The sequence below is a fragment of the Triticum aestivum genome, chromosome 6A, assembly GCF_018294505.1.
Source record: "Triticum aestivum cultivar Chinese Spring chromosome 6A, IWGSC CS RefSeq v2.1, whole genome shotgun sequence".
Taxonomy (NCBI): domain Eukaryota; kingdom Viridiplantae; phylum Streptophyta; class Magnoliopsida; order Poales; family Poaceae; genus Triticum; species Triticum aestivum.
Genome location: NC_057809.1, coordinates 195,458,864 through 195,530,952, shown reverse-complemented (window position 1 = coordinate 195,530,952; position 72,089 = coordinate 195,458,864).

The window sequence follows — 72,089 nt, the reverse complement described above, 5'->3', positions numbered from 1 at the left end:
TCCCTTAGTAGCCCCTGAACCAGGCTTCAATGACGATGTGTCCGGTGTGCAGATTGTCTTCGGCATTGCAAGGTGGGTTCCTCCTTCGAATACCCCAAAGAACTATACCCGGCTCTGTACAATAGTTGCAACCCTGGGCCTCGAGGGAAAAGCACTTTAAACAAAAATACATTATGTCTTCTGACAACTTTTTCAGCGAGGTATTGTGTTCCAGCCTTACTATTATTTCGAACTGTTTTCCAACCTCCTGTTTTGCGTTTCGAGACGCAGTATTCATTGGCACGTCTTGTCAAAGCAGAGATCGTGTCCCCTTATTGCGGGATTCTCATCAATAAGGATTTTGGTAATCCAACCGTGCCACTCACATGACCCTTGGGGAGTAGGCGAGTTTTAAGCCTCGTGGGGGGATGCTTGATATTCGCTGTCTTTATGAGGAGACAAGGATCCACCTTTTTATCCCATGCCTTCTTCCTCCACGGCCCATCTACTCTCGAGTTTCAGCGCCCAAGCCTCAACCCTTTCTGTCCCCAACAAATGCTCCAACCATGTCCGGATCTGGAGCACAGGGCAAATGGATGGCCTCCTCCGTCACGGAGGAGCACATCAAAGAACTTCGGGAGGCAGGGTATTTAGCCAAGGAAATAGCCCATCGGATCCCTGCTAAAAAGCAGATCATTCCCACACTAGAGCCCAATGAGAGGGTAGTATTCATTCCCCACTTCCTTCGCGGGATAGGGTTTCCTGTCCACCCTTTCATTCGCGGACTCATGTACTACTACGGGCTAGATTTCCATGATCTGGCCCCAAATTCATTCATCAACATCTCGGCATTCATCGTCGTGTGTGAGGCATTCCTCCGCATCCCCCCCAACTTCGTCCTATGGCTCAAGGTATTCAATGTGAAGCCGAAGGTGGTCGAGGGTCAACACGCGGAGTGCGGCGGCGCCATGGTGAGTGATACATCAATTTTGCATCATGCTTCTATATCAATATTTATTGCATTATTGGCTGTTATTACACATTATGTCACAATATTTATGCCTATTCTCTCTTATATTACAAGGTTTACATGAAGAGGGGGAATGCCGGCAGTTGGAATTCTTGGATGGAAAAGGAGCAAATATTAGAGACCTATTCTGCACACCTCCAAAAGTCCTGAAACTCCACGGGAGCACTTTTTAGAATATATAAAAAATATTGGGTGCAAGAAGTACCAGAGGGGGGCCACCCACCATCCACGAGGGTGGGTGTCATGCCCTACCCCCCTGGGCGCCCCTGGCCTCGTGGGCCCCCTGGTGGCCCTATGATGCCCATCTTTGGCTATATGGAGTCTTTCGTCCGAGAAAAAATCATAAGCAGACTTTCGGGAAGAAACTCCGCAGACACAAGGCGGAACCTTGGCGGAACCAATCTAGGGCTCTAGCGGAGCTGTTCTGCCGGGGAAAGTTCCCCCCGGGAGGGGGAAATCATCGCCATCATCATCACCAACGGTCCTCTCATTGGGAGGGGGTCAATCTCCATCAACATCTTCACCAGCACCATCTCGTCTCAAACCCTAGTTCATCTCTTGTATCCAATCTTTGTATCCAAACCTCAGATTGGTACCTGTGGGTTGCTAGTAGTGTTGATTACTCCTTGTAGTTGATGCTAGTTGGTTTACTTGGTGGAAGATCATATGTTCAGATCCACTATGCATATTAATACCCCTCTGATTATGAACATGAATATGCTTTGTGAGTAGTTACATGTGTTCCTGAGGACATGGGAGATGTCTTGCTATTAGTAGTCATGTGAATTTGGTATTCGTTCGATATTTTGATGAGATGTATGTTGTCATCCCTCTAGTGGTGTCATGTGAAGGTCGACTACATGACACTTCACCATTGTTTGGGCCTAGAGGGAGGCATTGGGAAGTAGTAATTAGATGATGGGTTGCTAGAGTGACAGAAGCTTAAACCCTAGTTTATGTGTTGCTTCGTAAGGGACTGATTTGGATCCATATGTTTCATGCTATGCTTAGGTTTACCTTAATACTTCTGTTGTAGTTGCGGATGCTTGCAATGGGGGTTAATCATAAGTGGGATGTTTGTCCAAGTAAGGACAGAACCCAAGCACCGGTCCACCCACATATCAAATTATCAAAGTACCGAACACGAATCATATGAACGTGATGAAAACTAGCTTGACGATAATTCCCATGTGTCCTCGGGAGCGCTTTCCTTCATATAAGAGTTTGTCCAGGCTTGTCCTTTGCTACAAAAAGGATTGGGCCATCTTGGTGCACCTCATTTACTTTTATTACTTGCTACTCGTTACAAATTACCTTATCACAAAACTATCTGTTACCGATAATTTCAGTGCTTGCAGAGAATAGCTTACTGAAAACTGCTTATCATTTCCTTCTGCTCCTCGTTGGGTTCGACACTCTTACTTATCAAAAAGCTACGATAGATCCCCTAAACTTGTGGGTCATCAGTGAGCAAGCTCCCTAACGTCACCTGGCCCAAGGGGTCCTTCATAGAAACCGTAAAGGGGTGGCAACATGAGTGGTTCTACGTTACGCAACTTCGCGACGCCTCATGGGCCGCCACTCATGAGTTCAAAACCGGTCCGCCAATGCAGCTCACATCCTAGCTCAAGAAGGGCCTAGATTGGGCATCACCCTACGAGGTGATGATGCTGCAAAAGCGCGTCTAGAGCCTGGTGGACAAGAACACCAGCCTCGCCAGCGTGATCCAGGTGATGCTATTTCACTGGATTCTCCCCTGCCAACGCCGGACATCCCATATGTGGGAGTTCGATCCGGCAAGTCCTTGGACCTTATAGCGGTTCTTCGGCACGAAGCACAAAGATATATGGAAACTGTTGTTCAAGGCCCAAAAGTCATGGCTGCCAACGGCCGAAGACCTCGGCCGTGACTGTGCTCACCCAGCCACTCCAGTAAGTTTTTCGGATTTCTAATCATATCCTTGATTTGTAGATCCAAGGAGTAAGTTTAACCCCTCCCCTTGTCTCCTAAGGCTGGAAGAAGAAGGTAGAGTGGATCAGGTGTCTGGCTCCCCTGCCCGAAGACCCAGCTATTCCTCTTCCGACGAAGATGCTGGTTACGGCTCCGTACTAGGCGCCGAAAAAGAAGGCCAAGAAGAAGGGCAAGGAGGCCCGGAATGGCCTTCGCCAAAAAGGTGCTTCAGACATATCATCCGAAGACACTAAAACTCTCTCCTCCCAGGATGAAGACGAGGAGGAAGAGGAGGAGCACAATTCTCGCCCCAAGGGGGGAAGAAGAAACGACGAGCTTCCACAGATCTAGAGGCGGAAGCATCCATTCGGAATTGCACGCCGAAGCCGTCCCCGAATGGAACCCCAGGCCGAAGCCTTCGGTCGAATCGTATGTTTTTAAGGATAATGTATGTATCCGGCTTTATGCCTTGTGATTCTAACGCACAGAATCATGTGTTGCGGTCCGCCTGCGATCTCCCGTGGCGATCATCGTCCGCTGGGTATTCACTAGGTTCTGACATGATGGCGAGCGAGTCGCCTCCACTGGCCTCTCCACCCACTGCTACGGACAACACCAAAGTATTGTCCCGAAGGGCCTCTCCAGAACACGGAGAGGTGTAGGAAGCCATCAAGGTGGCGTCAGAGGGCAATACCTCTGCAGCTGAAAACATGGGGAGCAAACCCCCATGGAGACTGGCAATGGGGGATTTGGCCCCCAACCAAATATCATTCCGGTGGCCACTCTCAGGCAAGCAGCCTCCTTCGAAAGAAGGGGGTGCGTCGACTCCTCCAGCGATCTCTGTCAATCCGGAGGCGCTGGACACTCTGATGGAAGTGCTTCAAAGAGCCTCCACCATTGAAGAGCATCGTACCCTTATGGATGCGGTGGCTGAAAAGGTTCAGTCCACTTAGAGCGGATTGAATGAGGCCTATACAAGCCTTGTGACAGGCTTTGAGGTACGTGGTTTAAATAAACGGAATGCCTTGTATAATCAGTAGCCCTTGAGACTCCATTCGGTGTTCGTGAAGAAAAAGCTGAACAGAGGATCGAATATTTCGCAGGAGATTAACATAAATGTGTATTTGAACAAACAGGCATCGAAGTTGGCAACAGCCACCCATGCCGATGAAGTTTCTGAACTAAAGCGGCGGCTGGAGCGGCCCAATGAAGAGCTCATCCGCACGAACAGACTGTTGGCGGAGAAGCAAGGTGTGCGATTCACATTTGAGATGATATGGCTTGTTGTTATGCTATATTGCTGAGTTTTGTAATTATGCTCATAGTTGACGCATCTGAGGTCGAGACCCTCAAGAACACGCTGGCCGAGGCCAAGAAGGAGGCGGAGGGGGAACGAGCCGCCCACCAAAAGCATGAATCACGGGTGGAGGAAGTTCAACAAGAGCTCAAGGATGCCATAGGCAAATGTGAGTCTATAGAGCACAAGCTTTCGGATCGAGATTCCGAACTTGCTGAGGCCCTCAAGAGCGTGAAGGCAACCCAGGTTGAAGCCCAAGGCGCGTGCCGGGAGATCCAAGAAGCAAAGAAGATCGCGGTGGGTAAGGCTTTTAACATGCAAAGCAAATTTGTTAGGAGGAGGTACATATTACCGACCTGCGTTTGGAGCTCTCCAGGGGCGTTTGTGGATCTACCCCGGAGCATTGCCAATGTTGCGGAGTTCTTCCGAGCCGAAGGGGGGAGTTCAATGGAGAAGCTGTTCTGGTTGTAGTACCTTGCACCAGAGCATCCGGTGCCCTTAAGTGATCAGCTGAAACAACTGACCGAGCTGCATAGGGTGGCCGAAGTGGCCATGAAGGATGTTACAGTCCGACTTTGGTCAGCCGAAACCATACCCGGCAGTTACTTCGGGCTCGTGAAGCGGCTCGTCAGCGCCTGCCCCCGGCTTGATGTCATAAAGCGGCCTGCCTTTATCAAAGGTGCCCGGATGGCCTTCGCTCATGTCAAGGTGCAGTGGGCGAAGATGAACGATGTTAAGCTGGCAACCAAGGGACCGCCCGCGGGAAAAGAGCACCGCATGCATGAGCGGTATTTCGATGAAGCCTTGGAGGGTTCCCGCATTTTAGAGGGCCAGTGTTCAAAGGACACTATTTTCCAATGAATGTGCCTATAATGCCCATACTTTGTATTACAAAACAAGGCTTATGTGTAATGTGTTGCTTGTTCTTTCCTCTTGTGCGGTCGTTTACGGTATCTGAGAGTTGGCCAGTCGTCGGCTTCAGCCCCGACGTAGGTAGTACGGGGGTGTTCGGAATGGCACCTAGACACACTTGACCCAACCCGTGTAGTCCTTAAAGTAGGTGTCACTGCGGCGAACCAGGCAATCAGACTATGTGGCTTTATCGCTCTCACTTAGTGATACGTCTCCAATGTATCTATAATTTGATTGTTTCATGCTATTATATTATCAACCTTGGATGTTTTGTATGCATTTATATGCTATTTTATATGATTTTGGGGACTAACCTATTAACCTCGAGCCCAGTGCCCGTTTCTGTTTTTCTTTGTTTTTGAGTATCGCAGAAAAGGAAAACCAAACGGAGTCCAATTGACCTGAAACTTCACGGAACTTACTTTTGCACTAGAAGAAGGACATGGAGTAAAAGAGTTGGGCCAGAGGAGTCCCGGGCTGCCCACGAGGGTGGGGGCGCGCCCACCCCCCTGGGCGCGCCTCCCTACCTCGTGGACAGCCCGGACACCCCCCTGACTTGTTCTCGACGCCAAAACCTCTTATATATACTGAAACTTCCAGAAATAAACCTAGATCGGGAGTTCCGCCAGCAGAAGCCTCCGTAGCCACCAAAAACCAATCTAGACCCATTTCGGCACCCTGCCAGAGGTGGGATCACTAGTAGAAAAAGGGCCTTTAGTCCCGGTTCATAATGGCCTTTAGTCCCGGTTCTGAAACCGGGACTAAAATGTCGGTACTAATGCCTCTCCCTTTAGTCCAATTTCAATCCAGAACCGGGACTAAAGGCCGCGGCCATGTGGAGCTCCACCTTTAGTCCCGGTTGGTAACACCAACCGGGACTAAAGGAAATTTTATGATTTTTTTTTGAAATTTTTTTTTGAAATTTTTTTTTGAAATTTTTTTTATTTTCAAATTTCTGAATTATTTTAACCTCTAGTCTGTAATCACCACCCCTCGTCACTTCTCAATTTATCCTCTAATCACCCCTCATCATTCCAAATCATCTAACTTCCCGAACGGTCACCCATCCTCCCATTCCCCCAGCCTAAGCACGCTTAACTTCCGGGTTCTATTCTCCCTCGTTCCAACTCTGCACTTGTTGTTTTCCTGACAATACTAAGATGTCAATCCTATTAACCTTCAGGAATTTTGCTTGAGCATGAAGTGACACATTTGATGGTTTTATTTTGAAACTATTGTTTTAAAAAACAATAATTATTTAGTAACACTAATATTTCTTGAATAATTAGTTTGACCATTGTTTGACCACAGTTTGACCACACTTTGACCAGATTTGACCAAAATTGAAATAACTGAAATAATTATTTAGTAACACTAATATTCTAGAATAATTAGTTTGACCATTGTTTGACCACAGTTTGCCCACTGTTTGAATTTTTTTCGATTGTTTTCACTCTAGATCTTAAAAGCCCCGTAACTTTTTTCTATTAGGTTTTTGAGGATTTTGAAAATGTTTAACGGGGCTCCCCTTGTTAAATTTGGATGTAACTTTTCGAGTAGATGATTTTTCATATAAAAAACTTTTTCATCCGAGTTAGTATGCAAAAGTTATGCCCATTTTTACAAATTTCAGAGAGAATTTGCAAATAAAGTCAAAATTCACATTTGCAAATTTTCCCAACAACTAGACCACATATCACATGGGAAACTTATTTTCTTTTATTTTTTTGACATTTCCATCATTTTCTTTTATTTTTTCTAAAACTAAAAAGGCGATCCACGGGGGGGGGGGTATAGTTTGAAAATGGGACCTTTAGTACCGGTTCGTGGCACGAACCGGGACTAAAGGTCTCATCCCCATTAGTCCCGGTTCGTGCCTCAAACCGGGACTAAAGGTCTAATCTTTAGTCCCGATTTGTGGCACGAACCGGGACCAATGGTTGTGGGCCAGGAGCGAGGCCCATTGGTCCCGGTTCATCCCACCAACCGGGACCAAAAGGTCTAGATGAACCGGGACCAATGGCCCACGTGGCCCGGCAGGCCCCCTGGGCTCACAAACCCGGACCAATGCCCCCATTGGTCCCAGTTCTGGACTGAACCGGGACTAATGGGGTTACCCAGCCTGGACCAAAGCCCCCTTTTCTACTAGTGGATCCATCTTTGGTGGCCATCTTCATCATCCCGACGCTCTCCATGACGAGGAGGGAGTAGTTCACCCTCGGGGCTAAGGGTATGTACCAGTAGCTATGTGTTTGATCTCTCTATTGATTCAGCACGATCTTGATGTATCGCGAGCTTTGCTATTATAGGTGGATCTTATGATGTTTCTCCCCTTCTACTCTCTTGTGATGGATTGAGTTTTCCATTTGAAGTTATCTTATCGGATTAAGTCTTTAAGGATTCGAGAACACTTGATGTATGTCTTGCATGTGCTTATCTGTGGTGACAATGGGATATCACGTGATCCACTTGATGTATGTTTTCGTGATCAACTTGCGAGTTACGTGACCTCGTGAACTTATGCATAGGGGTTGGCACACGTTTTTGTCTTGACTCTCCGGTAGAATATTTGGGGCACTCTTTGAAGTTCTTTGTGTTGGTTGAATAGATGAATCTTAGATTGTGTGATGCATATCGTATAATCATACCCATGGATACTTGAGGTGACAATGGAGTATCTAGGTGATATTAGGGTTTTGGTTGATTTCTGTCTTAAGGTGTTATTCTAGTACGAACTCTTGAATAGATCGATCAGAAATAATAACTTTGAGGTGGTTTCGTAACCTACCATAATCTGTTCGTTTGTTCTCCGCTATTAGTGACTTTGGAGTGACACTTTGTTGCTTGTTGAGGGATAGTTATATGATCAAATTATGTTATTATTGTTGAGAGAACTTGCACTAGTGAAAGTATGAACCCTAGGCCTTGTTTCCTAGCATTTCAATACCATTTACGCTCACTTTTACCACTTGCTACCTTGCTGTTTTTATATTTTCCGATTACAAAAACCTATATCTACCATCCATATTGCACTTGTATCACCATCTCTTCGCCGAACTAGTGCACCTATACAATTTACCATTGTATTGGGTGTATTGGGGACACAAAAGAATCTTTTCTATTTGGTTGCAGGGTTGTTTCAGAGAGACCATCTTCATCCTACGCCTCCCACAGATTGATAAACCGTAGGTCATCCACTTGAGGGAAATTTCGTACTGTCCTACAAACCTCTGCACTTGGAGGCCCAACAACGTCTACAAGAAGAAGGTTGTGTAGTAGTCATCAAGCTCTTTTCTGGTGCCCTTGCCGGGGAGGTTAGCGCTTGAAGGTATATCTTTAGATCTTGCAATCGAATCTTTTTGTTTCTTGTTTTATCGCTAGTTTAGTCTATAAAAGAAAATTACAAAAAAATGGAATTAAGGTTGCCTCATATGCTTCATCTTTTTAATGTCTTTCGTGAAAATAAGGATTCCGATAATTGTGCCAAAGTGTTAGAAGAAGAATGTATTAAAATGTTTGGCACTAAAACTTTGGATGATGAGCATGATTTCAATGTTGTTAGTATGAATTCTTTGAATACCCATGATGCTAATGATATGGAAAGCCACAATCTTGGGGATGCTATGTTTGATGAAGATGATATTTTTTGTCCCCCAAGTTTTGATGAGCAAATTTATTTTGATCATAGCATGCCTCCTATTTATGATGATTATATTGATGAAAGTGGGTTTGGAAGAGTGTCAACTTTAGGAAGTAATGATCCCACTATTTTGGAGGGTGTTGAATCTTATTGTGATAATTATGAAAGTGGGTTTGGAGAGGTTATGACTTTAGTTAATGTTAATCCCACTATTTTGGAAGAGTGTCAAATTTGCATACATGTGGATAGTGTTAGGAATATGTTTTGTGATAGCTATATTGTTGAATTTGCTTATGATCCTACATGTAATTATTATGAGGGAGGAACATATGCTTGTAGGAATTGCAATAATACCAAGTTTCCTCTCTATGTGTTGAAAATCTTGAAGAGTTGCTTGTTTTACCTTCGTATGCAAGTTGATTCTTGTTCCCACAAGTTGTTTGCTCAAAAAATCCCTATGCATAGGAAGTGGGTTAGACTTAAAATGTGCTAGTCATATTCTTCATGATGCTCTCTTTAAATTTCAATTCTTATCTTTTATGTGAGCATCATTCAAATCATCATGCCTAGCTAGGGGCGTTAAACGATAGCGCTTGTTGGGAGGCAACCCAATTTTACTTCTGTTCTTTGCTTTTTGCTCCTGTTTAGTAATAAATAATTCATATAGCCTATTTTTAGATGTGGTTTTATGTTTTAGTTAGTGTTTGTGCCAAGTAGAACCTTTGGGAAGACTTGGGTGAAGTCTTTGTGATCTGGCTGTAAAAACAGAAACCTTAGCACTCACGAGATTAGCTACCATTTTCTACTGGCGAGTGAGATTAGGTTGATTCTTTTTGCCGATGATTAATAGAAAAAATACTCAGGTCCACCAATTTATTTCAGAATTTTTGGAGTGACAGAAGTATTCGAATGATACAGATTAGTACAGACTGTTCTGTTTTTGACAGATTCTGTTTTCTATGTGGTGTTTGCTTATTTTGATGAATCTATGAGTAGTATCAGAGGGTATGAACCATAGAGAAGTTGGAATACAGTAGATATTACACCAATATGAATTTGTAATGAGTGCACAACAGTACCTAAGTGGTGATTTATTTTCTTATACTAACGGAGCTTACAAGTTTTCTGTTAAGTTTTGTGTTGTGAAGTTTTCAAGTTTTGGGTAAAGATTAGATGGACTATGGAATAAGGAGTGGCAAGAGCCCAAGCTTGGGTATGACCGAGGCACCGCAAGGTAATATTCAAGGACAAATAAGACCCTATGCTTGGGGATGCCCCGGATGGCATCCCCTCTTTCATCTTCGTTCATCGGTAACTTTACTTGGAGCTATATTTTTATTCACCACATGATATGTGTTTTGCTTGGAGCGTCATTTTATTTTCTTTTGTTTTACTTTCTGTTTGAATAATATACCAAGATCTGAAATTCTTAAATATTAGAGAGTCTTCTCATAGTTACATAATTATTCGACTACTCATTGATCTTCACTTATTTCTTTTGGAGTAGTTTGTCATTTGCTCTAGTGTTTCACTTATATCTTCTTAGAGCATGGCGGTTGTTTTATTTATAGAAATATATTAACTCTCATGCTTCAATTATATTATTTTGAGAGTCTTCTAGAACAGCTTGGTAATTTGTTTGGGTTATAAAATTAGTCCTAATATGATAGGCATCCAAGATGGGTATAATAAAAACTTTCATATAGAGTGCATTGAATACTATGAGAACTTTGATACTTGATAATTGTTTTGAGATATGAAGATGGTCTAACACCCCAATAGATAGATTGATTGTTTGTTTGATTGTTGTGTGATTGATTGAGTGAAATTCGAAACTTTTTGAATGTTAAATGAGAGGGAATAAACGGACTTTCCCAAACTTTCACCTTTTTGCATTTTGATCTCTGTGAATTTGAATTATTTTCAAATACAAAACCCTCGAGAGAATATGATATGACTTCTTCCATTTAGTTAAATGAAAATGGGTTTTTGAAAAGATTTTAATTTCATTTGGAAATATTTCAAATTCAGAAACTTTAAGGAACTCAATGATTTTCATGAGAGAAGATAAAATGACTTCTTCAAAATATATGAAATACGAGTTGGAAGTTTAAAAGGATCAAATGGAAAGTCCTTTTGAAATTATTTTCAATTTGGAGTTATTTGGATTTTATTCAAATTATTTTTCTCCAAAAATAAAATATATGGAAAATAGGGTAACATGATTCCCTACATCAGAAAGTTCGAGATAAATAAATTTGAAATCATTTTGGTATTTATTTAAAATGATTTTTACTGGATTTTACTAGAGCAGTAACACTCTTTGATTTATTTAAATTTTTGTGGACTTTATTTGGCATTATAAAAATGTTGATGTTGTAAAAAATCTTTTTCTGCAAATTTTGGTATATTATATGCCTATATAATATTTTTGTTTATTTTGTTTTATTTATTTTAGTTTGTCTAGATAAATGTTTTTTTAAAGCAAATCTTCCGCCGACTGGGCCGGCCAGCTCCAGCCAGGCCGCGGCCCAGCCAGCCCGTGTCACTCATCCCCGAGCTTCGCTCGGTCTCCCGAGCCAGCACGAGAGCACCGCCGCTGCCGTGACCGCCTCCAACTCCCGCCGCCGCCTCCCTTGCCCCCTCCTCCACGTCTCGATCCCCTCCCCTTCTATAAATAGCTCCGCCTCGGCCCCGCCTCTCTCTCCCCTCGCAGAAGCCGTCGCCGCCGTCGCATCTCGCGCCTCGCTGTCGCCAGTGAGATCCGCCGCAACCGCCGCCGTTGCCGCTTCTCGCCGCTGCTCCGCGCTGCGCCATCGCTGCTGCATAGCCAAGCCGCCTGCCCCTGCCCGCCGTCCGACGTGCCGCCCCTCCCCATCCCCTCCGCCGAGCCGGAGGATCACCGGAGCCATTGCCGCCGAACCGCCGCGGTCGTCTTCCTCGCCGTCGACGCCGCCCCATCGAAAACCGCCCTGGGTTTTTTTTTGACGAAAACCGCCTACGGTATAAAACCGTCCCGGTTTCCCTGTTTTTGTTTTATAAAACCAATTTCGTTTTTTTTGTTTAGTTATTCAGAGAACGTTTTCTGTTTAGGTAGTTCTAGTGAGCATATTCATTAGTTAGCGTTCGGCAGCGAACGTTCGTTAGATAGGTTTTTCTTGTTCTGTTTTAATTTTGGCCAGTGACCTAGATGTAATTATCTTTCTTACAGATTAGTCCCTCTGTTTCAAGCGACCACATCTTTTTACCCGTTTATCCAAATTCAACGAAACCAACGCCCACTTCTTCGTTATGATCTCCTCTATCAAGTGATCCAACCTAAACATGTTTTGAAATTTTAAAATTTGAATCACTCGGAGGTATTATAGATCATGATTGCATGATGATATAGAATTAATACATAGACTTCACTTTTAGAAAATTTATCCTTTTTATTAGGAGCTGAATACAGGAATGCATGCATGGTTTGCTGCTTTTGTGGATAAACGGTACAGTGTTGTTCCAATAATTGGTGTTCATGTACACACAACAGCAATTTATTGTTATGGGTGCACATAGTTTTGTGATTTGTCCCATGTTAGTAAAGCAATGCTCTTTGTGGTGGCTACATGGATTTCAATGGGAAGTAGATAATGACATGTGGCAAGCTAGAGTTGATGGCATTAAGCCTTTATTTGAAGGTTAGATACCTTGCATCCTCTTTTAAGATTGGGCACACACCATTAAAAAATATAGATCACAACTGAAATATGTTGTATCAGTTTAGAACATTTACATGTAAGTATCTATGTCGTTTTGTCTTTCCTGTAGAAGGAAGAATTGATGCAGGGAAGAGTGAAATAGATGCAGAGGTTGTGAAAAAGGTGACTATCTGATTTATTTGACATTTATTTCTAATTGTTCCATTGTAAATGTTTCACGATCATCTATTGACATATTTTTACCAGGTTTGGGACAAGATAGCACTTGTTATGGCTTCACAGTTTGATGCTCCCTACTCAGTTCCTATAATTGCACCACATCCACTCATCCTCCTCAATGGTAAAACCAATCATATTTCTTATTGAGTGCTTCTGCTTCGTCCAATAGTTATTGCATGACCCAACATATTCAAAAGTCTCTCACTTCTCTTTTATGAGTCCAATGAGCACATGTCAGGGCTGGGCTTCCGGTCTTCAGTATATATTTTTGTTTTATGGTTATATGGTTGATCCAGAACTGCTATTAACCCTTTGTTTAAGAATTAATGTTAATTGAGCGTTGTTCTTGCTGCTAGAGCTTCACTTATCGATTGCCATGTACGTGCTGACGACCTTCATTGCCCAAACCTTGGTCTACAAGAACCTGCTTCCAAAGCTGCCAAGGCTTATGTAGAAGCTAGTTCTGCGGATAAGTTCAAGGTAACATTCAATCTGCTCCCTCCGATCCAAATTTATTGATGCTCCTCTAGTACAACTTTGTCTTTTGACATGCAATATGTTTACTTTTGACCATCAGGTGTGGTTCTATGTTTGCCCAGACCATTTTTGCATGAATCCAAAGCAACTGATAGTGGTTACCACACATATAATTATTCTTCCCGTTTTTAGGACAAAACACGTCTAAGATGTTGAAAACAAAGAATTTCAAACTCATGGCCCACTTTCAAGTGAGCAAGTCATTGGCCTTGATAATTAGCTAGCTGCTTCTTCTCTTTCACCATGCATTGTTGCTACATCGAGTCACAACTTAAAAAATGAGTGTGTGCTAGCTAGGGACATGAACTTAACTAAAACTATAGATTGAGCCACAACTGAAATCAATAGTGGAAGATTTTAGTACATGTACTTGGGCTTATGCTTTAGACATTTACACTTGTAAAACTATTGTGATCCCTCAGTTACATGCTTGATGACACAGTATTACTCCAGTTAGTCTGGTGACAGTTCTTTTTAATAATGGTGCTGGAATAATTGTATGGCGTATGTTATGTTGGACTCATTAACTAGAACTATATTTTCTTATTGCAGGATCCAAAGAACTAGCTCGACTGAACTCTAGATCACGGACAATTTAGTCTTGGCACTTAATTAGGATGACTAAATTGCATTTGAGTTTCATTTGATGGATATTTGCTATCAGAATTATGAATTTTATGAATCTACATATTATACATATGGTTTTGAATATTGCAATTGAATGCCTGTATTTTTTTAGGTTGCAATAGACTATTGCCACAACCCACTTTTGGTTGCCACATATTTGCACCATGAAAATTTAGATTGTCGCAATAGTTTCTCGCTACAAACATTTCACCTGTTGTGATACCTATATATCACCGCCAAAACTAGTATGTTGCAATTTCCTGTTATGACGGTTGAAATATTTGTTGCCATAACTTAATGCCACAAGTGTAGCGGTTCGTGGCAAAATGCCTAATGCCACGAAAACAAGGATTGTTGCCATAGTTTATTGCCACAATTGAATATTGCCACAGAACAGTATGCACCATGAAACGAGCGTCGTTGGCATAGGTTGTTGCCACAAATGTCTATCGCCACGAGCTATCAGTCACCATGATTCGTTACATGTTGCATTAAAGCTATCTCCACAAAGCAAATTGTGGCATCAGATGAATGTTTCCACAAGTAAACATGTGGCGACTTCCCACATGGTTGTTGCAATAGCACACTTTATTGCCACAATTGCTTTTTTGTGGCAATAACCTATTACCATGCGTCCAGTCGCAACGGCTACCAACGAATGTTGTTTTGTGGCAATAGGTACTTCTCGCCACAAATCGGCATGTATTGCGACGAACAATTTTGTTGCAATAGACCCGAATCCTTGTAGTGTACTACTCCTACTCCTATAAAGGACTCAGTTGGTGATGGTGGTGTGTGTGCCATCCGTCGTTTCTGACCATTAGATCTGCATCTAACGGTTGTAAGGTAAGTTGTGGCATTTTTGCAACAATAGCCCACTTTTCTGCTCGAATTTGCAAAAAACCCTTTATTATCTTGAAATCAACCACATCCCTCCCCCACCTCATCAAAACAGCCTGAGAAATATATTTTGATTGAGAAGTACTCCCTCCATTCCTAAATATTTGTCTTTCTAGAGATTTCAACAAGTGACTACATACGGAGCAAAATGAGCGAATGTACACTTCAAAATATGTCTATATAATCCATATGTGATAGTCCACTTCAAATCTCTCAAAAGACAAAAATTTAGGAAAGGAGGGAGTAATATATTAGGAGTATATCAAAACAAGAGTGATTTCTTTCAAGTTTGTGAACAAGTACTACTATTCTACTACTTTGGATCCGTCGCAATGCACGGGAACATTGCTAGTAAAAGGAAAAGGTCTGTCACGGTCGCGTCGCACTCCCCACACACACGCCCCGAAATCGGGAGTACTCCACGGCCCGTCTGGCATGACACATAGCTCAGGGAAGGCATGTTACCTAGCATTTTCACTTTCATGTGGTACCGCCGTTGAGCAAACCGACTATTGGCAAACCGCACCCCGCCCGCCGCCGGGTTGGAAAACAGAAAGGTGGGGAAGATCTAGCTATAGCACGGAAGCCAGGAAATTTGGTGTCAGATGGGGCTCGTTGATAGAGTAGGAGCATTCCATACTACTCTACTCCTACTAGTACCAACTTTGTACTATACAACTAGTACTACCACTATACAACTAGTAGGTACGTGCACAACACAACATCATAGGAACAAAAAAGGGAATATCATGTTTTGGGTGATTTATCTTTTTTTAGTCAATGTAGTATGAATAATATGATGTGGGGGGCACCCACGAAGCTTATGTGGCTTGGTTGCATGGCTACGAAAGGTTAGAGAAAAATAAATAGATAATGTGTTTAGAGTGCACTCTACTAAATAGATATACTTTGGATCCATCGCAACGGGCCGACACATCTATATCTATACCCCCTATATAGTGTGCGAATAACTTTGAAAGTTAGTCGTTGGATGACGGCAATCCGACGGTACAAAGATGGCAAATCTAAGCACTACTGGCCATTGGATATCATATACATTTCACCAGATTCTGCCACATGTAGAATCTAGAAGACTCCATGGTTGAACTTCATTCATGACTAACTTTGCCACAACTAAGCTTAGGCAAATGAGCTGTTTGGTTCTAGGCCTAACATTGCCACACTTTTTGCCAACCTTACCTAAGGTCAGTTCATCAAAATGAGAGCCATAAGTTGGCAAGCCTAAGGGAATCTTGCCACACTTTTTGTGTGTATGCCATGTGGGGCTCAAGTGTGGCTTGCCTAAGGTGTGACATGAACCAAACACTCACCTAGGTTAGTCAAATTTGCCTAATCTTAGGTGTGGCAACCATTGGAAAAGTTAGTCACGAACCAAACAGCCCCAAAGTGTGGCTGCCACAAAAAATGTGGCTAACAAAATGGCCACCACAAGTGTGGCAAGATTTGGCAAGAAGTTGAGTCTATGACATGTGGACCATGTAGCTAGAAAAGTGTGGCAAGCCACAAGTGTAGCAATGAACCAAACGCATGACTAGTGTGTTTGGTAGGGTGTATGAAGGGTGCATGAGCCCAAGAGTTCCCTTCTCGACCCACTTTTGGGTGTTTGGTAGAGTGTATGGAGGGTGCATGAGTCCACACTAGCTTAGCACAAATACACTAGAAGCATGCATGAAGAGAGCATACATGAAGAGGGGTGTTGAGTTGAGCATGCATGAAGAGGGAACAACAATGCCGAGACGAGAACGCAACCAAACACACTTGTCGAACGCCTAAGCTTAGGAGTGGCAACCTTAGGCTGCAAACCAAACGTCTATTCCCATATATAGTTTGTGAATAACTTTGAAAGTTGGTCGTTGGATGAAGCCAATCCGACGGTACAAAGATGGAAAATCCGAGCACTATTGGCCATTGAATATCATCTACATTCCACCAGATTTTGCCACGTGTAGAATCTAGAAGACTCCACATGTAGAAGCATAATGCACCAACCACCAGAATCTCATGCGTGCAATGCACGTGTACCTTACTAGTAGTTGGGAGTAGTACTAAGAAACAAATTCAGGGTTTGGCACTAGCTCGTATTGCAGGAGCACCACAAGGCCTGTCGCAGGAGTTACATTTCCCTCTCGGGGCCCACGTGACTGAACTTCAGTGGCTTAGTGCCCGGCCTATGAGTCAATGACATGCGGACCTTAAATCCGGCTAGCCCACATGTCATTCTCATGGTGGTGGTGTGGTTCGCGACTCACTCGTTCGAGATGAACCGACCGGTGGTGGCGTGGCCATGGCGAGGGTGCCACAGCTGGGCGTCGGGGCGTTACAAGGCGTAGATGGCCACACCGGCGGGTACTACCTATAGTTCAGAAGTACTCCGGCTGAGGATTGATGCCCGGGACGACATGTGTTACAGCTGCTGGATGAAAATTCGAAGGTGCGGGAGTACGGATCGGAGCACAGCAGTGGAGCAGGCAAACCGCGTCCAATCGGGTGTGGCTATGGTAGAAAGTTGATGGTCGCCGCAGCTCAGCTAGCCCGCATGTCATGCACACAAAGGTAGAGGAGTGGTGGGCCGAGAGGGATGAGGCGCACGTCGGGGGATGAGGATCCCCTGACGTGAACAATCCTAGCATTCTTTCACTAACATGTGGGACCCCCAAGTGTGGGTCCTACCTGTCAACGAAGGAAAGGCAGGGTAAGGCGGTGATAGCCACGTCAGAGGATCCATGTGCACGTCGAGGGACGTCATGCTTACATGTAGGGCTGGAGCGGCGTCGTGGGAATCGCGTGTGGGTGTGGCAGTGGTACAAACAAGAAACGTGATGGTCGCCATGGTTCAACTTCCATGGACAAGCTGTCATGTCTGCTGACACATGTATATCAAAACTAGATTGTTTATATTTCAAGCACATGAACAAGTATTATTCTACTACTTTGGATCCATTGCAACGCACGGGCCAGCACATTGGTAGTAGTAGTGTCTATCTCTATCTCTAGAGGCCTTCCCTCGTTCATCCTTTTCTCTCACAAGATAAACTACTCATACAAATGAATCTTGATGTGCCGTGGAAGGCACGAGGATGTTTCCTTGGGGGTCTCTCCAGCGCGGCATGGCCGTAGTTGAAAGTTGACGTCCCTTGAGATGCCGACGTTGAGGGGCACTCGGATTTCCTCCGATGAGCAGGTAAGATGAGTTTGATCATGTAGTAAATGCATTCTAAAGACTACTTCCGTGTCCATTTCCTAATTCTCCCCCTGCACACTGTTTCATAGGTGCGAGTGGAGATTGGCTTGCATATGTATGGGAGGGTACCAATATCAATTTGCACAACATTTACAATGGTGATACCATTCCCATAGAACCTTTGTCCAACATTGGGATCAGCCATGCAACGGGCCACCGCATGAATTGGTACGATGGAACCACGGTGAGATTGAACAAGATAGCACAAACCTTGCACATGGCGGTCAAAGGTGGACCATGGTGTCTGCGGCCGATTTGTTGCCGTACGAGTACAAAGACGTTGTGCTCCTTTCTAACCGCATCTTTGCGGTGACAAACCAGGGGACTTGTTTCGTATGGGACACATCCTACGATATACTCCCTCTCTCCCAGTTTATTTGTTTTGAATCTTTTCATTTTATAAGTTTAAAATTCAAACTTAGAGCTCCCCATCGAATGTTTAGATTACAATGTCCATTAAATCGTTGCGTTCATGTATAGTAAAGAAACAAATCTCGAGTTTTGCACGAGTTCATGCAGCTGTAGCACCAGCCTGGCGTAGGAGTTACATTTCCCTCTCAGGGCCCTCGGGACTGAGCTTCAGCGCCTTACTACACCTGCCTTTGAGTCAATAACATGTGGACCCGATAGGTGGCTGGTCCACATGTAATGCTCCCGAAGGCAGAGGGGCAGTGGGGCGGAGAGGGGTGAGCCGCAGGTCGGGGGACGTGTGGTGTCATGGGTTCGTGCGGCGTCGTGGGAATCACATGTGGCTGTGGTAGAAACTTGATGCTCGCCGCATTTAAGGTGGCCCACATGTCATGCACACAAAGGCATAGGGGCGGTGCGGCCGAGGGGGTGAGGCGCACGTCGGCAGATGTGGTGCTGTGGGTTGGAGCGACATCGTGGGAATCGCGAGTGGCAGTGGATGAAACGTGATGGTTGCCATAGTTAAACTTCCATGGACAAGATGTCATGTCTACGGACACATGCGTTGCATACCGATCACTGGAAGGAGTAGTAGAGAATGCTTGGCAGATAAATAGTTCCTTATAGTCAAGAGGACCCACATTATTACTTGTTCCAAAGACATGCACACCATCGAAATAGTCCATCTATATCAATATACACTGAGAGGGAATAATTTTTTTGTACAAGAGAGGAAATAGTTCATCCATCCATAATGCCCAGCAGCTGGTGCAGCCTTATCTTCTTCTTCTTGTTGTTGTTCTCATTTTTTGTGGGAGACGGCTTCGCAACAAGCTCTTTGGACCTTGCAGCTATCTCAAAACTCACACGGGCATCGAGGGCAGCATATTTTATCTGCTCGTACGTCACGGGATAATTCTCCCATCCAGACGACCTTAATGCCACCGTCTCGTCACCCTACTGAAGATTTGTACCGAGCACAAAATTTGCTTCATCGAATAGGGATGGTGTCAGTTTATCACAATCTTCTACAACAATTTTGATTCTGGTTTGTAGGTCAGCGATGCTTTTCAAATCAAGGTTGCACGGCTCCAGCTTCTGTCTGTCCCCTTCGATGGCTGCCCCACAAAAGTATATGTGCTCCCGAAACAAGAAATCATGAAGCTCCCCTGGTATGGAGGGCGCGTGTATGATGTGGGACACCAAAACATCATCTTTGAGGAACGGCTGAAGGACGGCGGCTCGTTGGATCTTCCCAGTGGCACGCTCCGTGTACTCTGTGTCGGGACCGATGACCCTCATCTCTACCTTTTTCGAGGGAGTTGGATACATTGTTTATCCACTTCCAAACAACCCTTGGGTGGACGATGACGGTGGCAACTATGCTCAACGAGCCTTTGACGAGGACGTGTTGGACGCTAAAAACCTGCATATCGATCTCTTTCACCATTTGGAACCGCTGGAATGGAGGGCTATGGTTTGGAGAATTAGGATTAGATGGCTAGTCTAACTAAAGTACTAGATGATTATTTAAAGAGGTTAAAACAATGTGAACGAAGTGGGGTTTGGATGCAAATGAAGATGATGTTGGGGAACGTAGCAATAATTTAAAATTTTCCTACGTGTCACCAAGATCAATCTAGGAGACGCTAGCAACAAGAGAGAGGGAGTGCATCTTCATACCCTTGAAGATCGCTAAGAGGAAGCGTTACAAGAACGCGGTTGGTGGAGTCGTACACGCAGCGATTCAGATCGCGGTCGATTCCGATCTAAGCGCCGAACAATAGCGCCTTCGTGTTCAACACATGTACAGCCTGGGGATGTCTCCTCCTTCTTGATCCAGCAAGGGGAGAGGAGAAGTTGAGGGAGAACTCCGAAAGTATGATGGCGTGGTGGTGATGGAGCTCGTGGTTTTCCGGCAGGGCTTCTCCAAGCGCTACATAGGAGGATGAGGTGTAGGAGAGGGTGAGGGGCTGCGCCAGGGGAAGGGCGTGGCTGCCCTCTCTCTTCCTGACTATATATAGGGGGAAGGGGGTGGAGGAGGCGCCCTAGGGTTCCCTAGGGGAGGGGCGGCGGCCACAATGCAAACCCTAGATGAGTTTGGGCGTCCCCACCCCTAGGAAACTTGCCCCCCAAGCCGGGAGTGGTGGCTTCCCTAGGGGAGGCACCCCCACCTCTCCAAGTTACGTGAGATGGGGTGGGAGGGGCGCTCAGCCCCTTAGTGGGCTGATGTGCCCCCTCCCCTTGGCCCATAAGCCCCCCCAATGCTTGTCGGGGCATCCGAAACCCCTTCGTCCAATATATCGATCTTCACCTCCGGACCATTCCGGAATTCCAAAATCTCATCTAGGACTTCGAACAACCTTCGGTAACCACATACTATTTCCCATAACAACTCTAGCATCACTAAACCTTAAGTGTGTAGACCATACGGTTTCGGGAACCATGCAAACATGACCGAGACATCTCTCCGGCCAATAATCAATAGCGGGATCTGGATACCCATATTGGCTCCCACATGTTCCATGATGATCTCATCAGATGAACGACGATGTCGGGGATTCAATCCATCCCGTATACAATTCCCTTTGTCAATCGGTATGTTACTTGCCCGAGATTCGATCGTCGGTATCCCAATACCTCGTTCAATCTCGTTACCGGCAAGTCACTTTACTCGTTTCGTAACGCATGATCCCGTGGCTAACTCATTAGTAACATTGAGCTCATTATGATGATGCATTACCGAGTGGGCCCAAAGATACCTCTCCGTCATATGGAGTGAGAAATCCCAGTCTCGATTCGTGCCAACCCAACAAACACTTTTGGAGATACCTGTAGTGCACCTTTATATCCACATAGACACGTTGAGACGTTTGGTAGACCCAAAGCATTCCTACGGTATCCAGGAGTTGCACAGTCTCATGGTCTAAGGAAATGATACTTGACATTAGAAAAGCTCTTAGCAAACGAACTACACGATCTTGTGCTATGCTTAGGATTGAGTCTTGTCCATCACATGATTCTCCTAATGATGTGATCCCGTTATGAATGAAATCCAATGTCCATGGTCAGGAAACCATAACCATCTATTGATCAACGAGCTAGTCAACTAGAGGCTTACTAGGGACATGTTGTGGTCTATGTATTCACGCATGTATTACGGTTTCCAGTTAATACAATTATAGCATGAGCAATAGACAATTATCATGAACAAGGAAATACAATAATAACCATTTTATTATTGCCTCTAGGGCATATTTCCAACAGTCTCCCACTTGAACTAGAGTCAATAATCTAGTTCACATCACTACGTGATTGTAATGAATCCAATACCCATGGGGTTTGTTCATATCACGCTTGTGAGAGAGGTTTATTAATCAATGGGTCTGAACCTTTCAGATCCATGTGTGCTTTACAAATCTCTATGTCATCTTGTAGATGCATCTACCAGACGCTACTTGGAGCTATTCCAAATAACTGCTCTACTATACGAATCTGGTTTAACTCTCAGAGTCTGCAGATTAGTGTCAAAGTTTGCATCGATGTAACCCTTTACGACGAACTCTTTTACCCTCTCCATAATCGAGAAAATTTCTTAGTCCACTAGTTACTAAGGATAAGTTCAACCGCTGTCATGTGATCCATTCCAGGATCACTCTTGTACCCCTTGGCTGACTCATGGCAAGGCACACTTCAGGTGCGATACACAGCATAGCATACCATGGTCAGGTCTTGAGTCTTACTCAATACTCACACCTTGTAACATAGCCAAGAACTCCTTTGCTGATCTATTTTGAACTCCTTCAAAATCTTGTCACAGTATGTATTCATTTAAAAGTACTATTAAGCATTTCTTATCTATCCTTATAGATCTTCATGCTCAATGTTCAAGTAGCTTAATCCAGGTTTTCCATTGAAAAACACTTTTCAAATAACCCTGTATGCTTTCCAGAAATTCTACATCATTTCTGATCAACAATATGTTAACAACATATACTCATCAAAAATTCTATAGTGCTCCCACTCACTTCTTTGGAAATACAAGTTTCTCACAAACTTTGTATAAACCCAAAATCTTTGATCATCTCATCAAAGCGTACATTCCAACTCCGAGATGCTTGCTCCAGTCCTTAGAAGGATTGTTGGAGCTTTGCATACTTGTTAGCATCTTTCAGGATTGACAAAACCTTCTGGTTGTATCACATACAACCTTTCCTCAAGAAAATCGTCGAGGAAACAATGTTTTGACATCCTATCTGCAAGATTTCATAACTAATGCAGTCACTACTAACATAATTCCAACAGACTCTTAGCATCGCTAGGAGTGAGAAAGTCTCATCGTAGTCAACTCCTTGAACTCGTCGGGAAACATCTTAACGACAACTCGAGCTTTCTTAATGGTGACACTTACCATCATTGTCCATCTTCCTTTTAGAATCCATCTGCACCCAACAGCCTTATGACCATCAAGTAGTCCTTCCAAAGTCTATACTTTGTTTTTATACATGGATCCTCTCTCAGATTTTATGGCCTCGAGCCATTCGTCGGAATCTGGGCCCACCATCGCTTCTCCATAGCTCGTAGGTTCATTGTTGTCTAGCAACATGACTTCCAAGACAGGATTACGTACCACTCTAAAGTAGTACGCATCCTTGTCGACCTATGAGGTTTGGTAGTGACTTGATCCGAAGTTTCATGATCACTATCATTAGCTTCCTCTTCAATTGGTGTAGGTGCCACAGGAACAACTTCATGTGCCCTGCTACACACTAGTTAAAGTGACGGTTCAATAACCTCACCAAGTCTCCATCATCCTCCCACTCAATTCTTTCAAGAGAAACTTTTCCTCGAGAAAGGACCCGTTTCTAGAAACAATCACTTTTGCTTCCGGATCTGAAATAGGAGGTATACCCAACTATATTGGGTATTCTATGAAGTTGCATTTATCCGCTTTGGGTTCGAGCTTATCAGCCTGAAACTTTTTCACATAAGCGTCGCAGCCCCAAACTTTTAAGAAATGACAGCTTAGGTTTTTCTAAACCATAGTTCATACGGTGTCATCTGAACGGAATTGCGTGGTGCCCTATTTAAAGTGAATGCGGTTGTCTCTAATGCCTAACCCATAAACGATAGTGGTAATTCGATAAGAGACATCATGGTATGCACCATATCCAATAGGGTGCAGCTATGATGTTCGGACACACCATCACACTATGGTGTTCCAGGCGGTATTAGTTGTGAAATAATTTCCACAATGTCTTAATTGTGTTCCAAACTCGTAACTCAGATATTCATCTCTATGATCATACCATAGACATTTTATCCTCTTGTCACGACGATCTTCAACTTCACTCTGAAATTACTTAAACCTTTTAATAATTCAGACTTGTGTTTCATCAAGTAAATATACTCAGCATCTACTCAAATCATCTGTGAAGTAGGAACATAACGATATCCACAGCGTGCCTAAGCACTCACTGGACTGCACACATCAAAATGTATTACTTCCAACAAGTTGCTTTCTTGTTCCATCTTACTGAAAACGAGGTCTTTCAGTCATCTTGCCCATGTGGTATGATTTGCATGTCTCAAGTGATTCAAAATCAAGTGAGTCCAAACAATCCATCCGTATGGAGTTTCTTCATGCATATCTACCAATAGACATGGTTCGCATGTCTCAATCTTTTCAAAAACGAGTGAGTCCAAAGATCCATCAACATGGAGCTTCTTCATGCGTTTTATACCAAGATGACTCAAATGGCAGTGCCACAAGTATGTGGTACTATCATTACTATCTTATATCTTTTGGCATGAACATGTGTATCACTAATATCAAGATTCAATAAACCATTCATTTTAGGTGCAAGACCATTGAAGCTATTATTCAAATAAACAAAGTAACCATTATTCTCCTTAAATGAATAACCGTATGGCGATAAACATAATCCAATCATGTCTATGCTCCACGCAAACACCAAATAACAATTATTTTGGTTTAACACCAATCTCGATGGTAGAGGGAGCGTGTGATGTTTGATCACATCAACCTTGGGAACACTTCCAACACATATCGTCATCTCACCTTTATCTAGTCTCCGCAGCCTTTTATTTCGAGTTACTAACACTTAGCAGCCGAACCGGTATTTATTACCCTAGTGCTACTAGGAGTACTAGTAAAGTACACAATAATATAACGTATATTCAAAATACTTCTGTCGACCTTGCCAGCCTTCTCATCTACCAAGTATCTAGGGTAGTACTGCTTCAGTGACCATTCCCCTCATTATAGAAGCACTTAGTCTCGGGTTTGGGTTCAACCTTGGGTTTCTTCACTAGAGCAGCAACTGATTTGCCGTTTCATGAAGTATCCCTTCTTTCCCTTGCCCTTCTTGAAACTAGTGGTTGAACCATCAACAATTGATGCTCCTACTTGATTTCTACTTTCGCGGTGTCAAACATCGCGACTTGCTCAAGGATCATCATGTCTACCCCTGATATGTTATAGTTTATCATGAAGCTCTAATAGCTTGGTGGCAGTGACTATGGAGAACCATAACTATCTCATCTGGAAGATTAACTCCCACTCGATTCAAGCGATAGTAGTACTCAGACAATCTGAGCACATGCTCAACGATTGAGATTTTCTCCCTTAGTTTGCAGGCTTAAGAAACTTGCCAGAGGTCTCATACCTCTTGACGTGGGCACTAGCCTGAAATCCCAATTTCAGTCCTTGGAACATCTCATGTGTTCTGCGATGTTTCAAAAACGTCTTGGTGCCTCAATTCTAAACCATTTAGCATTACGCACTGAACTATCATGTAGTCATCAAAACATGTATGTCAGATGTTCGCAACATCCACAACCGACACTCGAGGTTCAGCACACTGAGCGGTGCATTAAGGACATAATCCTTTTGTGCAGCAATGAGGACAATCCTCAGTTTATGGACCCAGTCCGCATAATTGCTACTGTCTACTCTCAACTAAATTTTCTCTAGGAACATATCTAAAACGGTAGAACCAAAGCGTGAGCTAAGACATAATTTGCAAAGACCTTTTGACTATGTTCATGATAATTAAGTTTATCTAATCAAATTATTCAATGAACTCCCACTCAGATAGACATCCCTCTAGCCATCTAAGTGATACATGATCCGAATCGACTAGGCCGTGTCCGATCATCACGTGATACGGACTAGTCATCATAGGTGAACATCTTCATGTTGATCGTATCTTCTATACGACTCATGTTCGACCTTTCGGTCTTCCGTGTTCCGAGGCCATGTCTGTACATGCTAGGCTCGTCAAGTCAACTTAAGTGTTCTGCATGTGTAAATCTGGCTTACACCCGTTGTATTTGAATGTTAGAATCTATCACACCCGATCATCAAGTGGTGCTTCGAAACAACGAACCTTCGCAATGGTGCACAGTTAGGGGGAACACTTCCTTGAAATTAGAGGGATCATCTTATTTATGCTACTGTCGTTCTAAGCAAATAAGATGTAATGACAAACATCACATGCAAATCATAAAGTGACATGATATGGCCAATATCATCTTGCGCCTTTGATCTCCATCTTCGAGGCGCGGCATGAACACCATCGTCACCGGCATGACACCATGATCTCCATAATCGTGTCTTCATGAAGTTGCCTTGCCAACTACTACTTCCACTACTATGGTTAACGGTTAGCAATAAAGTAAAGTAATTACATGGTGTTTTCATTGACACACAGGTCATAAATAAATTAAGACAACTCCTATGGCTCCTGCCGGTTGTCATACTCATCGACATGCAAGTCGTGATTCCTATTACAAGAACATGATCAATCTCATACATCACATATATCATTCATCACATCCTTTTGGCCATATCACATCACATAGCATACCCTGCAAAAACAAGTCAGACGTCCTCTAATTGTTGTTGCATGTTTTATGTGGCTTCTATGGGTTTCTAGCAAGAATGTTTCTTACCTACGCAAAACCACAACGGTGATATGCCAATTGCTATTTACCCTTCATAAGGACCCTTTTCATCGAATCCGATCCGACCAAAGTGGGAGAGACAGCCACCCGCCAGCCACCTTTTGCATCAAGTGCATGTCAGTCGATGGAACCAGTCTCACGTAAGAGTACGTGTAAGGTCGGTCTGGCCGCTTCATCCCACAATGCCGCCAAATCAATATAAGACTAGTAACGGTAAGCAAATTGAACAAATCATCGCCCACAACTGCTTTGTGTTCTACTCGTGCATAGAATCTACGCATAGACCTAGCTCATGATGCCACTGTTGGGGAACGTAGCAATAATTCAAAATTTTCCTACGTGTCACCAAGATCAATCTAGGAGATGCTAGCATTTTGAGAGAGGGAGTGCATCTTCATACCCTTGAAGATCGCTAAGAGGAAGCGTTACAAGAACGCGGTTGGTGGAGTCGTACACGGAGCGATTCAGATCGCGATCGATTCCGATCTAAGCGCCGAACAACGGCGCCTCCGTGTTCAACACACGTACATACCGGGGATGTCTCCTCCTTCTTGATCCATCAAGGGGAGAGGAGAAGTTGAGGGAGAACTCCGACAGTACGATGGCGTGGTGGTGATGAAGCTCGTGGTTCTCCGGCAGGGCTTCGCCAAGCACTATGGAGGAGGATGAGGAGTAGGAGAGGGGGGGGGCTGCACCAGGGGAAGGGTGTAGCGACCAGACCTCAAACAGTCTGATCTCTGTGCTCCAGTGTCATCCCTGGATCAGTAATGCTGACACCACACAGTACTCGGAGGATTTATAGCAGAGTAGCAAACACACACTTATTACATCGAGTGTCTCAAAAGAGAACTTATTACAATAAATATGGCTTAAGGCCATCTAATAACTATAACAGCGGAAGGCTTGGAAGATAAGTGAGTCCATCAACTCCAATGGCATTACTGAGTATAGAACCACGACCTAAAAACTCCTTAATCATCGTCTGAAAAGTCTGCAACATTAACATTGCAGCCCGAAACGGGTCAGCACATGGATTATGCTGGCAAGGTAACACATAGAGAATAATGGAATAAACAGCTATACTATATGCATATTTGGCTGGTGGAAAGCTCTATGGTTACAGTTTTGCGTAAAGCCAATTTTTCCCTACTTCAAAGGAATAAAATTTAATTACTATCATGGTGGTTGTTAAACATTGAGAATGGTTGACAGCATTCTCAATCCCAATTAAAAATCATCATTAAACATAACCCAACAAAATTAATTTAGAGTAACATGTTGAGATTCACATGAAAATCCAAGTACTAGATACTCAAGATGTCCATAACCGGGGACACGGCTAACCATGATTAGTTTATTACACTCTGCAGAGGTTTGCGCACTTTTCCCCACAAGACTCGATCGCCTCCATTTGGTTTCTCGCACTACATGGTGTTTCAGAAGACGGATGACCGAGACATAGTCTTTCAGAAGCGCTAGCACCTTACGATGGGTAGACCGTACCACCTACATCCCCTACATCTGCTAGTCTACCACTGTAAGAGTTCGCACGACTTAGTCAACTATGCTAGAGCCCATAATAGCTTGTGGCTGCACACGGAAGTTTCTAGTATGAATAGTCTCATGATCCCTTTGAGCCTGGGTGGCGGTCCAAAGAAAACAGGCAAGTCCTGGAATACCCAGGTGCCTCAATCCACCCAGATGTGTGTTTAAGTTGCCACCTTAGATAAACCATTAATTAACAATCTCACATCTGTCATGGATTTCACTCACCCAATCCACGTCTACTAGCATAGCATGGCATAATAAGCAAACATAGAAGTAACTCCCAAAGGTTTGATAATAAACCGGTAATAGGTACTACCTCATCTACTTCCCATCCCACAATTTAATTAGATCCTAATCATGTAATGTGTTAGGATTGATCTAATGCAATAAAATTGGGTAGTAGAAAAGGTATGATCAAAGTGTTACTTGCCTTGCTGAGGATCCGCGAAACCAAACGATTCGAAGTAACAGGCGGCGCACTCCGGGTATTCTATCGCAGACAAACAAACAAGCATACAATAAGCACTCATCTAATGCACGGATAAAACTCAAATAAGAGAACCAACCAGAAGTTTCAACTTAAGAACTCCGGTTGGCAAAAAGAATCAAGTCGAACGAAACAATGAAAGACAGACAGCGAAAGAAAACAACTTCGTTCTACTAATCGGGATCTAGGGCAAATTTTACAGTAACAAAAACTTGTTTAAGTTGGTTAAACGGATAGAGGGTTTCGAGACGAAACTCTAGGTGCTTGAATCGCCTGATTCCGATAAACGAGCGAAAAGTTAAACTAAAACGAAAATCGGATCAGGAATCGCGATCAAAAAAATCGCGGATTTAATCCGAGAAAAAGAAAAACGACGAACGCCAAATTTTTTTTTCGGCACGGAAAACGAGGCGCGGCGAACCTCGGGCGGCGGGATCGTCGGCAGCGGCGACGGCGGCTCCGGCAGCGCGCACGGATCGAGGCAGGGCTGATGGGCTGGGGCGGCTCGGGGCGGCGCTATTTAAAGGCTGCCCCGGGCGGTGTCCCGCTCGGCTACGGCCCGAAGTCGGTTCGTTTTTTTTAATTATTCCGCTCGGAAGAAAAATAAAAAGAAATACTAAACAGACTCCAAAGATTCCAAAATAAATTTTCACGGGCTTCTAAAATCAAGCCGCACAAGGTGAACATTTATTTGGGCCCTAAATGCAATTTTGAAAAATGCACTTTTTTCCTAAATTCAAATAAAACACCGAAAAACTCCGAAATAAAATCTTATTTGATTTTATTATTAAATCCTCAATATTTCGTTATTTTGGGAAAGTCATTTTATTCCCTCTCTCATATTTTTGGAATAGAAATAATTGATGATAAAATAAATAAAATCAAATGATCCTATTCTCAAAATTTGAGAAAACTCAAAAATGAAAATAACGAAATCCCCAACTCTCTTCGTGGGTCATTGAGTTGCGTAGAATTTCTAGGAACAACCAAAATGCAAAATAAAATATGATATGCATGATGATCTAATGTATAACATTCCAAATTGAAAATTTGGGATGTTACAAAGGGTGTGGCTGCCCTCTCTCTCCCTCACTATATATAGGGGGAAGGGGGTGGAGGAGGCGCCCTAGGGTTCCCTAGGGGAGGGGTGGCGGCCACAGAGGAAACCCTAGATGGGTTTGGGCGCCCCCACCCCTAGGAAACTTTCCCCCCAAGCCGGGATGGGTGGCTGCCCTAGGGGAGGCGCCCCCACCTCTCCAAGTTACGGTAGATGGGGTGGGAGGAGTGCTCAGCCCCTTAGTGGGCTGATGTGCCCCCTCACCCTGGCCCATAAGACCCCCGAAAGCTTGATGGGGCCTCCAAAACCCCTTTCGGACATGCTGGTCGTCACCCAGTACCCTCGAAACAATTCCGGACTCCAATACCCTTCGTCCAATATATCGATCTTCACCTCCGGACCATTCCAGAACTCCTCGTCACGTCTAGGATCTCATCTGGGACTCCAAACAACCTTCGGTAACCACATACTATTTCCCATAACAACTCTAGTGTCACCGAACCTTAAGTGTGTAGACCCTACGGGTTCGGGAACCATGCAGACATGACCAAGACATCTGTCCGTCCAGTAACCAATAGCAGGATCTGGATACCAATATTGGCTCCCACATGTTCCACGATGATCTCATTGGATGAACCATGATGTCGGGGATTCAATCAATCCCGTATACAATTCCCTTTGTCAGTCGGTATGTTACTTGCCCGAGATTCGATCGTCGGTATCCCAATACCTCGTTCAATCTCATTACCGGCAAGTCACTTTACTCGTTCCGTAATGCATGATCCCGTGGCTAACTCATTAGTCACATTGAGCTCATTATGATGATGCATTACCGAGTGGGCCCAGAGATACCTCTCCGTCATACGGAGTGACAAATCCTAGTGTCAATTCGTGCCAACCCAACAGACACTGTCGGAGATACCTGTAGTGCACCTTTATAGCCATCCAGTTATGTTGTGATGTTTGGTACACCCGAAGCATTCCTACGGTACCTGAGGGTTGCACAATCTCATGGTCTAAGGAAATGATACTTGACATTATAAAAGCTCTTAGCAAACGAACTACACGATCTTGTGCTATACTTAAGATTGGGTCTTGTCCATCACATCATTCTCCTAATGATGTGATCCCGTTATCAATGACATCCAATGTCCATGGTCAGGAAACCATAACCATCTCTTGATCAACGAGCTAGTCAACTAGAGGCTTACTAGGGACATGTTGTGGTCTATGTATTCACACATGTATTATGGTTTCCAGTTAATACAATTATAGCATGAACAATAGACAATTATCATGAATAAGGAAGTACAATAATAACCATTTTATTATTGCCTCTAGGGCATATTTCCAACAGTCTCCCACTTGCACTAGAGACAATAATCTAGTTCACATTACTATGTGATTTTAATGAATCCAATACCCATGGGGCTTGTTCATATATCGCTTGTGAGAGAGGTTTATTAGTCAATGGGTCTAAACATTTTAGATCCATGTGTGCTTTACAAATCTCTATGTCATCTTGTAGATGCAGCTACAACGCGCTACTTGGATCTATTCCAAATAACTGCTCTACTATACGAATCTGGTTTAACTCTCAGAGTCATCCGGATTAGTGTCAAAGTTTGCATCGACGTAACCCTTTACGACGAACTATTTTACCACCTCCATATTCGAGAAAATTTCTTAGTCCACTAGTTACTAAGGATAAGTTCAACCCCTGTCATGTGATCCATTCCTGGATCACTCTTGTACCCCTTGACTGACTCATGGCAAGGCACACTTCAGGTGCGGTACACAGCATAGCATAATGTAGAGTCTACGTCTAAAGCTTAGGGCATGACCTTCGTCCTTTCTCTCTCTTCTGCCGTGGTCAGGTCTTGAGTGTTACTCAATACTCACACCTTGTAACACAGCCAAGAACTCCTTCTTTGCTGATCTATTTTGAACTCCTTCAAAATCTTGTCACAGTAAGTATTCATTTGAAAGTACTATTAAGCGTTTTAGATCTATCCTTATAGATGTTGATGCTCAATGTTCAAGTAGCTTAATCCAGGTTTTCCATTGAAAAACACTTTTCGAATAACCCTATATCCTTTCCAGAAATTCTACATCATTTCTGATCAACAATATGTTAACAACATATACTCATCAAAAATTCTATAGTGCTCCCACTCACTTCTTTGGAAATACAAGTTTCTCATAAACTTTGTATAAACCCAAAATCTTTGATCATCTCATTAAAGAGTATATTCCAACTTCGAGATGCTTACTCCAGTCTTTAGAAGGATTGCTGGAGCTTTGCATACTTGTTAGCATCTTTCAGGATTGACAAAACCTTCTGGTTGTATCACACACAACCTTTCCTCAAGAAAATCGCTAAGGAAACAATGTTTTCACATCCTATCTGCAAGATTTCATAAATAATGAAGTAACTGCTAACATAATTCCAACAGACTCTTAGCATCGCTACGAGTGAGAAAGTCTCATCGTAGTCAACTCCTTGAACTTGTCGGGAAACATCTTAACGACAAGTCGAGCTTTCTTAATGGTGACACTTACCATCATTGTCCGTCTTCCTTTGAAAATCCATCTACACCCAACAGCCTTACGACCATCAAGTAGTCCTTCCAAAGTCTAGACTTTGTTTTTGTACATGGATCCTCTCTCGGATTTTATGGCCTCGAGCCATTTGTCGGAATCCAGGCCCACCATCGCTTCTCCATAGCTCGTAGGTTCATTGTTGTCTAGCAACATGACTTCCAAGACAGGATTACGTACCACTCTGAAGTAGTACGCATCCTTGTCGACCTATGAGGTTTGGTAGTGACTTGATCCGAAGTTTCATGATCACTATCATAAGCTTCCACTTCAATTGGTGTAGGTGCCATAGGAACAACTTCATGTGCCCTGCTACACACTAGTTGAAGTGACGGTTCAATAACCTCATCAAGGCTCCATCATCCTCCCACTCAATTCTTTCGATAGAAACTTTTCCTCCTCGAGAAAGGACCCGTTTCTAGAAACAATCACTTTTTGCTTCCGGATCTGAAATAGGAGGTATACCCAACTGTTTTGGGTATTGTATGAAGATGCATTTATCCACTTTGGGTTCGAGCTTATCAGTCTAAAACTTTTTCACATAAGCGTCACAGCCCCAAACTTTTAAGAAACGATAGCTTAGGTTTTTCTAAACCATAGTTCATACGGTGTCGTCTCAACGGAATTGCGTGGTGCCCTATTTAAAGTGAATGCGGTTGTCTCTAATGCCTAACCCATAAACGATAGTGGTAATTCGATAAGAAACATCGTGGTATGCACCATATCCAATAGGGTGCAGTTATGATCTTCAGACACACCATCACACTATGGTGTTCCAGGCGGTATTAGTTGTGAAACAATTTACACAATGTCTTAATTATGTGCCAAACTCATAACTCAGATATCCATCTCTATGATCATATCATAGACATTTTATCCTCTTGTCACGACGATCTTCAACTTCACTCTGAAATTACTTAAACCTTTCAATAATTCAGACTTGTGTTTCATCAAGTAAATATACTCAGCATCTACTCAAATCATCTGTGAAGTAAGAACATAACGATATCCACTGCGTGCCTCAGCACTCACTGGACTACACACATCAAAATGTATTACTTCCAACAAGTTGCTTTCTTGTTCCATCTTACTGAAAACGAGGTCTTTCAGTCATATTGCCCATGTGGTATGATTTGCATGTCTCAAGTGATTCAAAATCAAGTGAGTCCAAACGATCCATCTGTATGGAGTTTCTTCATGCATATCTACCAATAGACATGGTTCGCTTGTCTCAATCTTTTCAAAAACAAGTGAGTCCAAAGATCCATCAACATGGAGCTTCTTCATGCGTTTTATACCAACATGACTCAAATAGCAGTGCCACAAGTATGTGGTACAATCATTTTTTTGACTGGTATGTGGTACTATCATTACTATCTTATATCTTTTGGCATGAACATGTGTATCACTACGATCGAGATTCAATAAACCATTCATTTTAGCTGCAAGACTATTGAAGGTATTATTCAAATAAACAGAGTAACCATTATTCTCCTTAAATGAATAACCGTATGGCGATACACATAATCCAATCATGTCTATGCTCCACGCAAACACCAAATAACAATTATTTCGGTTTAACACCAATCCCGATGGTAGAGGGAGCGTGCGATGTTTGATCACATCAACCTTGGAAACACTTCAAACACATATCGTCATCTCACCTTTAGCTATTCTCAGCAGCCTTTTATTTCGAGTCAGTAACACTTAACAACCGACCGGTATTTATTACCCTGGTGCTACTAGGAGTACTAGTAAAGTACACAATAATATAACGTTTATTCAAAATAATTCGGTTGACCTTGCCAGCCTTCTCATCTACCAAGTATCTTGGGTAGTTCTGCTTCAGTGACCATTCCCCTCATTACAGAAGCACTTAGTCTCGGATTTGGGTTCAACCTTGGGATTCTTCACTAGAGTAGCAACTAATTTGCCGTTTCATGAAGTATCCCTTCTTTCCCTTGCCCTTCTTGAAACTACTGATTTAACCATCAACAATTGATGCTCCTACTTGATTTCTACTTTCGCGGTGTCAAACATCGCGATTTGCTCAAGGATCATCATCTCTATCCCTGATATGTTATAGTTCATCACGAAGCTCTAATAGCTTGTTGACAGTGACTATGGAGAACCATAACTATCTCATCTGGAAGATTAATTCCCACTCGATTCAAGCGATTGTAGTACTCAGACAATCTAAGCACATGCTCAATGATTGAGCTTTTCTCCCTTAGTTTGCAGGCTTAAGAAACTTGTCACAGGTCACATACCTCTTGACGTGGGCACTAGCCTGAAATCCCAATTTCAGTCCTTGGAACATCTCATCTGTTCTGCGATGTTTCAAAAACGTCTTGGTGCGTCAATTCTAAACCATTTAGCATTACGCACTGAACTATCATGTAGCCATCAAAACGTGTATGTCAAATGTTGACAACATCCACAACCGACGCTCGAGGTTCATCACACTGAGCGGTGCATTAAGGACATAATCCTTTTGTGCAGCAATGAGGACAATCCTCAGTTTAAGGACCCAGTCCGCATAATTGCTATTATCTACTCTCAACTAAATTTTCTCTAGGAACATATCTAAAATAGTAGAACCAAAGCGTGAGCTACGACATAATTTGCAAAGACCTTTTGACTATGTTCATGATAATTAAGTTCGTCTAATCAAATTATTCAATGAATTCCCACTCAGATAGACATCCCTCTAGTCATCTAAGTGATACATGATCCGAATCGACTAGGCCGTGTCTGATCATCACGTGAGAGGACTAGTCATCATCGGTGAACATCTTCATGTTGATCGTATCTTCTATATGACTCATGTTCGACCTTTCGGTCTTCCGTGTTCCGAGGCCATGTCTGTACATGCTAGGCTCGTGAAGTCAACTTAAGTGTTCTGCATGTGTAAATCTAGCTTACACCCGTTGTATTTGAATGTTAGAATCTATCACACCCGATCATCAAATGGTGCTTCGAAACAACGAACCTTCGCAACGGTGCACAGTTAGGGGGAACACTTCCTTGAAATTTTAGTGACGGATCATCCTATTTATGCTACTGGCGTTCTAAGCAAATAAGACGTAAACATGACAAACATCACATGCAAATCATAAAGTGACATGATATGGCCAATATTATCTTGCGCCTTTGATCTCCATCTTTGAGGCACGGCATGGACACCATCGTCACCGGCATGACACCATGATCTCCATCATCGTGTATTCATGAAGTTGCCTTGCCAACTATTACTTCTACTACTATGCCTAACAGTTAGCAATAAAGTAAAGTAATTACATGGTGTTTCATAAATAAATTAAGACAACTCCTATGGCTCCTGCCGATTGTCATACTCATCGACATGCATGTCGTGATTCCCATTACAAGAACATGATCAGTCTCATACATCACATATATCATTCATCACATCCTTTTGACCATATCACATCACATAGCATACCCTACAAAAACAAGTTAGACGTCCTCTAATTGTTGTTGCACGTTTTACGTGGCTGCTATGGGTTTCTAGCAAGAACATTTCTTACCTACGCAAAACCACAACGGTGATATGCCAATTGCTATTTACCCTTCATAAGGACCCTTTTCATCGAATCGGATCCGATTAAAGTGGGAGAGACAGACACCCGCCAGCCACCTTATGCATCAAGTGCATGTCAGTCAGTGGAACCAGTCTCACGTAAGAGTACGTGTAAGGTCGATCTGGGCCGCTTCATCCCACAATGCCGCCGAATCAAGATAAGACTAGTAACGGTAAGGAAATTGAACAAATCATCGCCCACAACTGCTTTGTGTTCTACTCGTGCATAGAATCTACGCATAGACCTAGCTCATGATGCCACTGTTGGGGAACATAGCAATAATTCAAAATTTTCCTATGTGTCACAAAGATCAATCTAGGAGATACTAGCAACGAGAGAGAGGGAGTGCATCTTCATACCATTGAAGATCGCTAAGAGGAAGCAATACAAGAACACGGTTGGTGGAGTCGTACACGCAGCGATTCAGATCGCGGTCGATTTAGATCTAAGCGCCGAACAACGGCGCCTCCGTGTTCAATACACGTACAGCCCGGGGACATCTCCTCCTTCTTGATATAGCAAGGGGATAGGAGAAGTTGAGGGATAACTTTGACAGTACGATGGCGTGGTGGTGATGGAGCTTGTGGTTCTCCGGCAGGGCTTTGCCAAGCGCTACAGAGGAGGATGAGGTGTAGGAGAGGGGGAGGGGCTACGCCGGGGGAAGGGTGTGTCTGCCCTCTCTCTCCCTCAAAATATATAGGGGGAAGGGGGTGGAGGAGGCGCCCTAGGGTTCCCAAGGGGAGGGACGGCGGCCATAGATGAAACCCTAAATTGGTTTGGGCGCCCCCACCCGTAGGAAACTTGCCCCCCAAGCCGGGAGGGGTGGCTGCCCTAGGGGAGCCGCCCCCACCTCTCCAAGTTACGTGAGATGGGGTGGGAGGGGCGCTCAGCCCCTTAGTGGGCTGATGTCCCCCCTCCCCTTGGCCCATAAGGCCCCCAACGCTTGTCGGGGCATCCGAAACCCCTTTCAGGCTGGTCGTCACCTGGTACCCCCGGAACAATTCCGGACTCCAATACCCTTCGTCCAATATATCGATCTTCACCTCCGGACCATTCCGAAACTTCTCGTCACGTCCAGGATCTCATCCGGGACTCCGAACAACCTTCGGTAACCACATACTATTTTCCATAACAACTCTAGCGTCACCGAACCTTAAGTGTGTAGACCCTATGGGTTCGGTAACCATGCAGACATGACCGAGACATCTCTCCGGCCAATAACCAATAGCGGGATCTGGATACCCATATTGGCTCCCACATGTTCCACGATGATCTCATCGGATGAACCACGATATCGGGGATTCAACCAATCACGTATACAATTCCCTTTGTCAATCGGTATGTTACTTGCCCGAGATTCGATCGTTGGTACCCCAATACCTCGTTCAATCTCGTTATCGGCAAGTGACTTTACTCGTTCCGTAACGCATGATCCCATGGCTAAGTCATTAGTCACATTGAGCTCATTATGATGATGCATTACCGAGTGGGCCCAGAGATACCTCTCCATCATACGGAGTGACAAATCCCAGTCTCGATTTTTACCAACCCAACAGACACTTTCAGAGATACCTGTAGTGCACCTTTATAGCCACCCAGTTACGTTGTGACGTTTGGTACACGCAAAGAATTGCTACGGTATCGGGGAGTTGCACAATCTCATGGTCTAAGGAAATGATACTTGATATTATAAAAGCTCTTAGCAAACAAACTACACGATCTTGTGCTATGCTTAGGATTGGGTCTTGTCCATCACATCATTCTCCTAATGATGTGATCCCATTATCAATGACATCCAATGTCCATGTTCAGGAAACCATAACCATCTATTGATCAACGAGCTAGTCAACTAGAGGCTTACTAGGGACATGTTGTGGTCTATGTATTCACACATGTATTACAGTTTCTAGTTAATACAATTATAGCGTGAACAATAGACAATTATCATGAACAAGGAAATACAATAATAACCATTTTATTATTGCCTCTAGGTCATATTTCCAACAGATGAAGGGGAGGTGAAGAAGCCGAGGAAAACCGTTCCCGATGGAGAAGTAAATGGGAGAAGTGGCATGCAGGCAGTTGATTAGATGGCTATGTACACTAAATGAAAAGGCTATGCGGGTAGACTGAGGAGTCGTACCTATTCGTGTATGTGCCCATCCTTCCTGATAGGTGGGACCTATGCAAGCAGATAAAAAATGTGTCATAGCTGGTTCAGATGGATATTGGCGCATGTGTGGGAGACACAACATTCTTTGGTTAAGGAATACACGGTTATCCTCATCAAAAAAGAAAAGTGAAAGTGCGTTATATCGACTAGAGGGGGGTGAATAGGCGATTTTTATGAAATTGTTCACTTAGAAATTTGCTGGTGAGGAAATTGCTTAGCGAAGAACTACTAGCAGTGGAATAAGTACTCAAAAGTAAACACAACAGAATACAAGCATAGTCATCATGATGAAATGAAGACAGGCTCGGAGTACAGGAAGCATAATCACAGGATAACACAGGATGAAGACAAATAGACTGAAGAAATTGAACTGAGGAAATTGAGAAAGTCTTCAGTCAAAGTCTTCAAACACATATATGAACAAACATACAACACAATTATGAGGAAATGAAAGAGTTGAGGAAATAGAACCAGTAAGCTCAGTGAAGACAATGATTTGATAGACCAGTTCCAACTGCTGTCTCAGTTGTACGTCTGGTTGGAGCGGCTGAGTATTTAAACTCGAGGACACACTGTCCCGGACACCCAGTCAAGGACACTTAGTCCAAGACACCCAGTCCTCACCATATTCTCCTTGAACTAAGGTCACACAGACCTCGTCCAATCACGCGTTGTAAGTCTTCAGGCGACTTCCAAACCTTCACAAACTTGGTCACTCAGCGATCCACAATTCCTCTTGGATGCTCTAGACCATGATGCCTAACCGTCTGGAAGAAGCATAGTCTTCAAAGGTAACAAGCGTCAGATCCACTCAGGATCAATCTCTTCAGTGATGCTCAATCACTTGGGGTTTATAGGTGTTTGGGTTTTGGGTTTTTGGTTTTTCCTCACTTGATGATTTTCTCTCAAAGTCCCCGGAGGATGGGTTGCTCTCAAATGACAAGTGTCAGTTTCTCTCGGAGCAGCCAACCAGCTAGTGGTTGTAGGGGGCGGCTATTTATAGCCTAGGGAGCAGCCCGACATGATAAGACATAAATGCCCTTCAATGATATGACCGTTAGGTGGATAGATATTTTGGGACAGCTCGCGCATAGCACAGCAACGGTCGGAATTTTGAGTAGTAAAATCCTCAGGGCTATCATGTTCCTCACTGTGTAGGCAATCTGCACTGGCGAATTCCTAACTCCTCAGTCAGGACAGATTTCTTAGAGACCAGAAGAACTTTGTCTCTGTCACTGAAGAAATTGACTGAACTGTATGAGATTTCCAATGGCTTCACTTGAAGGGATTGGTAGGTGTAGGATTTTGAGTTGAGCATCACATGGAAATTTTTCCTTAGTATGTCCTCGACCCCGTTTAACAGTACGATGTTTCCTATGACTCAAGAAAAAGAAAAACAAAACTATGAACACGAAAGTCTTCAAGCTTCATATTTCTCGCATGAATATCAAGTCTTCACGGACACACCAATTTCTTCACTTTCAAAGTCTTCATGATAGTCTTCAGAAATACCAAAATCTTCAGTCGAAGATATTCATTTTTAGGGGTCGACTTTTCCTATAAATATCAAACTCCTCATAGACTTATAGACATGTGTACACTCACACACGCATTAGTCCCTTAACCTAAAAGTCTTCAATACACCAAAATCACTAAGGGGCACTAGATGCACTTACAATCCTCCCCTTTTTGGTGATTGATGACAATATAGGTTATGTTTTCAACAAGGATAAACATATGAAGTGTAAATACTGATATTGAGGAATTTGATTGGAAGATATAGAAGAACCCCCCCCTGAAGATGTGCATAGTGAGTAATTTTCTTTTGAAGCAATGCACACTTGAAGAGTTGAATCATGGAGATCTCCCCCTATATCTTGTAATTCATACACGCATTTAACATATAATATGAAGAATTTGAAATGCATGATGAAATATGGTGCCTGATGAAATTCAGCATGCGTGCAATAATATTAATGAGGAATAAGCATGCAGAATAGTGCATCAAGAGTATCAGAGCACAGTGCATCAAAAGTATCAGAGCACCATCGGGTTTAAGATTACAACTCGATCCAATAAAGTTTCAAAAGAACGAGAGTTGTAACTTAGCAGATAAAAAAATGCCCATATAGTAGACCCGCTTGAAGACTAACTCATATTTCTCCCCCTTTGTCATCGAATGACCAAAAGGATCGAAAATGAGGACTAACACCCCTGAAGATAATCATGGTGATGAAGGAGCGCCAGCGTTGTTGGGGGTCGTTTGTTGATGTAGGGCCTGCCGCAGTGTCGTCCAAATCTTCATGTTCATCAGTGTCGCGCGATGAAGAATATGAGCTGGCCACCAGAGAAGGAACCTTTACCTTCTTGAATTTCTTCGATGGAGGTGCAGACCAGTCAAAATCTTCATTACGACCCATGTTCTTCAGATCTTCTTCACCATACAGATGTGACAGGATTGCCCAGGTGCGACCGAAGACTTGATGGAGGTAGTAGTGGTTTTTCTTCACTGCATTGTGTGTGGCAGTCATGTTGTGAAGAAGTGAACCAAACTGACGCTTAACCCATTTTTGATTTCGATCCACCTTCTGGTGAAGACTAAGCAGAAGTTCACGGTCAGTCATCACGCATGGAGCAGTGGCTTAAGGAGTGGACTTAGGTGCATTGGCAGAGTCATGTGTGGCAGAGTCATCATTGGTGGAATAAGATGCAGCTTTGCGAAACTGACCATCCAATGGACAAATGCCTTCATCTATTACAGCTGGTGCCTTGCCCTTTCCATCAACTGAGGAATATGTCTGCTTGAGGACTTCAATTGGGGGCAAGTAGCTGAGGTGATTCTGGAAATCGGCTTTGTAGTTGAGTGAAGACCTTGTCCTGAGGAATCTCATAATCCAAGGTGCATAAGGCTTTAGCTCAAACGAAGATAGTGCAACATTGGCCATAGTCCTCATGAAGAAACTATGATAATTGACAGGAATGCCATGAACGATGTTGAATATCAAATTCTTCATGATGCCAACAATTTCCTCATCAGATGAGTCGTGGCCTTTGATGGGACTGATTGTCCTCGTAAGAATACGATAGACAGTTCTGGGCATGTACAACAATTCCTTCATGAGGAATTTGGTTCTTGGTGCTTGACCTGGCTTCAAAGGTTTCATTAGCACCTGCATGTAATGATGTGTGAGCTCAGGTTCACTATAGATGCAGCGAGCTTCTTCAAGGGGAGGACTGAGTGGTAGAGCACGCAGCAATTTAGAGGCTGGTGCAGTGTAGTGAGTGTTTTCAGACATCCAGTCCAGCACCCATGAATTCACATCTTCAACATCTCCGGTGATGTGCAGCATTGCATAGAATTGAAGAATCAGTTCTTCATTCCAATCGCAGATGTCAGAGCAAAAGTTGAGCAGCCCAGCGTCGTGAAGAACACTGAGGACTGGTGCGAAGCACGGCAGACATTCCATATCCACGTGAGGAATATGCTCATGGTAGAAAATCTTCTCCTTGTTGAACAACACTGAGGAATAGAAATTGGCTTGACTAGCAGTCCAGAAACGCCTCTTCCTAATGCAAGCAGAGTCATATGGGTTGTATTCTTCGAAGAATACGTGCTCGCCGAAGAAATCATCAGCCTTGAACTTTTGCTTGCATGAGAATGGATCCTTTGGCTTCGGCAGAGGAGTGTCTGTGAGTTGCATCATGGCCTTAGGAATCTCAATCGCAGGTTCTTCAGGCTGAGGAATTTCTGGTTCCTCCTTAGTGGCAGTCTGCGTAGTTGGTTGTTCAGCAGCAGCAGTTTCATCAGCGCTAGTGGCTGGAATTTCCTCATGGACAGATGCAGTGGGATGAGTTTCTTCAGAGCCCGTGTGAACAGTTTGTGTGGGGGACTGAGGAATTTGCTATAGAGGGGTGAACATTGGAGAGTTTGGATGGTGACTTTCCCAGAATTCATCACTGATTACGGGTGTGGAGCAGCCAATGTCCACATCTTCATCTTCCATTTCTTCAACGCCAGCCTCTTCAGTTGTGAACTCAGGCATAGGCGAGGAGATGAGAGGTGTTGAAGGGATCGCATCCACTTCAATTTCTTCATCCAATGCTTTAGACGAAGCAGCAGAAGGAGTTTCTTCATCAGATCCGCTGGAGATCACATATTCTTCATCAAAAGGAACAAGGTCCTTTGATGGACTGGCTGAGATGGGAACAACATCAATCCGATTTGCAAATGAGATTGTCATAGGCTTCATTTTCTTCGGAGCTGAAGAATCTGAAGCAGCTAATGCTTTCCGTTTCTTTATTGCAGCACGCTCTGCAGCCTTGGTCTTCTTCACATCTGATGCAGATGGAAGGATTGGAGTTGAGGTTGGTGCAGGAGCAGCTAAGGAATCTGGTTGATTTTCTTCAGGCACAACTGATGCAGTTGCCCTGAGTTCTTCAGTTTCTTCAGGCACACCACTAGTGGGTGCCCTGGCAATTTCTTCAATGTCTGGAATGCAGTCATCAGCCCTGGAACTCTCATTATCTTCAGCAGCCTGATTGTCATCAGCGGTGCTAGCATTTTCTTCAGTAGGTTGAAGCATCCGGAGGAATTTCCTGTTGCGTTGGGGCTACAACATTGGAAGTGAAGTTATCCGCAAGTTTCACAAAACGAACCTTGGCTCCAAGCCAATCAGCACGATATGCGTCAAAGTCATCACTGAGTTTCTTAATCTCAGTCTGAATAGTGACAAGTTCTTCAGTTGTCATAGAGACAACGTTTTTCTTCAGATAGCGCTCTTTCTTGTACTACGCTTTCTTGATCTTCCTGGCCTTCTCAAATTTCCACTTTTCTTCTTGAATGAAGTGAGTCAGCATGTGACTTTGGCCAGGAGTTAGCTTGAAGTCAGGCAAGGGAGTGTTGGGGTCCTTGTGCCAATCATCAATGTAGTCGTGGATCAACTTGGGATCCAAAAGCAGTGGCACCTCTGATCCTTTGGCTCTAGCGGCCCTGACTTTCCTGTCTCTGATGATTTCTGCAAGTTCATCATCATCAGCTTCGTCTTCATCAGACGGCACTTGGAAAGCGACTTGCTTCTTTTGAGGACTTGGGCGAGGACCACGTCCAGCAGTGGCCTTTGTCTTCAGCAGTGAGGAGCCAGCTGAGGAACTTGGTGCAGCTGAGGAACTAGCTGAGACACCTGAGGCAATGGAGATGCTGGCAGTCCTTTGGCACGAAGCGAGATGCACAGGTGCTGAGGATTTGGTCGAAACAACTGAAGGCTTTGGCGGAGGAGCTGAGGACTTTGGAGGAATAGTAGCAACATGAGGAATTTGCCGTGAGGGCTTTGAGGATTCTGGCCGTGAGGGCATTGCTGAGGAACTTGGCCTTGAGGGCATTGTTGGTGAAGCACTTGGCTTGCGTGCGGGCTTCTTTGACATAGCCTTCTTTGGCTTGACAGCAAGGGCCTCAGTAGAGGCAGCAGCAGCAGCAGAGTCTTCATTAAATTTCCTCACTGCTTCTCTGGCTTGCTTAGCCAGCTTGGCTTGGCGCTTGGCCCATTCATCAGGATAGTCCTCACCTCGCTTGAGGCTGGTGGGATCAGCGATTTGGCCAGGTGCCAATGGAGCTCTTGGGCATGGAGGATTGAGTGTGAATTTCTTCATGTACTTAGGAGTGACATATATGTACTCCCTCCATTCTCTTGCCCATCTCCTCTCTATCTTCTGAATGCGCACTTTGCGCTCATTCTTGGTTTCCTCAGTAGGTGTGCAGTACCCAGCATATATGTCATCAGGGATCTCAAACGCTGTATTTACCTCAGGCCTCTTTCCTCCCTTCTGTGGCCTTTTACCATCAGCCATTTTCTTCGGTTGAGGAATTTGAACAATCGAATTCTCTGAAGAAGTATGCAACTTTTCTTCGAGGAACGCTGCAAATGAGTTAAGTTGATGAGAACCTAGTGATTCAGCAGCTGACATGTGTACCTGTGAACAAAGTATAGTTGTGGGAATTTGGAAAGGTCATATGCGTTCTCAGAAGGTTTTTCAAAATGAGCAGGTTTGAGGAATTTGACCATATGAGTCTTGAAGATTTTCACTAAGCGTTCTTTGTCTTAGGTTCCAGAGTTGTATAGATCGAAGATCCACACAATTGAGGAATCTTGAAGAAAAATGATGCTTAGAGAAACAAATCAAGAACGGATGACTTGTGAGGTGTTCAGTGTGTGAAGATATGAAGAAAAACACTTTTGAAGATATTGTAGATAATCATTCGAATCAACGAGGGCAGCAAAAGTAACTTTTAATTACCCTGGATGAAGAACACGACGAACTGGAGTGAGGAGATATGAAGTTCGTCTGTGCAGATCTTCCGCGCCCTAACTTGGCGGAGGAAGAAGGCTACGGCGGCGGCAGAGTGAAGATGTCCGCGGTCGGCGCGAGTACATCGGCGACGAGGTCGAGGCAGTGAAGCTCTTCCTCACCGGCGGTGATGAAGTAGCGGCGGCACTAGGGTTTGAGAAGCTCGAGCTGGAGAGAGAGGTCGAGCGGAGTAAAATAAGTGAGGAAGGGAAGGAGGGGTATTTATAGCCACGGTGAAAAACTGCTCGCCCGAAGAAATTGGACGAACGTGCCCCTGACCCTTCTCATTCGCATGACATTTGTCACCCACGGAGTGAGAGGTGCAGATCATGTTAGATCGTGGGTGACTGGATAAGTGTATCGAGGGATGCGGAATGGTTTGAGCGGCAAGACCGAAAATTTCGATAAGATAGGTTTTAAAGTTCCATTCGCAATTTCTTCAGCTGATAAGGACATAGTGAAGATTTTGAACGAGTTTCAAATAGAACGCACATGAAGAATTTGTGAACAGATTGGGTTCAGTATAGCATAGAGGGGAAGGGTCTGATCACATTCACTTAGCAGAAAACCAACTTGAAGAAATAGCAATAAGTGAATGTTGTAGAGGACATAAACTCATATATATATAGCCAATGAAGAAAAACGACGGAACCAGTGAAGACTATGCAAAGTTGAAGAATATGAATAATTTGAGGAATTTCAACTTTTGGTGGTGGCATGACCCACCGTATAAGAATGATGATTTCAGATACCGCGTACAATTATCGTAGGGTTATGAGAATCAAATTCTTCATTAATTTCTTCACACTAAGAGTGTTATTCTTCATTGATTGAAGTAAAACGTTTCTTCATGTGTTGCACATCTAAGTCATCAATTTTGCATAAGTGTTAGGATGAGTGTCCTTTTCACAGAACATTCGAAGATTCTAGGATATTTAGCTCACACCGCAACTTGCTAAATCTCTTCTCATCCAAGGGCTTTGTGAAGATATCGGCTAGCTGTTCTTCAGTCTTCACATGCTCAATAGAAATGTCACCCTTCAACACATGATCATGAAGAAAATGATGACGAATCTGAATGTGCTTTGTCTTTGAGTGCTGAACTAGGTTGTGAGCAATCTTGATGGCACTCTCATTATCACAGAAGAGAGGTACATTCTTCATGTTGATGCCGTAGTCCTTGAGAGTTTTCTTCATCCATAGCAATTGGGCACAGCAAGAACCAGCGGCAATGTACTCAGCTTCAGCAGTAGATAGTGATACACAGTTATGTTTCTTCGAGGACCAACAGACCAAAGATCGTCCGAGGAAATGACATGTACCAGATGTTGACTTGCGATCCACACGATCACCAGCATAGTCAGAGTCAGAATATCCAACAAGATCAAAAGCCGAGCCCTTGGGGTACCATAATCCAAGTGTTGGTGTGTGAGCTAGATATCGAAGAATATGCTTCACAGCCTTATGGTGTGATTCCTTCGGTGCAGCTTGAAATCGGGCACACATGCAAACACTAAGCATTATATCTGGCCTAGATGCACATAAGTATAATAAGGAACCTATCATGGAGCGGTATACCTTATGATCGAAGTCAATACCATTTTCATCAGTGCACAGATGGCCATTTGTGGGCATAGGAATTTTGACGCCTTTGCAATCTTGCATGCCGAATTTCCTCAGTACATCCTTGAGGTACTTCTCCTGAGATATGAATATGCCATTGTGTTGTTGACGAATTTGAAGACCTAAGAAGAATTTCAACTCTCCCATCCTAGACATTTGATATTCTTCACTCATCATATAGGCAAATTCATCACTATAACGTTGGTCAGTACAGCCAAAGATAATATCATCAACATATACTTGGCACACAAACAATTGACCATCATAAGATTTAGTGAAAAGAGTAGGGTCGAGTGAACCGGGTTTGAAGCCTTTCTTCATGAAGAGTTCCTTCAAAGTATCATACCAAGCCCGTGGGGCCTGCTTGAGGCCATAGAGGGCCTTGTTGAGTATGAAGACTTTGTTAGGATTCTTTGGATCTTCAAAACCTGGGGGTTGAGCAACATATACTTCTTCCTCAAGCTTACCATTGAGGAATGCACTTTTCACATCCATTTGATATAGAGTGATATCATGATGGTTAGCATAAGCATGTAATATGCGAATAGCCTCAAGTCTAGCAATAGGTGCAAAAGTTTCATCGAAATCAATTCCTTCAACATGTGTGTAGCGTTGAGCTACAAGCCGTGCCTTATTCCTCACCACAAGGCCATTTTCATCTTGCTTGTTGCGGTAGATCCACTTTGTGCCGATGATATTGTGTTTGCGATGATCTGGATGTTTGACCAGTTCCTAGACATTGTTGAGCTTGAACTGATATAATTCTTCTTGCATGGCCTGAATCCACTCAGGCTCCAGAAATGCTTCATCTACCTTAGTGGGCTCTGTAATAGAGACAAAAGCATACTGCCCACAAAAGTTAGACAAATGTGAAGCTTTTGAGTGTGTGAGAGGACCTGGCGCTTTGATGTCATTGATGATCTTTTCAACTTGCACTTCTTTTGCAATGCGAGGATGAGCTGGTTGTAGTTGAAGAGTTTGATTAGTGTTTTCTTCAGCACCATTTTCTTCAGCATTTTCTTCAGGTGCATTAGCTCGACGTTCTTCATGTTCTGGAATGAATTCTTCAGCAGATTCTTCAGTAGGAATGACATCCTCAGTAGCCTTGAACTTGATAGTTTCCTCAGGTGCTGGTTCATCTATCATAGTAGGTAGGTGCTCTCTTTGCGAGCCATTAGTTTCATCGAACTGCACATCTAGAGTTTCAACAACTATGTGAAGAACGTTGTTGAAGACTCTGTAGGTGTGTGAGTCCTTTCCGTAACCAAGCATAAAACCTTCATGTGCTTTCGGTGCAAATTTTGAGTTGTGATGAGGATCTCTAATCCAACATTTAGCACCGAACACTTTGAAATAACTTACATTGGGTTTCTTATCAGTGAGGAGTTCATAGGCAGTCTTTTTGAAGAATTTGTGAAGATATACTCTGTTGATGATGTGGCACGCAGTATCAATTGCCTTAGTCCAGAAATGACAAGGCGTTTTGTATTCATCAAGCATAGTGCGAGCCATCTCAGCAAGAGTCCTGTTCTTGCGCTCCACGACGCCGTTCTGCTGAGGAGTGTAAGGAGCAGATAACTCATGAGTGATACCAAGTTCATCAAGATAGTCATCGAGACCAGAATTCTTGAACTCAGTGCCATTGTCACTTCTGGTGTGCTTGATCTTCACACCAAAGTTGGTTGAAGCCCTCGAGGAAAATCGTTTGAAGACTTCCTGCACTTCATGTTTGTAAGTAACAAGGTGTACCCATGTGTAACAAGAATAATCATCAACAGTAATGAAGCCATATTGAGATGCTTCATTTGAGATAGCAGAATAATGATTAGGACCAAAGAGATCCATGTGAAGCAATTCAAATGGGCGAGTGGTGGTCATGATAGTCTTTGCTGGATGCTTGGCCTTGGTCATCTTGCTAGCTTCACAGGCTTCGCATGGGTGATCCTTGAGGAATTTGACATTCTCGGTGCCAATGACATGCTTCTTCTTCGCAAGCGTGTGCAAATTCCTCATGCCTGCATGACCAAGTTGTCGATACCAAAGCCAGCCTTCTGAAGCTTTTGCAAGTAAGCACACGGCTGCTTGTGGTCCTGTAGAGAAATCAACAATATACAGGTCTCCTCTCATAAAGCCTTCGAAGACTTTGGAATTGTCAGCTTCCATAACCACAACACAACGGTACTTGCCAAAGACAACAACCATATCAAGATCACAAAGCATTGAGACAGACATAAGGTTGTATCCTAAGGACTCAACAAGCATGACTTTGTCCATTTGTCGATCCTTTGTAATCGCAACCTTACCTAGACCCAATACCTAACTTTTGCCTTTGTCAGCAAAGATGATATGCTTCAGATGCGATGGAGATAATGGAGCATCCATCAATAGATTCTTGTCACCAGTCATGTGGTTTGTACATCCACTATCGATGACCCACTCAGTGGCTTTGGGTTGATCATCCTGCAGATGAATTAGTGCAGCTTACAAACTCATATACTTCATCAGTGAAGAATATGACATCAATTCATCAGATCAATTTCATCAAGTAAAAGAACTGATAAATCAATATGAGGACGCGAGAAATGAAAGTTCATTTCTTCATGATTAGCCTACGTCCTATCAGGCATGCTCAGGTCTCCAGCAAATTCTTCAGACGATTACGTGCGTCTGGAGACCTGACCCTACAGAAGAGATTAGTTCTTTTTCTTCACCACCCACATCTGAAGGGGTGGCAAAGAGTTCATCATTCTGTGAGCTCCATAAGAAAAGGGTGGCATGGAAGCCAATCCATTTCGTCTCACATAAGAGGGGTTAGAGTAAGCATAAGAGTATGCAGATAAATTCTTCGAGGACTTATGGACATAATGATTTGAAGAATAATGCACATATCCATAATCCTTAGATCTTCCCTGCGAAATAGACGGGTTAGCATGATGATGTTCATATGAGGACTCTGCTCCATATGAGGAATTTGGTCCATATGAGGAATTTGATCTGGGGTTCCTATTCTTCACAGGTGGCGTCATGATGACATTCACCTGAAGATTATCAAGACATCTTTTGGGAACCCAGATTTTCTTCATAGGGGAGCCGTTCCTGCAGTTAGTGCCAACATATCTAGCAAATACTTCACCATTCTGATTTTTGAATAGCTTATAGTTGGAGTCAATTGACTCATCATCAGAATGAGGAGATTCACATGCAAATCCAGATAAGTTAGATGGATCAACTGGAGGTCCCCTTGCAGCAACCCATGTAGTTTTGGGGTACTGCTCAGGCTACCAATATGTACCATCAGATTGAGTTTCCTCTCAAAGGTGATACCCTCTCTCCTAGGGTTCCTGTTGAGGATCTACATTTTAAGCACATCACAAAGAGCCTGATGCCCTTTGAGGCTTTTGTACATGCCTGTCATGTACAATTCCTTCAGCCCTGCATCGTCAGTGATACTAGCAATGTCCTCAGATGAGGAATTAGTGATAGCAGAGGCATGTGAAGAATTTGAAACATTAGCAGCATTTGAACATTCAGGTGAAGAATTAGCAGATTCACGTTCAATGCACTTCAAGCATGGTGGAACAATTCTTCCTCAGAAGCGCTGATTTGTTGAGAAAGTAATGAATCGTGCTCCTTCTGAGGATCTTCATAACTCACTCTTAGCTTCTCAAGGTCTTGCTTTCTTTGAAGAAATTCATAAGAAAGCTTCTCATGATCCGATAAGAGAGTGTTATGATGACTTTGAAGTTTTTTAAGCTTGGACTGAAGTCTCTGAAGATTTTCAGTCTAAGTTTCAGTGTGATCCATTTCTTCACCCAACATATCATCACTTTTATTTAGTGTGTTTTGAACCTTTTCTAAAGTCCTTTGTTGTTTTATAGCAATCTTAGCCAATTTAGAATAGTTGGGTTTAAGGTTTTCATCAGATTCATTCTCACTTGATTCAGAGGAGGTATATTTGAGTACCTTGGCACCCTTTGCCATGAAGCAATAGGTGGGAGCGTAGTCATCATCGCCTTCATCAGCCTTGTTGGTAAGGTCATTTTCTTCAGTGTTGAAGATAGGCTTGCTGACGAATGCAGTAGCGAGAGCAAGGCTCGCCACTCCGGATTCGGACTCCTCAGATGACTCCTCTTCCTCATTTTCTTCAGATTCAGCCTCAGAGTCCATTTCCTTGCCAATGAATGCCCTGGCATTCTTGGAGATGCTCTTCTTGTGATATGAAGACTTGGAGGATTTTGATGATGAGGATTTTGTGGATTTCTTCTTTTTCTTCGCATCATCAGAACTGTAACCCTTGTATTTCTTATTCTCTGATTCCTTTTCCCACTGGGGACAATCTTGAATGAAATGTCCAGGTTTCTTGCATTTGTGACAGAGCCTCTTCTTGTAGTCACTGGATGAGGAATCATTGCTCCTTGAGGATCTTCCAAGGAGACCACGTCTTGAGAACTTTTGGAACTTCTTCACGAGCAGAGCCAGATCGTGGCTCAGTTCTTCAGGATCACCAAGACTGCTACCAGAGTCTTCATCTTCGGACTCAGATACTACCTTGGCCTTCAGTGCACGTGCTCTGCCATAGCTTGAACCATAGAGATCTCTCTTTTCAGCAAGTTGGAACTCATGAGTATTTAGTCTCTCGAGAATATCAGCGGGATCAAGTGACTTGTAATCAGAACGTTCTTGTATCATCAATGTCAGAGTGTCAAATGAGGAATCAAGCGATCTCAGCAATTTCTTCACCACCTCATGGTCGGTGATGTCAGTGGCACCAAGTGCTTGAAGCTCATTGAGATGTCAGTGAGGCGATCGAAGGTTTGTTGAACATTTTCATTGTCGAGTCTTTTGAAGCGGTTGAAGAGATTGCGAAGAACATCAACTCGAGAGTCACGCTGAGTTGAGACTCCTTCATTCACTTTGGACAACCTGTCCCAGATAAGCTTCGCTATTTCCAAAGCACTCACTTTGCCATACTGTCCTTTGCTCAGATGGCCACATATCATATTCTTCGCTTGAGAGTCGAGTTGCTTGAATCTCTTCACATCGGCAGCATTCAGAGAAGGTGTGACTGAGGGAACACCATTTTCCACAAAATACTAGAGATCATTATCAATTGCTTCAAGATGCATTCGCATCTTATTCTTCCAGTAGGGGTAGTCCGTCCCATCGAAGGTAGGACACCCAGCAGAGACCTTGATCATACCTGCGGTTGACATAACTAAAAATCCAGGTGGTTAAACCAAAATCACACAGAACAAGGGAGTACCTTGCTCTGATACCAATTGAAAGTGCGTTATATCGACTAGAGGGGGGTGAATAGGCGATTTTTATGAAATTCTTCACTGAGGAATTTGCTGGTGAGGAAATTCCTTAGCGAAGAACTACTAGCAGCGGAATAAGTACTCAAAAGTAAACACAACAGAATACAAGCATAGTCATCATGATGAAATGAAGACAGGCTCAGAGTACAGGAAGCGTAATCACAGGATAACACATGATGAAGAAAAACAGACTGAAGAAATTGAACTGAGGAAATTGTGAAAGTCTTCAGTCAAAGTCTTCAAACACATATATGAACAAACATACAACACAGTTACGAGGAAATGAAAGAGTTGAGGAAATAGAACCAGTAAGCTCGGTGAAGACAATGATTTGATAGACCAGTTCCAACTGTTGTCTCAGTTGTACGTCTGGTTGGAGCAGCTGAGTATTTAAACTCGAGGACACACAGTCCCGGACACCCAGTCAAGGACACTTAGTCCAAGACACCCAGTCCTCACCGTATTCTCCTTGAACTAAGGTCACACAGACCTCGTCCAATCACTCATGGTCACTCAGCGATCCAGAATTCCTCTTGGATGCTCTAGACCATGGCGCCTAACCGTCTTGAAGAAGCACAGTGTTGGGGATATTACCACTAGGCATGAACCGGCCTGCTTGGGCCGGGATAACTTCATTAGTGGTATGAACAGATGAAGGCCCAAGGCCTGTAGCCGGTTTAGAACCTGTAGCCGTAAACCGGCCTGATGTGTAACTTGTATTGTAAGTTAGGAACAGAGAGATACCAACCGGGATACGAGTATGGACCGGTTGGGACTCTATGGACCGACGGGCGTCACCCGTGTATATAAGGGGACGACCCGGCGGATGTTCAGGGGGAGAACGACAACTCGAGTCTAGGCGAAGCTTGTTTGCTCCCTAGCCATCAAGACCACATCAATTCCACCGCAACTAGACGTAGGCTTTTATCTTCATCGAAGGGGCCGAACTAGTATAAAACCCTCGTGTCTTTGTGTCCGCTTTAACCCCTTCAAGTAAACTCGTAGCGATGGCTCCACGACTAAGTCCTTTCGCTAGGACATCTGCCGTGAAAAATCCATGAGAGTTGGCGCCCACGGTGGGGCTATCGCACGATGGTTTGACGATCTTGGAGGGCAAGCTCAAAGGACTCGAAGGCTATGCTGTGGGCCAGATGACCAAGAGTCATCGTGGCAAGATCTACATCGACGACGCAGGATGGGGTCCCGAGGCCGATTCGATTGAGTACGGGTACCGGGTCCCCTTTGGTGGCATACACGTTTTCATCGGCAAGATCGGTGAGCCGGGGCCTGAGCCGGACATCTGCATCGACCTCGTCGAGATGGTTCAGCGTGCGAGATCTACCCAGGTGAAACCGGCCGTGAAGCGTGCCTTCGTTGGAGTCATCCACGGAGGAGGGCGTGAGGACGAGTCAGAACACGGTAGCGAGACCGTCATCTATTCCGGCAATGAGTCCTCGACCGGAGAGACCGAATCACTATACCAGTTACAAGACGACCAGGTTAGGGGCTGTTCCGATGGCGACAGTATTCCGGACCCGCCAGGCCAGGTCAACCGGGTTGGAATATTCATGGCCGGCACACAGGCGGCGAATCACTCTTCGACCGCCGCAGCGATGCTCTCCGGATCAGCAGTGGCAGCAGCAGCAGGGGCAGGAGGCCTTGTGCACCCGCCGGTTCAAGTTCTATCTGATCTGTTTGATGCACTAGCCGCGCTTATGGCAGAGGACAATCCGGCGGATCAGGAGGCCCATAATGCAGAAATTGCAAAGGTGAGAGAGCAGATCGTGCAAGCCAAAGCGGATCTGGCCGCAGAAAAAGACAGGATGGCCGCAGAGCGGGCCGCTTTGGATGCCCAGGCTTATAAGCTCATGCTTGACCAGAACGCATCACAGGAGGTCTTAAAGCGGAAGCACAGATCACGCCTGCCGTTAGGGTTTGATCCCCGGAATCTCTTTCACACTCCAGGAGATGGACCCAGTAATCCGCCGCAGCACCTGGAGACAAGCCGGATTGAGGCACCAGGACCAGGGGGACGGTCCAACCTCGCCTGATGGAACCTCCTCAGCAGAACATTGTGATTCTTCCGCCGGTCCAGACGCCCCCAGGTCATTATTCTAATCCTATGGACAACCTTGTTGCAGCTGCCGCGCGATTAGAGGCTATCCCAGTTGAAGGGGACTCTCCGCAAGCGATAGAGACGCGCCGGGTTAAGGAGCTTCTCCGGACCGCGCTGATTCAGCAGGAAGCATATTCATACAGCCGTGATCGGATTCACTCTACGCCCCATCCAAGCCGGAGCTATAGCAGGCGCTTGGATGAACCGGCCATATCGAGCAATGCGCGAGGCCGTGAAGCGGCCTGTGGCAATAACCTGGCAGGTGGTGTTCGCGATGCTCAGGATGTGGTGGACCGGGCCCGGGCACGGAGGGAGGCCGAGTTAGCAGCACAGGATGATGCGGGTCAACTTGCACCGGTTCGCCCTACCACCTTCGCCGGACCAGGAGTCACATCCGCTTTGGGCGTGCCTTGTTTAATCCCCGCTTTACACAATGTGCGCCTGCCCAAAGATTTCAAGGGTCCACACAAGGTGCCTAATTACACTGCTGATTTATCCCCTGAAGCGTGGATAGAGAGTTATGAGATGTCCATGGAGATGTTAGATGTGGATGAGACCGCGTGTGCAAAATACTTCACCATGATGCTTGAAGGCACGGCTCGTACCTGGTTGAAGAGCCTACCGCCCAATTCTGTCGGCTCATGGGCCCAGTTGCGAGCCCGGTTTATCCAGAATTTCAAGGATACGTGTAAGCAGCCCAAGTCCATAGTAGACCTGGCGGCTTGTGTCCAGGGGGAAGGAGAATCAACGACCCATTGGGTGCGCCGCGTTTCGGAAATTTTGCACTCGTCCGACAGGATTAATGCTGACTCTGCGATCTTAACCCTGGAAGGCAACTGCCGGTTTGAGCCTTTAAAATTGAAATTGGGACGCATGAAGCGGTTCTGTAATGACATGGGAACCCTCATGGCCGCTCTAGTGAAGTATGCTGATTCGGACAGTACCAAGGATCCCGAGACTGATGATGATGAAGCAGGGAAGGGAAGGAAGAATAGCAACTCCAAACAGCAGCAGTACAAACCGGCGGGTCATGGAAACGGAGGCAAGCGCAAGGCGGATGGCAGCATGGACTTTGTGGCCAACGCTAATGCACAGGACAGGGGGCAGCGGCGCAGAGGTAAAGCGGCAAATCGTAATGGGGCTCCCAATCCTAACGCAAGCCGCTTGAGTTATTTGCTGAATCAGCCTTGCCCGAAGCACGGGACGAAGGAGGCGCCGGCTAACCATCTTTGGAAGGATTGTTATATCATGCAGGAGTTTAAAAACTCTAATGCCTTCCGGTATGATCACGGGTCAGGTGGCGGTTCAGGATCCGGTTTTCATGGGCCGGATCACGATGGAGCTTCCGGTTCAGGTCGCAATCAGGGCGGTCACAATCACCAGAATAATCAGAACGGCCAGCAGCAGCAGCAGCAGGAGTCGGGTTATCAGAGCCAGCCAAAACAGTTGAACAATGGGCAATATCATGTTTTCACAACTAGCTTGGATAAACGCAACCGAAAACTCCACAAGCGAGCGGTGAATTCTATTGAACCGGCCTTACCACGTTACTTGTGCTGGTCGGAGCAGCCTATCGTGTGGAGCAGAGAGGATCACCCGCCCCGGGTTGATAATCCGGGCCAGCTAGTGTTAGTGGTAGACCCTCAGGTGGGGGGTTATAAGTTCACCAAGGTCCTCATAGATGGAGGAAGCAGTATTAACATACTGTACTATGAGACATTCCGCCGCATGCGTTTAACAGACAAAGATCTCAGACCGTCTAATACGGTGTTCCATGGTGTGGTGCCTGGCAAATCTGCATATCCTGTTGGTAAGATAGCCCTGGACGTGGCTTTTGGGGACGAGCACGACTCGCGGTCGGAAAAACTAACATTTGAGGTGGTGAAGATCCGGAGCCCATATCATGCCTTGTTTGGCCGGCCGGCTTACGCCAAGTTCATGGCGCGGCCTTGTTATATCTACTTGCAGCTCAAGATGCTGGGTTACAAGGGGACAATAACGGTTCATGGGAGTCGTAGGGTCGCTTTGGAATGTGAGGAAGGTGATGCGGCTTATGCAGAGTCGGTCTGTGCCACGGAGGAGTTGAAGTACTATAAGGACAATGTTGATCCGGCGGATATGACTCCTTTGAAGAAGCCGACTACAGAACATGATTCAGATCTGAAGTTCAAATCGGCAGCTGAGACCAAGCTTGATGACTTCGTGCCTGGCAATTCATCTAAGTAGTTCACTGTCAGTGCCAATTTGGATCCCAAATAGGAAAGCGCGCTCGTTGAGTTCATCCGTGAGAATCGGGACATCTTCGCATGGAAACCATCCGACATGCCATGTGTACCGAGGGAACTCACTGAGCACACTCTTAATGTGGATCCTAGATATAAACCGGTGAAACAATTCCTCCGCCGGTTTAATGAAGAAAGGCGAAAGTCCATTGGAGAGGAAGTAGCCAGGCTTTTGGCAGCTGGCTTTATCATTGAGGTGTTCCATCTAGAGTGGCTTGCTAATCCGGTGCTGGTTCTTAAGAAAAATGGCACTTGGCGTATGTGTGTGGATTACACAGATCTTAACAGGGCCTGTCCAGCGGATCCTTTTGCCCTCCCCCGCATTGACCAGATCATTGATGCCACGGCGGGTTGTGAGCGTTTGAGTTTTTTGGATGCATACTCTGGATATCATCAGATCAAAATGGCGGTTAAGGACCAGGAGAAAACAGCGTTTATTACTCCCTTTGGAGCCTTCTACTATGTATCTATGCCCTTCGGACTCAAGAGTGCCCAAGCCACCTATCAACGGTGTGTACAGAATTGCCTGCATAAACAGATCGGCCGCAATGTGCACGCCTATGTGGATGATATTGTAGTAAAGTCAAGGCAGAAGGAGACGCTGGTGGATGACTTGAAGGAAACCTTTGACAACTTGCGGGTTTACAAGATGATGCTTAATCCGGCCAAGTGTGTCTTTGGTGTTCCGGCAGGCAAGTTACTGGGTTTCCTGGTGTCTAATAGAGGAATTGAGGCTAATCCGGAGAAGATTACAGCTATCACCTCCCTGGCTAAACCGAAGTGCATCAATGATGTTCAGTGTTTGGTGGGCCGAATCGCCGCACTAAGCCGGTTTATCAGCCGCCTCGGAGAGAAGGCCATTCCTTTGTACCAAATGCTGAGGAAGACAGACCATTTCATTTGGAGTCCGGCTGCTGATGAAGCATTTGAGGACTTGAAGCGGCAGTTAGCCAATCCGCCTGTTCTTGCAGCCCGGTCGACAAGGAGCCACTATTATTATACGTAGCAGCCAATGCTCGGGCAGTTAGCGTGGCTATTGTGGTGGAACGCAAGGAGGCAGGCAAGGAATATCCGGTTCAGCGGCCGGTTTATTATATCAGCGAGGTGCTTATTGAATCCAAGCAAAGGTATCCGCATTGGCAGAAGCTGGTCTACGGTGTTTTCATGGCCAGTCGGAAGTTGAAGCAGTATTTTCAAGGGCACCCCATCACAGTGGTCAGTTCAGCTCCCTTGGGTGATATCATACAGATCCGGGAGGCGACTAGCCGGATTGCCAAGTGGGCTATAGAGCTTGGGCCACACGGACTGAAGTATGTGCCTCGGACGGCGGTGAAGTCTCAAGCACTTGTTGATTTCATCAATGACTGGACGGAGCTACAAGCACCAGAGGAGAAGCCGGATCACACATATTGGACTATTCATTTTGATGGATCCAGGCAACTGGAAGGCTCGGGGGCTGGAGTCGTGTTAACTTCCCCACGAGGCGATAAGTTTTGTTATGTTCTCCGCTTAATGTTCCCTTGCACTAATAATGCAGCTGAGTATGAAGCCTTGCTCCATGGTCTTCGGATGGCTAAAGAGATGAACTTAAGCCGGGTTAAGTGCTTCGGTGACTCGGATCTTGTGGTTCAACAGGTGTCTGGCACTTGGGATTCTAGGGACCCGCTCATGACTACATATCGTCGGGAAGTGGATAATATTGCGGGTTGCTTCCAGGGTTATCAAGTGGATCATGTGGACCGTCGGAAGAATGAAGCGGCGGGCGCTTTAAGCCGTTTGGGCTCTCAGCGCATACCGGTCCCGCCTAATATCTTTCTGGACATGCTGCACAACCCGTCAGTCAAGCTCCCAGGTGAAGCGGATTTGGCTATTCCTGATCCGGAGGCTCAATTGGTGGCAGCATTGCATGCTATTCCGGATTGGACAGTTCCTTATCTTATGTACATGAACCCGGGGGAGTTACCAGAGGATGAGATTCTAGCCAGGCAAATAGTCCGGCGATCCAAGTCTATGACGATTGTCAATGGTGAATTGCATCGTCGCAGTGTATCAGGGCCGTTTCAACGTTGTGTTTCTCCTAAGGAAGGCTGTGAAATCTTAAGAGAAATCCATGAAGGGGATTGTGGACACCATGCCGGTTCAAAGTCTCTGGTGGCAAAGGCGTTTCGTCACGGGTTCTACTGGTTGACAGCGCATGCTGACACGGAGGACTTGGTTAAACGGTGTGATGGATGTCAGAAATTTTCAAGGCGTGCTCATGTGCCGGCTCAAGAATTGAGGATGATCCCAATAACGTGTCCGTTTGCAACTTGGGGGCTGGATATGGTCGGACCTTTTAAAATATCCAAGGATAAGAAAACCCACCTTTTGGTGGCAGTTGACAAATTTACCAAGTGGGTTGAAGCGGAGCCTGTCAGCAAGTGTGATGCAGCAACAGCGGTGCAGTTCATTAAAAAGGTGATTTTCCGGTTTGGCTTTCCACACAGTATCATTACTGACAATGGTACCAATTTATCTAAGGGCGCTATGAAGGAGTTCTGTGAACGAGAGCATATCCGGCTTGATGTATCGTCAGTGGCACACCCCCAGTCCAATGGACAGGCAGAACGAGCTAATCAAGAGATCTTGCAAGGCATCAAACCCCGGCTTATGGTCCCGTTGCAAAGAACACCAGGATGTTGGGTTGAAGAGCTACCATCTATGCTATGGAGTATCAATACTACGCCAAACCGATCCACAGGATACACACCATTTTTCATGGTCTACGGAGCAGAGGCAGTTCTCCCTAGTGATATCCGGCATGATTCGCCTCGGGTGGCAGCTTATGTCGAAGCGGACAATGAGACAGCACGGCAAGACGCTTTGGACCTATTGGACGAGGAGCGTGATATAGCAGCTGCCCGTTCGGCGATTTACCAACAAGATCTTCGTCGCTATCACAGTCGCCGGGTTAGAACCAGAGCTTTTCAAGAAGGAGATTTGGTGCTTCGGCTCATCCAAGACCAAACAGATATACACAAGTTATCCCCACCTTGGGAGGGACCTTTCGTGGTCAGCAAGAATCTGCACAACGGGTCGTACTATCTGATTGATATTCGAGAGCATAAAGACTCACGTACATCAGAGGAGGAGACTAACAGGCCGTGGAATATAGCTCATCTTCGGCCTTACCACACTTGAGCCATTGGCTCTATCTATGTACATATCATGACAGTGTATATATTATCTTTGATATAATAAAACCGGAGCCTCAGCTAAAGCGGGGTCTCTGTCTTTCTTATCATGCGTGGTTACATGGAGTGGCTCTGTTTTTAAAGCGGACTCCGGTTTACCCTTTGACATTTGCTTTTTATACATCACTGGGGGCCTTGGTCGTGTCTGAACCAACGCGACACCTTTTGATAGGCGACAACCACCAGATCACTTGGGGACATGGTCAAGTCTGAACCAGTCACGCCTCTTGGTCGGCCTAAGGCCACAAAATCACTTGGGGGCTTGGTCGAACCCGAACCATTGCCACGCCTCTTGATCTGGCATATATGCCACGAATCATTTGGGGACCTGGCTAACTTGAATCATTTTCACTCCTATTGGGGGCTTGGTCCTGTCCGACCATCGTAATACCATCTGATCAGCTCAGTATAGCATATTTTTGCAAACAGTTTTTATCATTGCCTTGGTTTCCATGGTATTTTCATGGCTTGTTTGTTCTTAGTTTTTTGTTGGATTCCTTTTATGTCAACAAACACCTTTTTGTTTTTCCGGTTCAGCCTATGGATTTGATTCCCCTTTAATCCGGAGAAGTATGCCCGGTTTATTTTTATTTTTTCCTGTTAACATCATGGAGTAACAAGGGGGTTTATATTGACCCAGTACGGTCTATACGGGAGCTGTTTTCTCCCCCCTTGTTGATGGTAATGGTTTATAAAACCTCCGCTTCAAAGCTTGGCTAAACCAGCTTCATGCCAAGACATGGCAGGAAATATGAATGGAGGTTTTTTCAAACAAAAGCTTAAGTACTTATGCACGAAGGCATATTGAAGATAGAAGTATTAACTATCCTGTTACAAGGCATCACGGTGCCCGAATAAAGATCATTTGTTATTTTGGAAAGATTCCAAGGACAGCTATACAAACCGGCTCCCGGTTTAGGCCTGCTCCTCGTCATCATCCGCTTCAGCTTCTTCGTCCCTACCCATTGGCTGGAAATCAACAGTGGTCCAGTCGATTCCCATTAAAGCATGGAAAACAGCCTCTTCATGTATCAGGGAAGACGGTTCAATATCAGGAGCGTAAGTGTGCTTACGGTTTGGAGGGATCAGATTCTCCGCTTCAAGAGTTGGGGCAGGCACTCGCTTGTTCTGGTCATTGTATTGTGCTTGATAATGCGTCAAGTCTGCCTCTTCAGCTAGCTGACAAGCCAGAGGGCGCACTGCACGGTTTATTGCCCTTAAATCCTCTTCGTTGAATTCAGAGCCATCTTCCTTCAGGCTGGGATAGCCTTGAGATGCTTCCACAGGGTCAAAATCTGGCACCCATGCCTTTGCCCGGATCAAGGCGTTAATAGCTCCGGTTCGAGCAGCAGATTTCTTCAGCTCCTCCATCCGGGCCGGAAGCATCGACAACATGTTAAGAGTGTCCTAGATTAAAGAAGGTGCCGGGTTGTTATGAGAGGCTGTGGTGATGATCCGCTGGGCTCCGGTATATAATTGTTCCACTAAGGTGTAGGCAGCCTTTAGTTTCTTCCGCACATCGTTTCCCAAGTGCCCGATGCATGTACCTACAACAATATAGGGACGGTTTCAAACCGGATTTACGCTGCAGCAGGTTCAAATTATCACAAAAGTTAAAAGGAGCTTACCAAAGATCGCAGCGGTCATGGAGTGTATTTGCCGCTTTACGGACGTCGGTTCATCCGCCACCGGTTTAAGGGGAGCTTCAGCATTTTCAGCTCTTTTGGTTAAAGCGGCCTTCTCAGTGGCCCAATCAGCCCGCTCTTTCTTGAAGCCTTCCTTCAGCTGTTCAGCGGTGCTCAAGGCGCTGGTTAATTCTTCCTTTGCCTTGTCTGTTTCAGCTTGTTGAGTTTTCAAGGCCTCCTGCAAATCAGCAATCCGGTCCTCCTTGATTCTCACCTCAGCCTGCATACAGACAGCATTTAGCTTTAAACAAGCGGTCCAAGAAATTGAAGTATCAACCACATAACAAAGTTATACGCCTGATACTTGGGGGCTAATGAACCTTCAGTTTTCAAAAGTTACTAAATTGCAAAGTCCCAAGCTCAATACAGGTATTCAACTTGGCACTTGGGACCTAATGGCTATTTGCTCAAATTATGTTCTAAGGGTAGTTTTCTCTTGGAGCCCCGGTCTAATTCTGCTAAGTTAAACCGACCCTTGGGGGCTATATTAATGGATTTCAAAAGTATTGAGGATCATATTCAAGTCCCGGTTTGACGAAGGCTACAAACCGACCCTTGGGGGTTAGGAGGATTGATGCAAAGGCAGTCAGTAAAGAAGTAAGTTACCTCAAATTTATCCCTCATCATTTTTACCAGACCAGCTTCATAGTCACGGCTAGTATAAAGCCGGTTTAGATAGCCGTAATGAAGATCTTGGGCACTCAGAGCAGCATATGTCTCCAGTTCAACATCCCATTTTTCTTTATTCAGAGCGGAAAAAATCCTCTTTTATGGTATGCTTGGTTAAGGTGACAGGATTCCCGGGTTCAAAGTGGCCTACACCGGTAATCACAACATCATCATCTTTGGACTCGCCGGTTTGTGTTAGTATGATCGGTTTGTCAGCAGGACTGTGGGATTTCTCAATCCGGACGGAGCTGACAGGCGGGTCAGCAAAGACTGAAGTATTAATAGGCCTCTCTTCGGGAATAGCATCGTCTTGTAAAGGAGGATCATTGGGAATATCCTCAGGAGCAAATGCTTCAAGATCTGGCGTTTTGTCATGTTCTGGGGCTACATCTTCTTCAGCCGCTTTATCCAGGCGGGCTTTCTTGCTCGGTTTAGGTTTGGCCCTGAAAGAAAATCAAAGAGTCAAGGAAAAGTATAAGCCATTACATAGTGTACTGGAAGCATATGTTCATCTTAGCTTACCCAAGAACCGTTTTTAACGGTGGCAGTTGAGTAGCCAACGATTCACCAGAAGATGAATGAGAAGTAACCTGATAATCGGAGTCGGATGGGTTAAGAGGTTGACGGAAGAAACCCGCTTTAAGATGTAAATCAACAAAAAGGTCAGAGACCTCGGAGCGGCATTTTCGAACCGGACTGTTTGGTAAACCAGTGGAGGTAACTACCTGGCCACTGTGCCGGGTTGTGCGGCGAGCTTCATGTTGCTGAGTCTTCATAAGAAATTTAGGATCCAAATAAGCAAGAGGATGAGAAAATTTAACTTTCCGGTTTGCCTGTCGAAATTTTGGCAAAGGCAAGATTTCTGAATTGGAAGAGAGAATAGTTACCTCAACGAATTCCGCATTGCTGGCTTCAGTGTCGTCCTGACAAGCATCATCATCAATAAGGCGTGTAAAAAATAAGCCAAGCGAGTCAAGTTCTACCTCAAGGTCCGGGTTACCCACATCGTCATCAATAGCTGGATCAGATGAAGCAGTGGTTTTTCTCTTGTGAGCTGGCTTCTTGATAACCTTGGTCTTGGGACGGATTGGCCGCCCTGTTTTCTCCGTGTTGTCTTGAGAAAACTTCTTGCTCCAAAACGGATTATCGCCCTGGATCAGCAGTAATTAAATGTCAAACAGATAAAGCAGTAACCGGTTCAACAATAGAGCAATTAAAATCTTACCGCTGGCGGTTTGTTGGTGGTGCAGTAAGGAGGCAGACCGGTTTGAGCACAGAGGTGCTCCAGTTCATTCAGCATCTTTTTTACAGATTCTGTGACTTCATCATCGGGGAGTTGGATTTTAGTGTGTCGGAGTGGGTCATCGACACTATCAGTATACTTGCACATCAAACTGGAGCGCCGGCTCAGAGGCAGTATGCTCCATGATATCCAACAGCGTGCAAGATCTATTCCCGTTAAGCCGTTGGCCATAAAAGCTCGGAGCTTGGACAGTTGCGGAGCATATTTAATTCTTTCCTTGGCGCTTAGTCTTTGTGGAAAAGGGTGCGTGTTGCTGAGCCGTTCCGGACGGAAGCCAGACAAGGGATATTCATTTTCAGGGGAGGTATCCTTGCAATAAAACCAAGTTGCATTCCACTCCTTGGGGTGAGTATGGAGTTTGACGTGGGGATAAGTGATCTCCTTCCTCTTCTCAATGACCATACCGCCCAATTCAGTGTTGGGGCCATCGGTGAATTCAGTGCGACGGTTTAAATGGAAGAGGTCTCTAAACAACTCAACTGAAGGCTCCTCTTGAAAGTATACCTCAGAGAGCACTTGAAAGTGGCATAGATTGGTAACAGAGTTGGGGCCAATATCCTGTGGACGGAGCTGAAAATTGGCTAACACATCCTGGTAAAATTTAGAGCCGGGTGGTTTGAAGCCCCGGGCCAAGTGATCTGCGAAGACCACAACCTCTCCTTCCTGGGGGGTGGGAGGACATTCATTTCCAGGAACTCTCCAGTGGATCGTATCTTTACTGTCTAAAGCGCCGATCAAGACTAGATCGTCCAACTGTGATTCCGTGACGCGAGAAGGAACCCAATTGCACTCATACACTTGTTTGGCCATGGCGAGATCTACAAGAAATAGGTGATCCGGTTCAAGAACACGCTGGGTAAAAGAAGGTGTTGATCTAAACTACGATAAACCGGGGACAGTACCTATAAACCGGTCTTCCACAATGCGGCATCATGTGGATTCTGGCGGTTCAACCAGGGGACTAATGGTATATACCGGTTTAGTAACTTTTTTCTATGATAAGTTAAACCGCCTGACCTAAGCATCAGAAGAAATTGAAGCTATGGATAACTAGGTATGCAGAAACAAGTTTCACATGATCTTATCACAGCCGCGGATCTACCGCGAGCTCACAAAAATAGAAAATATTCCGAAGAGTAAGGCAGAAACAGAAGTGAACCATTGAGCGGGTATGTGCGAGAGATATATGGACTTAGATGAGAAACTACAGGTGGATGCTTAAAGACTACTACTAAACGCAGCAGGGATTCACAGATTCATTCAAGGTCAGAAAACAGGTATGAGCATGCGACGAACACAGCACGAACATGGAACCCTAATAACAGATCTAGGTCAAGAAGAGGAGAAAGCTTACCGGGAACGGAGAAGATGCGGAAAGATGCCGCAATGCTCTGGTACGTTCAGGTTGATGCAGCGGCCCAAGACAAGGCATAGGTCGAGGGCGATGGCGGAGCTCCAAGGCTGGCGACGCGAGGAAGACGAAGAAGAAGGGACGAAGGGAAAGGGAAAGAAATGACCCTTCGGTCTTATTTATAAGGCAACAGAGCTCGGTCAAGTGCGCGGATCCAGGAGCTATTGTTAAAAGAGGGCGTTATAAATGATAAAATTTCATGATGACGTCATGCCGGCTTACAGCAACCAGAAATGATGACGACACGGCGGTTTACCAATTACCCGAAGATGTCCAAGACACCAGATTTTGTGAGGGATTGACATGAACCAGTTCAAATCAATCTGGGGCCTAATGTTGGGGATATTACCACAAGGCGTGAACCGGCCTGCTTGGGCCGGGATAACTTCATTAGTGGTATGAACAGATGAAGGCCCAAGGCCTGTAGCCGGTTTAGAACCTGTAGCCGTAAACCGGCCTAATGTGTAACTTGTATTGTAAGTTAGGAACAGAGAGATACCAACCGGGATACGAGTATGGACCGGTTGGGACTCTATGGACCGACGGGCGTCACCCGTGTATATAAGGGGACGACCCGGCGGCGGTTCAGGGGGAGAACGACAACTCGAGTCTAGGCGAAGCTTGTTTGCTCCCTAGCCATCGAGACCACATCAATTCCACCACAACTAGACGTAGGCTTTTACCTTCATCGAAGGGGCCGAACTAGTATAAAACCCTCGCGTCTTTGTGTCCGCTTTAACCCCTTCAAGTAAACTCGTAGGGATGGCTCCATGACTAAGTCCTTTCGCTAGGACATCTGCCGTGACAAATCCACGACACACAGTCTTCAAAGGTAACAAGCGTCGGATCCACTCAGGATCAATCTCTTCAGTGATGCTCAATCACATGGGGTTTGTAGGTGTTTGGGTTTTGGTTTTTTGGTTTTTCCTCACTTCATGATTTTCGCTCAAAGTCCTCGGAGGATGGGTTGCTCTCAAATGACAAGTGTCAGTTTCTCTCGGAGCAGCCAATCAGCTAGTGGTTGTAGGGGGCGGCTATTTATAGCCTAGGGAGCAGCCCGACATGATAAGACATAAATGCCCTTCAATGATATGACCGTTAGGTGGATAGATATTTTGGGACAGCTGGCGCATAGCACAGCAACGGTTGGAATTTTGAGTAGTAAAATCCACAGGGCTATCATGTTCCTCACTGTGTAGGCAATCCGCACTGGCGAATTCCTAACTCCTCAGTCCGGACAAATTCCTTAGAGACCAGAAGAACTTCGTCTCTGTCATTGAAGAAATTGACTGAACTGCATGAGATTTCCAATGGCTTCACTCGAAGGGATTGGTAGGTGTAGGATTTTGAGTTGAGCATCACTTGGAAATTTTTCCTTAGTATTTCCTCGACCCCCTTTAACAGTACGGTGTTTCCTATGACTCAAGAAAAAGAAAAAGAAAACTATGAACACGAAAGTCTTCAAGCTTCATATTTCTCGCATGAATATCAAGTCTTCACGGACACACCAATTTCTTCACTGTCAAAGTCTTCATGAAAGTCTTTAGAAATACCAAAATCTTCAGTCGAAGATATTCATTTTTAGGGGTCGACTTGTCCTGTAAATATCAAATTCCTCATAGACTTATAGACCTGTGTACACTCACACACGCATTAGTCCCTTAACCTATAAGTCTTCAATACACCAAAATCACTAAGGGGCACTAGATGCACTTACAAAAAGGCCCATCTTCGTGCTTCCGCGTACACGAGAATTTGGTTTTGCTCGCATTACGGATGATACTTGGAGGATGAAGTGAACAGGCATACTAGCACGGGAGACCTATTTCCGCTATATAGTACTGGAGTACTCATGTTCCTACTAGTAGTAGTAGTACAACTGTGGTACACTTGATGGTCAAAATACTATTCATCCGGTCCTCACAGTGAAGTGACAACACCCTGCGCCTGCCACTAGTCCAGGCGGCGTGTTCGGGTTACCAAAGTCAGCCTCACCCTGTGCACTGTGCAGTCTGTCACCGCCGCTGTACAACACATTAGCATGCCTCGCCTTGTCTCCCTCTCCCCTCCCATAGGACCACTCCATCTCCATCTCCATCTCCATCTCCATCTCCATCTGACTGTGTCCGCGTGTATCGTCGCCTCGCTCGCACCGACAGCCTTCTCCCCCGTAAATCAAGCCCCCCAAAACCCCCACCTTCCAAACTCCACCATAGCCGAACGCAAGCCGCGCAGCATCCATATGAGCGCCATGCGGCTGGCTGCATGCTCGAGGGACATGCACACGGCCATCATCGAAGCGAGGTCTAAGATTCTCAAGACACCCTGCTTGCTGCTATCTGGTCTTGCGATATTGGCTCACCATGATATAGATGAGTACATGATGCCCCTCGACTTCAATCCGATCTCCATTAGCCAAAACTTCTTTGCAGGTATGTAGTGGGTCGCCGTACATCATTTCCCTCGACTTCGATCCGATCACCATCGCCTGAAACTTCTTGGCAGGTATATACTGGGTCGGCATGAACTCCCACTGGATGGCTTCCTTCGGAGAAGGGGAAGACGGTAAAAAGTTGGACCTCGTGAACTTCCAGACCTCCCATTTGATTATCCTTCCTCCGTTGGATTATATAGAGTTTTACCATCACGGTCCAAGTCATCTAGATTACCACGTCAGTTGGATGGACCTTGTTTTGTAGAAGATTGTAATCTGCCAAGTGCCCACACAACATGCGAATTACGCGGACTTCAAGCTAATTGCCTTGTTCGACCGCGGACTCGCCTATCTTTACGCTGGTGCCTTCTTTAGCTGGAGACAACTCATCTCGAAGTGGATCATTGTCAAAGTTGATACACACTTCTATGATGCTATTGAACACAATGGCATCATCTACGCGATCGCCAAAGCAGATGGCACCATGTATTGCTGGGACGACGCGTGTAAGTTGTTTCCGTCTCATGTTAATGATGATGCCATGACACTGTTTGAACTTTTTGTGATGATTGGCATATCCCTGTTTGAGCAGAATTTGAGTAGAACTATGGCAATCAATTAAAGATGCCGTAAATCAGCTATATTTGGAATGAGTAAATTCATGCGATTGTGACCATGTCATTACAGCCAATTTGTACCCCTGAATAATAAAATGGTTAGGAATATATGGATGTTCTCCTTATTTTACAGTAATCTATATACTACTACTAAATATGAGTGTGTATCAATGGCCATGTTAGTTTCCTCATTTTCGTGATGTAGAAACATGCACCACACTGTTGGTTTCATATAACCATATATTAGGGAAGTAAATGTGCATATGGAGAACTCTATATTTGGAAGGAGTGAAATCATGTAATGCTTACCATGTGTACATAAATATATTCGCCCTTCAGCAATCAATGGCTAGAATAATATCCTCACAAAAATTTTGCCCATAGAACACGAGTATATAACAATGCATGGTCTGTTAGTTACCTTGAAGAATTTGTTTGTGAGGACAGAACATGATTACATAACATGCATGACATGGTAGTTTCCTGTGAAGAATCAATTGCGAGCTAACATGAGTATAACCATACATGGCACTTCTATATTTTTGAACCCAGTATACATTTCCCTGTATTTTCCTCCCAGTTCCAACAGGGACATATCAATGTTGTTTCTTGCATTATCCTACTCATACTCTGAACAATGCTGATCTTACATTAACAATGCATGTCCTTTTTGATATGATGCAGTGTCCCTACAGTTACTGCCCTTTGTAATCACACCACCTTTGCCAAAACAAGGAAGCACAATCCTCGCTCGATCAGATGACGGCAAAATACTGATGTTCATTCGGACACATGAGCCGGAAAAGTTATATTGCAAAAACCCCACTGTATACAAGCACCATGAAATATGTGAGTATCCGGACAGTGGTTGTTACATCTATGAGCAGGATACCAGCTTGGTGGGGCCTTCAGGATTTTTTAGTTGGAGGCGGGTAAACAGCCTTGGTTCACACTCTTTGTTTCTCGGACTCAATTATCCGATTAACCAGGAGATCACTGTTGGCAAGGACCTTGATGGCAGAGAGGCTCTATTTGCTATGGAAAACTGTGTCTACACGGCGAGCCCTAGGAGTTCGGGAGCAAACTCCCCTGATTTTCAACGATACAGCCTGCAGCCAAAAGAAGGTGAGAATGACAAAGGCATCCGGATTAACTTTGATCCATGGATGTCTCAATTACGGCAGGCAGTGATGTGGTTCAAGCTTTCAGGTTGATAGGTAATTGGGCTGTTGCGTTGAAACGGTGGAGTACTGATGTCTCCGGATCATTGGTCGCTGAAGCGGGGCTGAAAATTATGATGGTGTTGGATCATCTCTTCGAATGACTTTGTTGTCTTTGATGCTTGTTCTGGATGGGTAGTTCTTTCTTTTGTTATGCATATTCCTTGTCATTTGGTCATCCTCGTCTATGTCACTCTTACTATGTAATAGTTGCCTCTGTTTAGAATGTCATTCTCGTATGGATCAAGAGAGTCTGAGTGCTATAGATGGGTGCGTTTTGGTGGTGTAGCAAGACTTCTTATGAACTATCATGTCTTGCTGTTTATGTCAGTAGTAGTCACTAGTCAGTGTTTGAATGTTGTATATATCATTGTTTCGAACTGTTTATTGTCTCGAACTACTGGTGGGCTAAATGAGGGCATCACCATTCTCTAGTGTTCAGAGTGTATCTCCTTTTTTCAAGTTATATAATTTGAGCTCAGTGTCTTTTTGATGATGTACACTTGTTTGGGCCAGTGAGGTGTCATTGAATATGGGCCGAGTAGTAACACAATGCCAAACAGGTCAATTATGACTCTCAGGCCGGGCTCTCAAAAGATCCTCAAAAAAAGGCCGGGCTCTCAAAAAAAGAAAGAATAAGGACTCTTAGGCCGACATGTGGGCGCCACCGGTGTTTTCGTGCGCTTACACACCGAGAGCATATTGGCGCGTTGAAAGTGCGTTATATCGACTAGAGGGGGGGTGAATAGGCAATTTTTATGGAAGTCTTCAAAACATGAAAGTTATGAAGACAAACAGTAGAGATATGCCTATTATCATGCAGCGGAAGTTAAACTACACTAGGCAAGCCATGGTCAAGTATCAACAAAGTGAAACCACAGTGACAAATAGCTGTAGTGTAATAAGGATCAGGTGGGAAGATACTATGAAGCCAAACAGATCATACACTCACGTATTGAAGACAAAAGATAGAACAGACACGCAATGACTTCACAAAGAGTGATCAGTAAGTAAAAGGAAGTGAAGATGAAACCAGTGAATCGTTGAAGACAATGATGTGTTGGACCAGTTCCAGTTGCTGTGACAACTGTACGTCTGGTTGGAGCGGCTAGGTATTTAAACCTTAGGACACACAGTCCCGGACACCCGGTCCTGAACATGCAGCTCAGGACACCAAGTCCTCACCGTATTCTCCTTGAGCTAAGGTCACATAGTCCTCGCCCAATCACTCTGGTAAGTCTTCAAGGTAGACTCCCAAACCTTCACAAACTTCGTTCACTAACAATCCACAATGTCTTTTGGATGCTCAGAACGCGACGCCTAACCGTCTGGAGGATTCACAGTCCTCAAGTGTAATAAGTCTTCAGATCACACAGACAAGAAGACTTAAGTGATGCCCAATTCTCTCTGGCTCTAGTGGTTAGGGCTTTATCCTCGCAAGGAATTCTCTCTCTCAAAGGCTTCAAGGTGGGTTGCTCTCAAACGACAAAAGCCGTACTCTCAATCTGAGCAGCCAACCGTTTATGGTTGTAGGGGGTGGGTTATTTATAGCCACTTGGCAACCCGACCTGATTTGTCCGAAATGACCCTGGGTCACTAAGGAACTGACACGTGTCCCAACGGTCAGATTTCAAACTCACATGGCAACTTTACTTGGGCTACAAGCAAAGCTGACTTGTCCGGCTCTGGACAAGATTCGCTCTCATTGTCTTCACTCGAAGACATAGGTTTTTGGTTTAGGCATCACTTCAGTCATTCTGACTGGTTCTCCTGGACCCCACTTAACAATACGGTGGTTCCTATGACTCAACACAAAAGAAAAAGAGCTACGAAAGATCTAAGTCTTCGAGCTCCATAGGCTTCATATCGTCTCTTCTTTTGTCATAGTCTTCAATGTGAATATCTTCATATACCACCTTTGACTTCAATGTCTTCATACATTTTTAGGGGTCATCTCTGGTAGTAAAACCGAATCAATGAGGGACTTCTACCTGTGTTATCCTGCAATTCTCACAAACACATTAGTCCCTCAACTAGGTTTGTCGTCAATACGCCAAAACCAACTAGGGGTGGCACTAGATGCACTTACAATCTCCCCCTTTTTGGTGATTGATGACAAACTAGTTGAAGTTTTCAACGGGGAATATAGTCTGTGAAATTGTAAAGGATAAGGAATTGTCTTCATAAGTTGCAAGGGCTCCCCCTGAAGATGTGCATATAAGTTAATTTGCTTTTGGAATGCAAATGCACATGGCAGGTTGTACTTGTGGAGATCCACTTCAGCTTATGATGACAATTCACTATGCATGTGAAAGTATATGAAGATAATGACATGCATAATGGAAAATGGACGTCTGCAGAATGAGATAAGTGCGGAATTTATCGTCGCACATGCGGAATTTATCTTCGCAAAACAGGGTGGCAAACAAGTAGCAGACGACCATCTGGTTTAAGTGTTACAACTCATAAGAACCAAATTTAGCAAAAACGAGAGTTGTAAGCACGAAGCAAGATATAAGGCACCCGCCCATATGAACCCACTTCAAGACTATCAATCTCATATGCTTCTCCCCCTTTTGTTAGTAATGACCAAAAAGGTTTGAAGACATAGAACCTCTACTCGTTCCCATGAGGAGTAGATGAAGTAGCAGGGTTGTTGGCGTTGTTTGGCGGTGCAGAAGAGCTTGGAGGTGCTGAAGCAGGTGGCGGTGAGGTAGCATCGTCTTCTTCCTCAATGATTCTGGCAGTGACTATGGCAGCAGAGGAAGAAAACTCAGAGTCTTCAAGAGATGGAGTCCCCAGCAGCACAGCTCTTCGAGGAGGTGTGGAGTCAAATTTGAATCTCTCAGTGAAGCCATCCTCTTGAAGATCAGCTTCAGAAAGCATCATCGTTAGCCCTTTCCATGTGCGGTGACAGGTTTCATGGGCAACGAAAGCGTTCTTGGTGGCAAGATTTCGGATGTGATTTACATCCACCAAGAGGCTTTTCATCTGTCTCTTCAACCAGTCATGATGCCTATCCTGCTTTTGATGAAGGGCCACAAGAAGCTCTCGGTCATTGAGAACACGAGTGCGCTTCTTGGGTCATGAAACAGTGGCACTATCAGTGGCTTCAGTTGAAGCAGGGTGTGGTGCACGTGTAGTGCCAGCCAAAGGATACACCCTGGAGATGGCTTCAACACCTTCAACGTTTTGAGTGAAGCTCTGGTGTTCTGCATTCTGAAGACTCAGAGGTTGCTTGGCAGGTTCAGGATAGATGGCTTCAGCAGAGGTATCCACATCAGGCAAGAAGATGAGATGGTTGCGGGCTAAGGGCTGATACGAGATGGCAGAGTGAAGTTTGATCAGCCTCATTACCCAAGGAGCATAGAACTTTAAACCAAACAGATCTGAGCCTGATGCAGCTAGTTGGCGTATGAAGAAATCCTGTGCGTTGAAGCATTTTCCATGAAGGATACAGAATATCAGAGTCTTCATTGCACCCTCGATCTTGGCATTTGGAGAGTGTCCTTTAATGGGCCAGAGAGTCCGCCGGATGATGTGATAGATGGTCCTGGGCACGTACTCAAGGTCTTCAACAAAGAACTCTGTGGGATAAGGAGCATCGTGGGGCAATGGCTTCATCATGGAGAGCATCTGACTCATATTCGGTTCAGGCCTCTGAAATATGCTCTCAATAGCTTCAGTGTGTAGCCGATAGCCTTGCTCGAAGAATTCGCCTGGAGTGGGCAGGCCAGTGAGCTCAATGATATCAAATGCATTGGCTTCGCGATGAACGTTGCTGGTCATCCACTCTAGGACCCAAGTCTTCGGATCTCTGTTGTATCCTTTGATGTGCAGTGTGGCATAGAATTGTAGCAGGAGCTCTTCGTTCCAATGCTCTTCATCAGTAACAAACTATAGCAGACCCACTTGTT